At 50.3% G+C, this 71,124-nt stretch overlaps 1 protein-coding gene and 1 long non-coding RNA gene across 2 annotated transcripts; both read right to left on the bottom strand.

Annotated features, from left to right (window-relative positions):
• Nucleotides 1-44,016: 44,016 nt before the first annotated feature.
• LOC121134347 lies at nt 44,017-56,192 on the bottom strand. The gene is made up of 2 exons (XR_005871438.1): nt 55,907-56,192; nt 44,017-44,654 (listed from the first exon to the last, which is right to left on the bottom strand). It is a non-coding gene; the product is annotated as an uncharacterized LOC121134347 (long non-coding RNA).
• An 8,038-nt stretch (nt 56,193-64,230) lies between these two features.
• On the bottom strand, nt 64,231-67,284 carry Fam241b (family with sequence similarity 241 member B). The gene is made up of 3 exons (XM_021227615.2): nt 67,171-67,284; nt 65,952-66,079; nt 64,231-65,140 (listed from the first exon to the last, which is right to left on the bottom strand). Exons 2-3 carry the CDS (start codon nt 66,042-66,044, stop codon nt 64,871-64,873), a joined length of 363 nt encoding a protein of 120 aa, XP_021083274.1. The 5' UTR covers nt 66,045-66,079; nt 67,171-67,284; the 3' UTR covers nt 64,231-64,870.
• Nucleotides 67,285-71,124: the final 3,840 nt, after the last annotated feature.

Below are 71,124 nucleotides of genomic sequence, written 5' to 3'. Positions count from 1 at the left end.
TGGATATAATTTTATGGTTGGGTCACCGCAACATGAGGAACTATATTCAAGGGGCATTAGGGAGGTTGAGAACTGCTGATCTAGAGGGAGCAGCCCCTTGAGAGGTCTTGGATATACACACATGTGCATACACACCTGCAGGCAGTCGCCACTCACTCCAAGGCTATCCCCTCCAGATGTTCTTGTGGTGCACTGTATCTCCTGAGCAAACTCCTACTCATCCTTCAATACCTTAGTTTTCAACCTGTACCCCAGAGTTAGTTTTCTCTTCTATAACTACACTGTATTTTGCTATTCATTCACCTTTATGTGGGAGTAAGAAGTGGCAAGGTATTCATTTTTGTGCCTCAATGGCATGGACTGAATATTAACACATTAGAGAAACAGGGTCAGGAAGGGATAATATTCCCCCACTTGAAAAGCCAGGTGACTAAAGTCAACATTTTAGAGGTAACGGGACAGCCTTATCCCAAGGCCTAGTCATTTACACAGAATGCTCTGTTGCTCCCCAGGGGCATCCTCCTGTGGACTTCAGACCTGTGCTGTCTCAAGGGTTCGCAACAGAAAACAGTGGAAGGCAGAGTCTTGAAAAGCCATGTGACCCCAAATGACTCACTTAACCTCTCTGGGCCAGCTTTTTCTCACTGAGTCATATGTGGTTCACATCAGCTCCAGGCTGGAAGAAGGCGATGACAGGTCTGCTCACGCAGACTCCCAGGTGGGATTCTAATTCATAAGTCCACAGAATGAGTCCGCCAAGCCCAGACTCTGTTTCCCCTCAGGGGAAGCCACCTCCCTGATCCTCACCTGTCTGCCTTGGAAGTGGAAACTTTCAGCCCCAGGAACACAGCCAGATAGGGCTGGCGGGTGTCCGCCTCTCCGGGCCTCTTTCCTCTTGTCACCGGTAGGTGTTGTCACATTCTGGGAGCAGCCTCAGGTCCCTCAGGTCCCAGGCTTCCCACTGTCAGTCACCTGATCCTCCAGTGATGTAGCCCTTGAGGAAGAAGGCATCAGGCAGGCCCCACCCACCTGCATTAATGAACATGACCGCGTGAGGCTCTGGCTGAGGAAGGAAGTAGCTTGGACAAGGGTAGGGATGGGGTTGGCAGTAGCCCACCAGCTCCCCCACCCCTGTCTGCCATCCGAAGTGCTTGCTGTCTGTCTGAACACAGCCTCCCAGGGTCGCTGGCCTGTACTGACTTACTCCTGGCCTCCTGCCCCAGCTGCTGTAGCAGGCAGGGACTGAGAATATTTGTTCACGGGTCTGGCAAGTGCTCACACAGCTCAAGGACCAGGCGACACGTGCCAGGCCGGTGTGCAGGCGCACGGTCCCTGCACATAACTCTCTCCTGGCTTTTGTGATTTGAAGCCCCTGTCCGCAGCTCTGCTTGCTTAGCCATCTTAGGAAAAAGATGGTTCGCTTCAACATATGGTTGGATATACAACTTTTATCCCTGTGACGAACAGGGATGGTCCCTGCCTGTAGCAGTTGCCTGGAAACACTGGAGTGCATGGATTCAGAGGCTCAGTGTTAAAAGTGTGGCGATGGATTGGTGATGTCTGCTGTGGGCATAGGAGTAGTGAGGGAGAATTCAGGTACCAAGGAGGACTTATTCCTGTTTAAAAGTGTGCCCTCCTCAAGGGCACAGGTCAAGACCTCCGTAACGGTCTTGTAGAGCTTGGCATGACACCTGGCACCAGGTAGATGCTCAGTGACTATGAGCTAGGAAAGAGCAAAGAGCAGTGGACATGTTGTGTCCTAGCAGCAAGGGGCAGGGCTTGTCCAAGGACTCAGTGAGTCTTCTCTCCTGGCTACCCCGCCCGCTGTTGAGCTCCAAGCTTTCTCCACTCAGTGAGTGTGACCCTAAATCTACCAAACGCATTGGCTCAGAGCCTCTACCCTCATTCTTTTTTTAAGGGGGTGTTGCTGTGAGGACACGGTGGTTCACGCCTCTTATTCCCAGCACTTGGGAGGCTAAGGCAGGAAGATTGCTTTAAGTTCAAGGTTAGCCTGGGGTACACAGTAAATTCAAGGCGAGCTGAGTTTTGGAGTGAAACCCTGCCTCAAAATAATAAAATAAAATAGGACAAATGACAAAAAGAGGAAAGGAGGGGGAAAGCAGGGAGGGGAGGGCAAGAAGGATGGAGGCGGAGACCATATCAATAAGGGCAACGTCTCTTGCACGCATCAGCTGTAGGCTGCACTTCCAGCAGGCACTCACTAACTAATACTGTCCAATGTCCTAGCAGAATGAGCAGGTCTTGAATGGTAGAGTACCCTATTGTCTTATTTTATCTGTCTCCAAAGATTGATGCTAACTTTTATAGCTTTTTCTCTTTGCATGCAGAGCGGTGGGTTTCCTTACACCGCTTTTTTGTTAGGTGTCAAACTAGGAATGGATGGCTGAGGTGCCTAACAACATATCCAAGAGGACCCAGCTGCCAGGTTCTCCCAGAGTCCTTCAGTCCTTACCTGTTACAAGGGTCCTCCTTGCTGGCATATCCTGCCCCCTACTCTCCAACCCAGGGGCTGGGCTGCTCTTCCCCTCACTCCCCTTCCTCATATAATCCAGCAATTTTGGTCACACTGTTCCTACTACCTTTTGGCCTCTTGATCTCCTGATCTCATGGCCCTCCTCTCCCCTCCCCTGCTCTCCTCACATGACCTGGCTCAGGGTCATGTCCCCTCTGGGCTCTCCCAGATGTCCCTGCCTCTGGCTATGCTCTCCCTCATATCTACACCAAACCTTCTCCTCCACCATACCTAGGAGCAGTCACATCCTCCTTTTTCTTTTTTTTTTTCTCCATTCATTCAATTTTCAAATACATACACCACTGTGCCTTGCTCATATTCATTCCTCCAAGATCTCATCCTCTCCTCCCTCATTCTCACTGGTCCAAGGACTATTTATTTATTTGAGAGAGCTAAGATGACCTCAAACTTGCTATGTAGCCAAGAATGACCTTGAACTCCCAATCTTCCTGCTGCCACCTCCTGAGTGCTGGGATGCCCATGCCTGTTTTATGTGGTGGTGGTCTACTTTCTTCCCCATTCTGAACACGATCTGAAAGCCAAAGCCTCAGGTATCCGGGCTTGGGGAGAAGCTGGTCATCATGTTCTCCACCTTCAGGGTGGGGATGCCAGGATGGTACACTGGGAGATGCTTTCCCAGTCCGTGTGGTCTGCATCCAAAGATGGCAGTCCATTTTCCTTGAGGCATACTACCCAGCCCTGGGGAGAGGGAAGTGGACCCTTTCTTCTTTGCATGGATACCCATGCCATTACCCACCCACCCCCACAACCAGCTTCTGGGCTCATTCTGGCCCAAACAATCCCAAAACAGAAAGTTCAAGAAGTTTCTAAAGAACACTTCCCAGCAGCCAAAGGGCGGAGCCAGCCCCATTCCCGACACACTGAGTTCAAGGGCATCTCTCTGCACGGTACTTCTATTCTTAGTAACTGGTACCACTCTCTGAGCAGGAAAGATGTACAGAATGCTAGGGACCTTAGGATGTTGAGAAGCTGATCCCAGAGAAGGAAAATGCTGTGATTGATTAGTGATGTCTGCAGTGGGCACGGGTACAGAAGGAAACAGAGTTGGACGGTTCCTGCACAATGCCTTGGCTTTCTTCATGACTGTTGCCCGTTACAGGAATGTAGATTCCGCCCTGGGGCAACTGAGAACTGTAATGAGGGGGAGAAGGGGGCTGGAAAGGGCCTTGGAGTCATGCCCCAGCCCCTCCCTTAAGCTTTTAATCCTTGGGGTAAGGCCTATAGCTGTCCATCTGTACCAGACCACATCCATACCACCCACAACTGCTTCTCCCTTCATTCATTTATTTTTAAATATTTTGGGATTTGTTTTTTTCATCCTTTGTGTTTACAAGGAAATCTACATAAACAATCTGGGAAAGAGGCCGCCAGCTCCAGCCAGCTGCTCAGGTTCAAGGCTGAGGTCTGTATTTTTGGGAAATGGGTCTTTCTTCCCGCCCTCCCCCTCCCCATCTGACCCCATTATTTAATGGACCAGTGCAGGTGACATTTAATAGGCTGCTGTCCGTCCCCTTCTCCCTAGAAGAAGTAAGGACCTCTATTTCCCCATAGGGAAATTCTCTTGCATCAGGTCACGTCGGGCTTGAAACCCAGGCGGTGTGATTTCTTATTTCTTTAAGGTGGCTTCTAAAGTGGTGGTGGCTTTCAGGGGGTGTGGTCAAGATGGATAGGGGAGCAGAGTGGCAGGCCATTTCTAAGAAAGGGAGTGTGGACTGAAGAGCCATACACTGTCTGCACTGCAAGCTACTGCCCTGCGGTGCGACACACCCCTGTGGGGACAGACTCTTCAGGAGCTCCTTTGTCCCCGCCCCTACGGAGATCCACCCCATACAGCACTGCAGGTGGAGCCCATCCAGGTCTAGCATCAGGACATATTGTTCCCTTGGTTGAGAGTAGCCACACTTATGGCCTTCCCTGCTGGGCAGTACTGAGTCACACGCTGGCTTTTCCTGCCCCCTCCTTGAATGGCAAGCCAGTCCCAGGCTCTGAGGCTCCCGCCCACCAGTTAATCTCCTTGGACTGTGAGGGTGTCAACCTGGGACAGGACAGTAGCTATTTGGAGCTATGGTAATCGGGGGCCACACAAGTCAACCTAGAGTGGCCTCTGGCTCTTTCTGCAAACCCCTGGCAAGTGCCCACTCCTCTCACATTGCACAGACTCAGCTGTTTGGGGACAATGAGATGCTCTGGAGGCAGCAGCAGGCAGCCTTCATAGGAAGGGTGTCACTATGGCACCAGGGCCACATTGGCTTCGGGTGCTATGACGGGGGTGGGGGCACAAAGGACCTAAAGAGTGTGTTCCAAATGCTGGGGCTGGGGAGACGGCTCAGTCTGTCCCTGCGTTTAACCCAAGGAGAAACAAACAGAATCAATTGGGCGTGGTGGGTAGCAGAGCCGTTGTAATCACACAAGTGAGCAGTTTGCAGAAAATGTTCCACGGCAAGGCAGCAGAACCCACCGGACCCCAGGCTCTGTGATGTGTCAAGCAAGGTTCTTGACTTCTCTGGGCCTTGTTTACCTCCTCCATGAAGTGGAGCTAATGTGCCATCACCATCACTCGGGGCTCTGAAGATTCACACCGAGTGACTGGCAGATGTCGAGTGGCAGAGGAATTAGCTGTGATTGTTTTGAGTCCTGAGTTAGTGGGAAGATGGGCCTCCCACGACTTCTCACATGGCAGCTGCCTCCCTGCACTTGTTCTCAGACTTAGTCACGTCCTCACTAACGGGGACCCCCAAGGGTGGCCAAAGTAGTTTGGGGGGTTAGGTCTTATTCCCAGAGGTCTTAGACACCGGGGACAGGCCCTCTATCCCCAGGAGCACCCCTGCCCCAAATCAAGCTGTTGTGTGGAAGAGCGAAGGCTCTCACCAGGCTCTCCCCAAGGCGTGCGCAGCCACTGCAGCATAACCGCAGAGGGAGCCGAGAGGCAGTTGGCTGGCCTCCTGTCCAGCCCTCTCACCCTGAAGGCCTGGCATCGGCTGTCCTACTAAGAGTGGCTTCCAGAGAGGAAGCCCAAAGCATGCCAGCCTGCCTGAGATCCAGGGCGCGGGGGTTCAGCCCAGCTCTAATGCCACAGCTGTTCCACTGGCCTGTCCCCAAGGACAGTTGAGTGCATAGTCACTCCAGCTAGAGGCAGGCTGCTCACCCGGAAGGTTCTGCTGCTTCCAACCACCTCCTCCTCTCAAGTTCTAGGCCCTTGCTTGTCCCCAGCTTGGTCTCTGCCTCTCAGGAAAAGCAACTAGTGACGGAGTAAACTGGGAGACGTAACAGAGGCATAATCCCCTCCCCCAACCATTTACAGTGCCCTGAACAAGCAGCTTTCCTCCACGCCTTCCACGCCTCAGCTCTGATGCTGGCGGTGATGGAGAGACTTCCCTCAGGCAGGGTGACTTGAGGCACGATTCTGGCAATGTCCTTAAAATGTGGACTTGGAGGCTGGGCGTGCTGGTGCACACCTTTAATCCCAGCACTCAGGAAGCAGAGACAGGTGGATCTCTGTGAGTCTGAGACCAGTGAAACCCATAATAAACACACAAAGTGAACTCGGGGCTGAATGTGGTGGGACACACCTGTTACCCCAGCATAAAGGAGATAGAGGCAGGGAGATCACAAGTTTGATGAGGCCACCTGTACCACACGAAACTCTGGCTCAAAACGATAATAAAAAATAGCTTAAGGTTTTTAAAAAATGTGCTGATTACTACAGCCACAGGCCTACAACTTTGAAAAGAATTATTTTTGTTTTATGAATGTGTGTCTGCATGCATATATGTATGTATGTGCACCATGTGTGTGCAGTGCCTGAGGAGACCAGAAGAAGGAGTTGGTCTCCCTGGAACATTACAGGTGGTTATTAACTCAGCACTGAACTCATGTCCTCCACAAAAGCAGCCAGTGCTCTTAACCACTGAGCCATCCCTCCAGCCCCAAGGACTACAGCTTTTAGTGCCTGAGTTGTCATGAATTCAGCCACCTAGTGCAACCAACTGCAGCATCAACACGGGCCCTCCTGATGGTGACCTAGCATGTGGTATGTGGCACCTGGGCCTCTTCTCAGATCTCCACGATTGGAAAGCCTTACTAGATTTGTGGAAACGAAAGGGTGTGAGCAGAAGCCAGCCAGTGTGTACACGTATACAGACGCCTGTGTGTATCTGTGTGGCCGTATGAATCTGAAGCTCATTCGTGGTGTGTCATTGGTGTTGGGGACTCTGGAGTCCCCATTTGTCCTGTGACATCTATGATGCTCAGCTACCGTCAGTGGACAGTGAGGCCTGCCCTCTAGTTCCCTCCCTTCCCTCTTTGAAGTGGGAGAATGGAGGAAAAGGAAAACAAGAATTTTTCTCCGACCCTGGCATGGTGGTACAAACCTACAATCTCAGCTTTCTAGAGGCTGAGGCAGGAGGATTGTGAATTGGAGGCAAGCTTGGGCAAAAAAACAAAAAACATCAGTTTAAATTTTTTTCTTTTAAGTTTTCCCAAGAAGAAACTCAGATGCAGAGAGAACATCTTCTGTCTGTGGCCACCAAGTAGAACAGAGCCAGGTCTCAGCCTCAGAAGGCATGTCTGGGGTGGAACATTCCCAACACACACACACACACACACACACACACACATACACACACACACACACACACACACACATGCACACACTGATGCCCAGTAAACTCTGGAGGATAGAACCTGGGCCCCACATTCCTCTGGGATCTAGTGTCACAGGCGTGTATACTGGCTCACCTTCATGGCCACAAAGGCAGGCTGACAAGACTCCTCCATGACAAAGGTCTAGAAGCACTGCTATGGGGAATATTTGTCATCCTCTGCCACCAGATGGGTGGGAAGAACTATTAACATATCACTGATCCGAGGTACAACCCAGCCAAGGAGTCAAGGGGAGGGCAGAGGAGGACCACCCTTAAAACCACCGCGTGGAGCCTTGCAGAAAGCCCTCCATGGCAAACTGTCAGTCTTGCCTCACTTGTTCCAAAACAACCTAGAGGTGAGGTGAACTGCAGCATTGCAGGGGTACTGCACCCAGGTGGTGGGAGAGGCTGGGAGACCCACCCCCAACCCTCAGGAACTCTTTCTGCTTATCACACCGAGAAACACAGTATCCACAGTGGTAGAGAGGACCCCCGGTCTGGATGGGACAACGTTTCGCAACTATGCTTTGACCCCTTGCTGGTCTGAATAGGAATGGCCCCCATAGGCTCATAGATTTGAATGCTTGGTCACCAGGGAATAGCAGTATTTGTAAGGAATAAGAAGTGTGACCTTTTTGGAGTAGGTATGGCCTTGTTGGAGGATGTGTGTCACTGCGGGTGGGCTTTGAGGTTTCGGTGGCCTAAGCCAAGTGTCTTTCTCGTCCTGCTGCCTGTGGATCTGGATGTAGAACTCTCATCTGCTTTTCTGCCTGCGTGTCTCCATGTTGACAATGGACTAAACCTCTGAGCCTGTAAGCCAGCCCCAAGTAAATGCTTTCTCTGTAAGAGCTGCCATGACCATGATGTCAATAGACCGCTGACTAAGACAGTACCTCAGTTTCCTTCTGGAAACAGGGTCGCCTTTTACTGACGTGTTCCTAGTTGGGGAGCTGTGGGCTCTGGAAGATGGCTCAGCACTCAGCCAGAGATCTCTCCCTGCCTCTAGGTGTCCCTGCTGCAGAGTGGGTGGTGGTCCTCAGCTCCCCAGCCTGAGCTCGGCTGCTCCTTACCCACCTTCCACAAGGCACGTATCTTTTGGACAGAGTAAGCCAAGCAGAGGGTGCGCCCTGGGATGCTCAGAGGCCAGGAAGCACCCATCGCTCACACTGCTGGCCCTGACCCCCTCTGCATCAGCCTCCCCTTTGCGGTCTCTGAGAAAGGATGGGCCCCTCTCCTGGCAGAGACGAAGTCTGGCGGCGGAGCATTTGTCCTGTGCTGTGTAAATGGCTGCCATGTCCGTGATGGTGGCAGGGGTGTGGGGGGCAGCTGCTCTTTAGTTGGCGTGAGAAAGGAGAGAGAAGAAGCCTCAGGAACACACTGGGGAAAGGGGCCCTAGAAGGGGAAGATGGACGCTGCTGCGTGCCACTCTGAGCATGGCCCCATTCCCAGAACCGCAGGTCTGAGGATTTCCCTGAAACAGTGACCTGGCACAGCCAGTGTCCCCAGCTCTGCGGTTCTAGACCCCAGGGCTCTCCCCTGTTTACTTGTCAGGGTCTCTTGCTCTGCCTGTGAGGCCCAGGCTGGGGGAGGGAGGCCTGAACGGGGACACCCGGCCCAGCTTCTTGACTTCTCTGGGTAAACAGATGACTTAAAGGCTTAGGGACAGAAAAATAAATAGCCCGGCTGGCCACAGCCAGCTTGCTGCGGGGAGCTCACTTTTCATTTGGGAAGAGGGCTGTGGTCTCCGAAGCCTTCAGAGGACTGGCATCTGGCCAACCACCCACCAGCCTGGATGGGGCCCGGCTTAGCTGCCCACCGAGTCCCCTCCTCATGAACGACCCAGAAAATAACCTATTCCCAGGAACTGATTATCTCTATGCAATGGTCATCATAGGTACATGACGATGTTGGGTGAAGAGGCTCTGGAATTCCCCGGAGACCCTTGGTACTTAGGGACTGGGAAAGGTCTCTACATGGATGGTCTCCATGAGTTCCTGTGTAAGCCTGATACTACAGCTTATTGGGTGAGCCTGGGTCAACCTAAACCTCAGCATAAGAATAGTAATAGAATCTGCCCCCACAGGGTTTATTGTCAGGGTAAATGAGATACTATGTGAAAAATGCAAAGAGGCACCAGGCATATAGAGACGGTTTGAAACCAGGCAAGCCAGCTTGGGGGGAGCGCACTTCACCCTCAGTTTTGAGGCAATGCTAGCCTGAATCATGGGCTCACCCTTTAACAGGAGCACCCTCCCTTCACCCAGGTGTCTGATCTCTGCCGACACCCAGCACTGAACTTCGAAAACATCTGCATGGTGCGTATTGGCTTTCTTCCCTGTCCAGATGTTTGGGCAGTTTGTGAACATCCCTTTCCGGCCTCCCCGGGAGCAGGGTAGGAGCTTGGCTATTGCTGTGAACATCTGGGATTGCCCTAAGCCTGGCCCCTCCTTCTCTGAGGCTAGCCTCCTGACTGGGGCCCCCAATATGGGAGAGAGGAGGAGACCTTGGCTTCTGTTGCAGGGCACTGTCTTATGTGAGCTAAGCCCCAAGGACATGCAAAACCGAGAATCGGCTGGCTTCCTGGGAAGCTGTCAGAGATGAGGAAGCCATTGTGGGCAGTGGTGGGGCAACAAAAGGCATGGGGTCTTTATGGACCTGAAGCCCGGGGACAGGATAGGAGGAGACCTGAGCTAGTCCTGGCTTGCCCGTGTGTGATCTTGGGAAAGCTGCTCCCCCTGTCTTGGTCCTGGCTCCTGCACTTAGGCAACAAGGATTAGGCTAGCGGGGATTCCTAAACTGGTGTCAGATTGGATCCCAGCGACCCTACCTGTTCACCATCACCAGGTGCCCATTCCCCAGGCTGTACCAGGAACTAGGTCTGTTCATTTGGTTGATTGTTTATTGCTGGAGAGAGGTGAACCAGGGGCTAAATCCAGGGCCTTCGTTTATGCTAGGCAAGCACGCTACCACTGACTCAGATCCTCAGGCTCCACTTTTTTTTAAAACTTTTTTAAAGACAGGGTCTTGCTAAATTGCCATGGTTGACCTCAAACTTGAGATCCTCCTGTCTCAGCCTCCTGAGTAGCTGGGATTACCAGGTCAGCATACAACCACACACAGTCATTGTTTCTGCATGAGGATGAGGAATTCAAGGTCATCCTTGATTGCACAGCAAGTTTGAAACTAGCCTGGGCTGTGTGAAAACCTATCACAAAAACAAATAAGGCGGGTGAGATGTTCACAGTACTGGGCAGAGGCACTTGCTGCCAAGGCTGGTTCCTGAGTTTGATACCTGGGACCCACACAGGAAGAAAGGAGGGAGCTGTGGCAACTGTATTTAGAAAGAAGGCCATAGGAAGGGGGAGACAATCCTAGTTAGGGTTTCTATTGCTGTAAAGAGGCACCATGACCATGGCAATTCTAATACAGGAACACAGTTGACTGGGGTGGCTTATAGTTCAGAAGCTCAGTCGATTATCATTGTGGCAGGACATGGTGGTGTGCAGACAGACACAGTGCTGGAGGAGGAGGGGAGAGTCCTACATCTTCATCGGAAGGCAACAGGAAGTGAACTGTACTACACTGAACATAACTTGAGCAAAGGAGATCTCAAAGTCCACTTGCACAGTGACACACTTCCTCCAACAAGGCTACTTACTGTAGGGGTGAGGCCACAAAACGATCTGCCCAAAAGGGCGGGGATAGGGAGATTAGCACAGGTGGGATATTTAAGGAAAACTCTCTCTCTCTCTCTCTCTCTGTCTCTCTCTCTCTGTCTCTGTCTCTTTCTCTTTCTGTCTCTCTCTGTCTCTCTCTCTGTCTCTCTCTGTCTTTCTCTGTCTCTCTGTCTCTCTTTCTCTGTCTCTGTCTCTGTCTCTCTCTCTCTCTCTCTCTCTCTCTCTCTCTCTCTCTCTCTCTCTCTCTCTCTCTCTCGGAAGCCTGCCACGCTTCTGACCTTTCAGCTTTCTCTGGTAAATAAATATATTATATTCATATTACATTTACCTCCCTTGTCAGGCTACACCTACTCCAACAAGGCAATATCTCCTAATAGTGCCACTCGCTTTCAGGGCCAGTTTCTTTCAAACCACCACAGACAGGGAATCCAGCCTTTGGAAGGTTGGTACAGACCTAAAGTAGTTATCTACTGTTATTGCTTTCATTATCCCCACACCCTATAAATGTTGGTTGTATACATGAAAGAAAATATGTATGGCATATATGTGTGATACATGTGCACATGCAGAGGTCAAAGGAGGACACTGATTATTCTGGACTATTACTCTCTACCATATTCTTTTGAGAGAGGGTCTTTCACTGAACTTGGAGCTAGGCTGGTGGGGAGCATGCCCCAGTCACCTTCCCGTCTCCTCCTTTCCCACAGGGATTACAAGACTGTGTATGGCCATGCCAAGCTTTTTATCTTTTTTTAATTTAAATTAGAAACAAACTTGCTTCACATGTCAACCCCAGCTCCCTTACCCTCCCTTCCTCCCCCATGCCCCCACCCAATCTCCGCTCTGCTCCCCAGGGAGGTTGAGGCCCTCCATGGGGGATCTCCAAAGTCATGTCATCCAGGGAAGGGCCTAGGCCCTCTTCCATGTGTCCAGGCTAAGAGAGCATTTCTCAGTGTGGAATAGGCTCCCAAAGTCCATTTATGTGCCAGGGATAAATACTACTACCCAAGGCCCCACAGATTGCTGAGGCCTCCTCACTGACACCCAAATTTAGGGAGTCTGGCTCAGTCCCATGTTGGCCTCTCAGTCATCAGTCTGGGGTCCATAAGCTTCCCCCTTGTTCAGGTCAGCAGTTTCTGTGGGTTTCACCAGCCCAGTCTTGACCCTTTTGCTCATCACTCCTCCTTTGCAACTGGATTCCAGAAGTTCAGTTTCGTGTTGAGCTGTGGGTATCTGCCTCTGCTTCCATCAGCCACTGGATGAAAGCCCTAGGATGGCATATAAGGTAGTCATCAATCTCATTATCTGAGGAGGGCATTTAAGGTAGCCTCGATACCAGTTGGTGTCATCCTTGTATATCTCTGAAAATCTCACTAGTGACAGATCTCTCCTGCTCCCTCTATTATGGTAACTCACATCCTGCTCTCCTCTATTCTTCCCCCGACTCAACCTTCCTGCTCCCCCATATTCTCCTCTCCCCTCCTCTTCTCCCCCCTCCCTTTTTCCCAGCTCCCTCTCCCCTCATGCTCCCAATCTGCTCAGGAGATCCTGTCCCATTCCCCTCTGGGGTACCATGCATACCCCTCTTAGGGTCCTCCCTGTTTCCAGACTCTCTGGCAGTGGAATTGTAGGTTGGCACTTCCCTGTTCCATGTCTAAAATCCATATATGAGTGAGTACATATCATGTTTGTCTTTTTGTGACTGGGTTACCTCACTCAGGATGGTTTCTTCTAGTGCCATCCATTTGCCTGCAAATTTCAAGAGTCCATTGTTTTTTTCCGCTGAGTAGTACTCCATTGTGTAAATGTACCACATTTTCTCTATCCACTCTTCAATTGAGAGGCATCTAGATTGCTGCTATGAACATAGTGGAACAGATATCCTTGTTGTTTGAATGTGCATTTTTGGGGTATATGCCTAAGAGTGAAATTGCTGGATCTTGTGGTAGACTGATTCCCATTTTTCTGAGGAATCTCCATACTGATTTCCAAAATGGCTGTACGAGTTGGCATTCCCACCAGTGGTGGGATTGTGTGTGAATTTCTATCCCCTTTTTCTTTTGCTTGGAAAGATCTCCCATGCTCTTGGATATGTAGTTAAAATGGCAATCTTGCCAAAAGCAAACTACAGATTCAATGCAATCCCCATCATAATCCCAGCACAATTCTTCACAGACCTTGAAAGAACAAATTTCAACTTTACATGGAAAAACAAAAGACCCAGGATAGCCAAAACAATCCTGTACAAAAAAGTAACATTCAGAGGCATCACCATCCCTGGCTTCAAGCTCCATTATAGCGCTATAGTCCTGAAAATAGCTTTTTTTTTTTAAATAGACGTTCTGAGGTCTGAACTCAGGGCCTTGTGCTTGTACACCAACTGAACCATCCCTACAGCCCCCTCCCCCAATCTTTTATTGTGATGACATGCTCATAAAGCAACCTACCAGCCTCACTGCTTTTAAGTATTCATATTCACAGTATGAGTATGTTCTAGTTTAATCCCAACAAAAAGCAATTTAGAGGAGGTTTTTGGTTTTGTTTTTTGCTCAGCTTACAATTCCAAGTTACACTTCATCATGGCAGGGAAATCAAAGCAGGAACTTCAAACAGTCACATCACATGCATGAGTCAAGTGCAAAGAGAAATGCATGCATGCTGACCCCCATGTTTGCTTAAGCGTAGCGTGGTTTCTCCACTCTTGTCCAGTTCAGGACCGGTGCCTAGGGAATGGTGCCACTCATGGTGATCTGGGTCTTCCCATGTCAATTAACTTAATTAGTACAATTCTGCATGAACATCCCCACAGTTGTTGTAGACAATCCCTCACTGAGACTTTCTTCCCGGGCGATTCTGTGTCAAGCTGACAGAGTCAAAGCTAACCCTCACTGAATCGCTCTTGCTGCCATCTATCTCCATAGCTTTTCTGTCTTGCAAACCTACAGCCCTGCCATGGTTAAGTAACTTCCCGGATTCCCTCCCCCAACCGCTCATTTCCCCTCTCTCCATCCACCTTCTCATCTTCTCGCTGTCTACTATAGGTGGAACTAACTGTTCAGTGTCCCGTATGACTCTGCTCTTTCCGTCACTGGCTTATTTCAGTTAACACAATGTCCCTGAGGCCACTCCATGTGGTAACATGGGTCAGAATGTCTTTCCATCTAAGGCAGGATACTATTTTATTACATGCAGTCTTCCTATCATTTTACAAATTAGGAAAACGAGACCCCAAGGAGTGAAGTCACTTTACAAAGAAGAAACCAAGGCAGCCAGAGGCCTACGGAATACCCATGACACCTGTGGTCTCCGGTCTCTGGTTACTCACGTCATCACTACAACAGTTAATTTCCATTGTCAGCCTGTTAGTATTAAGACTTGCCTGGAGGAATGGGGATGGCAAATGCCTTTAGTCCCAGAACTTTGGAGGTAGAGGCAGGTAGATTTCTGTGAGTTCAAAGCCAGCCTGATTTATACAGCAAGTTTCTGGACAGAGCTTCATAGTAGAGAGACCCCCATCTCAAAACTAACAAGAACAACAACAAAAATATTCTGAGAGTCGGTGCACCTCTGCTTGTGTCTGCAATGGTGTTTTAGAAATGGTACAATCCGTAGGGCTCTGGCCTGGTTCCTGGGTTTATCCCTTGATGGAGTCTTATCTGATGACATTATTGGGAGGTGGTGAAGGGTAGGAGATGGGGCCTAAGTGGTAGAAGCAGTTACTGGGGGCTATATTGTGTCATGGCTTTCCCGTGTTCGTTTCTATTTCCAGTCCGTTACGATGTGACCACACGGCGAGCCTCTCTGCTCTACCGTGCCTTCCCCCCAGACTGATGGAGTGACAACTCCAAACCCGAAAGCTAACATGATTCTTTCCTCCACTTTGCTTGTTCTTGCAGGCATTTTGTAAGCCCCTTGAGGTACAGAGTGACCAGGCCTTGCCCCTGAGGACCTCCAAACTGCCAGGTTACACCTACAGAACACTCTTAACTGCCCTAACAGCTGGACCCAGGCCTCCTCCTACAGAGTAAAAACCCCAAGATCAGGACTTAAAATCCCACCAATCCCCACCCTGGAAATTCCCACCCTGGAAAGCCCCACGCCCCCCCCCCTTAGAAATCCTACATAAACCCTGGCTTCTGCTCAGTTCTCTGCTGCTTCTCACCAGAGCAGAAGCAGCCACCCTCCCGGGTTCTCCCAATACATTCCTTGTGTGAGGCTCGCTGTGCATTGGCTTTGTGGTGTTCCTTGACTCCCGACTGCCAGGATACCTTTGTCCTCAGAGCTGCAACACTTTGGGGAACTTTCCCCTACTTGGGGCAGAGCTGAGACACTTTGGGGAAGCCTTTTCCCTCAAAGCTGTACCACTCACACTTATGCAAGGGTAGCTCACATCATCATTACCACGAGTAAAGGAGAATCTTCAGCCTGCAGAGCAGGAACCCGGGCTGGTCCAAAGCCACGGGTGGGTAATGGATGGCTCTGAGGGAATGCAGGTCTGCAACCGAGCAGGCCGCAGATAGGATAGAGCCTTTCTGCTTCACCGCCAGGGCTGACACGAGCCGACTCACAAACAGGAACCGTCTACCCGTGTGGCACCTTCTTCCTGTTGAGCATCGTGTTCAGTAAATACCTCACCTAGTATTAAGTAAGGGCAATATCTACTGGAAATCACAGAATGCTCCCAACCCATTTCAGGGGGCAGGTGCCGCTATTGTCATCAAGGTCTTAGGATGCTGGGGCAGAGAGGGGCTAAGAATTTCCCATACAACGCATTCATCTATACACGAGTGAGCAAATTGTCCTCTTGTGCCCACACTACGTCCTCAGATGTCCCACCTGGAGGGTGTGGAGGCTAGACCCACACATCTGTTGATTGCCCCACCTGGAGGGTGTGGAGGCTAGACCCACACATCTGTTGGTTGTCTCAGCACTGGGGTAGCATCAAGTCAGTGTGATGGAGTGAGGGGCTCCTCTCCTTGCAGAACCAGGGAATCCATGGCCTGCGGAGGAAGCAGAGAGTGTCCCAAGATGAGACAGGCCTGACAGGATCCATCCAGCGGAGTTGGAGGTGGAGCAGGCACGGAGGAAGTGTGTATTGTTTGTTATTCTGGAGGTGCTAAACGGGAAGGTGGCAGGGCCCTGCACACGCACGCGTGCGCGGGCACACACACACACACACACACACACAGTGTCTCAGTTGACAGGAAGAGGAAATGCCTCACATTTTCCAGCCCCTTGTCCCCAAGCCAAGCCTAAATACCAGCTCTAAAAATACAGCCTGGAAGCAGGGCGGCACTGACAGCTCCCTCCTGTCCCTGTCACCCCCTCTCCTTATCCCCTCGGGTTTATTTTTGAATGAGACGCAGTGGTAAAGTAACCTGAGCTATAGCAACCTGAGCCCTCTTCTCTCCTGTCTCCTTCCATTCAGGTTTCTGCAGGAGGGGGGGTATGAAAGAAAGGAAGAAAGCGCTGGTAGTCACCACTGCCACCCAAAGAAGAAGGCAGAGGGGGCCTTCTCCGTCAATGGCCCAGTGAGCAGAGCTGAGTGGTATGCCAGCACAGTGGGGAGTTGACCATTGCTGCCCCCAAGACAGTGGCAGCCTTCCTGGGGCTCCCACAAAAATACCAGAAAGAAAAAAGCCCAGAGTAGTACCCAGCCATGCCTATAGGTGATACTCCCTCACCCTTCCACAGGGACACTCCTCCCAGCTTACCAAGGTGAATAAAGCCAGATGACAGAGACTGAAATCCTGCCTGCCTCCTCTGCCTCCTGTGACTAGAGAGAAATCAAGAAAGTCCACCCTTCCTGTTCCAGTTTGGCATTCCCTGGCATGGAAGCCAGAGCAATAAGACAAGAAAATGAAATTGAAAGTATCCAGTGTGGAAAGGGAGAGACACTTTGTGGATAACATGGGATCCTGTAGAATCACCAATAAGCCCCTGGAATTACTGAATTATACAATTCAAAATACACACGCACGTGCATGCACGCGTACACACACACACAGTAATAACTTTAAATTTTTAAGGGTTTTTGTGGTAGAAAATTACAAATGGGACCAGAACGGTGGCTCATGGTGCTTGCTACCCAAGACAGGTGACCTCATGCTTAGAGGACATGTAAAAGTGGAAGGAAAAGAACTGGCTCCACAAAGTCGTCATCTGACCCCCCACCCCCCTAAACACCCCCCACATACACACACATACACACACACAGAGTAATCATATTTAATTTTGAACATAATTAAAAAACAAATCCTAGAATTTTAATAGGATTACAAAAGACTAGAATAGCCAAGATAATTTTTGAAATAGAGCCGAATGGGAAGAGCTTTCTGTCTGATTCGTGATTTATTATAAAGCTATAATAAGCCAGCATGGTATTGTAATCAAGCCCAATAGTTCGGTGGGAAGCAATAAGGAGTCCATAAAAGCAGGTCCACACGTGCATGCTCAGTTGACTCTCGGCAGGCATGCCAGACAATGAGCAAGGGATGAGCTTTTCAACAAATGGTTGCTGGAGCAATTAGATGCCCATATGCAAGCAAGGGACAAGGAAGTGGGTGAGAACGGGAGAGAGGGGAGAGGAAAAAAGACAACGTGACTTCTTAACCTGGATTATTTACAGAAATTCACTCTAAGGATCATTGACTTAGACGAAGCCGCATTTGGTTTGTAAAACTGACAGGAGAAATCTTAGTGACTTTGGATTTGACCAAAAAAGTAAATATGAACAAAAGAAATCACAAACTGTAAGATAAAAAATTAAACCAGACATCATCAAAATTTTTAAAGTTTGAGCTGGGTGTGGTTACACACCTTTATTCCCAGAACTCGGAAGGCAGAGACCAGCCTAGTTGGTGGTCTACAGAATGAGTTCCAGGACTGCCAGGGCAGCACAGAGAAACGCTGTCTCCAAAACCCAAAAACAAACAAATAAATAAATAAAGTTTAAAGTTTGCTCTTTTTCAATAGACAGAGTTGTGGAAGGAAAATGGAAATGTAAACCACATATTATGAAAGATTATTTGCAATGTGTATTTATCCTCCAAAGGCCTTAGGGTCAAGTCTACAAAAAGTCTCGGGCTTGGGCCGATGGCTCAGGGGTAAAGAATTTGCTACACATGCATGAGGATGTGAGTTGAAATCCCAGGATCCAGCTAAACTTGGATGTTGTAGCAGGCACCTGTCAGCCCAGATTCCTACTGCACCATGGGAGGCAGAGGCAGGGGAATCCCACAGAAGCTCAAGGACCATCCAGCTCTTTACACAGCAGTGAACAAGAGGCTCGGCTTCAGGACTGGAGAGATGGCTCAGTGATTCAGAGAGAATACTGCCTGGCAGCGGACCTGAGTTCAATTCCTGGAACCCACATCAGGTGACTCACTACTACCCGCAACACCAGCTCCAGAGGGCTCTAACTCCCCCTTCTGGCTCTTGTGGGTACTGTATCTATGTACACTCGCAAATAAAAATAAAAATACATTCTTCAAAAAAAGAGATCCTGTCTCAAACAAGGTGTCAGTCAAGGGCCAACACCCAAGATAGTCTCTAACCTTCACAACGTATGTGCATGTCTGTACTTACATAGAGGTACGCACACACACACATACAGAGAGAGAGAGGGAGGGAGGGAGAGAGAGAAAGAGAGAGAGAGATTTATATCTCAAGAAAACAGCCCAAGTTTTCAAATCGGTAAGAATAAAACTGAGCAGGCACCTCCTCAAGGCTAAACACACAAGCCATGAGAAGATGTTCATCACCATTCCTCATCAGGAAAATGCAAGTCTGCCGCTATGTCAACTCAAACTGGCTCAGGTGGGTTAGATGCAGCCATTGGCACTCTGGTGAGAGGCTAGCCTGTTGGCCACTTCTGAGAGCAGTGTAGGGGTTTCTTTTTACACCTAGGCAGTTACTTAGGAAAAGTGAAAGCATATGTCCCCACAAGTAGGTCCTCCTAAATGGTCATAGCAGCAGATACGTGGGTGTATAAATGCCACTTAGCTATAAGAACTGGTCAGCTATGGATGCCAACAATGGCATGGAGACTATCAGAATCATTCGGTCAGGCCTGGGGATGTGGTTCTGGGGGTCACGTGCTGACTCTGCAAGCATGGGACTTGAACTTGAACCCCCAGCATCATGAGAGAACTCCATGTGGCTGCAAACAGCTGTGACCCCAGCACTAGAAAAGGACAGATCCACGGGACGCCCAAGGATTTAACCAGCCTGGCTGAAACAGGGAGGCCAGAGTTCAGTAGGAGACCGTCTGAAAAACTAAGGTGGAAAGTGATTGAGGGAGACCCTGTCTCCAGCCTCCACATGCACACATGTGGGTACGCACATCTTCACATCTTCACACACATGGTCTCTCTCTCTCTCTCTCTCTCTCTCTCTCTCTCTCTCTCTCTCTCTCTCTCTCTCTCTCTCAGGAATAGTTAGGCTGAATGAAAGAAATCACATACACACACCCAAAAGTACATTCTATATGGTTCTATTCATAGAATGTTCTAGAAAATGTAAACTTAGCTATACTGGCAGAAAGCAAATCAGCGTTTAAGGGTGGCAGAAAGGTCCATCGTCTTGTATTCAACATTTTCATAATCTTGACACCAAAATGTGTCAGCAGGGACATTTTCGACATGTGGGGTTCATAGGTCACCAGTCATGTCTTGGGTGATTTGTGTTCATTTTTTTGGTTGACTTGGTTTGGCTATGGCTGTCTGATCTGATGGAAAACACAGAAAATCAGACTTGCATCAATCCCATACAATCCCAGGGGAGGAGGGGATGTTGCCAGCCACCTCCCAGAGGCCTGAAAACCCCACCCTCAGATCACGGGTTTCTTTTAACTCCCCTGTCTATTGTAGTGTCAGCTGCTTACATGCTAACCCCCTCCCCACCCAAGGAACTGCTGAGTTCCTTCTCCTGGGTACTTTTATACCATCATCTTCTTCCCCTTCCTCCTCTCCTTCCTCCTCCTCCTCCTCTCCTTCCCTCCTCCTCTTCTTTCCATGCAGAGCCTGGTGTATCCCAGGCTAGCCTCAAAGTCTAGATCTTCCTGTGTCTACCTCCTGAGTGCTTACACGTCTTACCACCCCTGGTTGGACTCAAACCCGCAACACTGTGCACTCCCCACAAGCACTCTACCAACTGAGCTGTGTTTTGTTGTTGTTTTTAACTAGGAAATCAATACTCATGCATTAGGGTTCCGTACCTTCTAGCTCAAGGCAGCCATCATGCTGGGCTTGGGATGGGCGGATAGATGGGGGGGGGGACAGGATCCTCTTTCTCTGTCTTCCTCTCCCTCCACATGTCTCCGGCACTTGAGATGCAGGCTGCAGTCTTGACTGCCAGGTGCCAGCCTCTGGTGCTCCCTGGTGACTGGCCCTAGACACAGGCTGGCTCCTGCCTCTGTAAGAACCACCCTGGTCCCAGCCCCCAACTGTATTCTGAGTTCCAGAGCCACAGATACTAAACTAGACCCACGGGGACCCAGGTTTGTTATGCATCACGGGAGCCTCCTGGGGACACACAGCAGAAGCCGGGCTTCGGGCTGCCACCTCTAAGCATGAGCCACTTGGGGTCAATGCTGATGCTGATGCTGAGAGATGGGAAGAAAGGGTGGAGGAGGAGAAGGAGGAGGAAGGAGGAGACCCTCCCTGTAGCTCAGTTCGCCTGTAAAACTGCAACCTGTGACCCTTTGTCAGACCTGGATTTTAGATCTGTGGCCTGTGGAATCTGGAAACAAAAAAGAGACATGGGTTGGGCTTCCCTAGCCCGACCTCTCTCAGCATCCTCCAGGACATTTAGAAGTAGCAGGTAAACTTGCCCTTCTACCTGCTTTCCTCCTGGGAGTTAGAGGTGAAATAGCTCCAGGGTCCAGCAGAGGGCACCCTGGGCATTCTAACTACAGCATTTCCTGGGTGCCCGGATTGTAGAGCTTGCCAGCTAGCACCCAGCTGGGCTGGTGCTGAAAGGCAGGAACTGTGATCGCTCCTGGACCCCTCTCTTGGTCCTTGAGAGCTGCGTGAGCTACCTGTACCTTGCGATGGGAGGTGATGGTAGGCTTACAGAGCTGTGTGGCTTTGCAGGCTTGGGTACCCTTCCTTGATATCCTCGAAGTGCCTGGCAGAGGACTGACACCTATTAAAAAGCGACAACACTTTGGTATTCCAATCTAACTCCACTCTTGCCATCTGGAATCGGGAGCCTGCCCTATGAGGACTTCACAAAGTATCTTCAGTCACATAAAGTCACATCTGCACAAATAAGGAAAGTCTTCCCGGTGCTGTCGTCCTGGCCACCCCTCAGTTCTGGGGTGGGGGCAGCACTGGGGGCACACACCCAGCTCCCATGACATGAGACGCTGCGGGCCAGACCTGCTGTTTGATTCAGGTTCTGGGGGCTGGAAACTGCCAAGTGGTCAGCCCTGGTGCCCAGGTGTGGTCACGTGACAGAAGCACCTGAATCCCCTGGAGCCTGGCTATGAAGGTGGCCCCAGTTCTGCTCTGGGTCACTAGACGCTAGAGTTGCATTCAAACAAGGTATCTATGTGATTTCCAGGCCCACTGACTTCCGGGAAGTGCTGGCCCTGCACATCGCCAGGTGTGTATCATGGCTTCTCTGCTGGGAGGCAGGCCCAAACCAGCCTCTACATGACAGCCGCACATTGCAGGCTTGCACCAATGGTGGTGGGCTCTGCAGGCCTGCTGGGGGAAGTAGAATTTTAGTAGCCTTGAGGATGGGTGGATAAGAGGATGCGGAGTATTTGGGGAGGGGAAGCCCAAAGCAGGGAGGTATGTGAACAGTGAGGGTCTCTAGGGGAAACCACTTGGAAAGGACCTCTTGCAGGGGGAGCGGGAGCTGGAGACTGGTAGGCGGGGGCAATGTGTGCCTGTAATCCCACTGCTGGGAAAACAGAGACAGAGGACCCCTGGAGAGAACTGGCCATACAGTCTAACTGAACTGCTGGACTCCAGATAAAAGTGAGATACAGATAGACAGACAGACAGGGAGAGACGGAGATAGATAGATGAGAGAGAGCGGGGGAGGGGGGGCAGATAATTGGGGATGCTCTTGTTATACTCCCAGGAGTTCTGGAAGCAACTGTGGGCTGGAGCCACAAGTCCAGAATCATTGGCCCAGCAAGGACTAGAACTGTGAAATCCTGACAGCCTGCCGTCTCTCCTCCCACCCAACTGGTTCCTAAAAGGTCACCTTCATCCTGGACCCCAGACAAGCTGCCAATAGCCTATCTGACCCGATTGTCTCATGCCCCCTTTCAATAGTGTTGTCTGAAGGGAATGTCACCCAGGCTGACCATGGACAGGGACAGCTGCACGGGGTCCTGGAGACCAGGGGAATAAGTAATGACGGCTGGCTGGGGCTCAAGCCCCAGGGCCAGAGATAGATGTGGACACAGCCACAGCTACATAATGGTCCCTGTGGGCCCACCAGGCAGGAGATAAAAGGCAAGGGGCATAAATAAAGCAGGAAATAAAGGGTAGAAAGCTGATGGGGAGGAATAAATCCAGATCCTGACAGGCTCCCGTGGGAGTCCACAGGGGAGGGGGAGGGGGAGGGGGAGGGAGGGGAGGGAGGGCTGTCAGTAGCCTTCTACCACCCTGTCACACTAATCCCAAACATCACACTCATGGAGGTCGAGGTGAAGGAAACAGGATCTTCATTTTCACCCTTTCAGCCTCAGTCGTCCCCCCCCCCCCCCCGGTAAAATGCAGTGAGGTGCTTGGTGAATGTTTCTGGAGAAGGGTCTAAGGACCTCATCAACTTGACCAGGAAGCTTGTGTAATATGTAGGGGTCTGGGTCCTACACGGAATCAGAACCTCTGAGGGGGACAGTTCGGGGCCAGCCCATCTGAAAAGCTTCCCACCCATGAGAGCTGCTGAGCCAGTTGAACACACTCTAGGATCCCTCAGGCACGTAGTTTGGAGGGAAGGAGGGAGAGAGGGATAGGAAGGTGGGTGGAGGGGGAGGGATGGAGAAGAGGGAGGGAGAAGAATGCATTGAAGAATTGGGGGGGTGGAGGAGGAGATAAGTAGATGCCGGGAAGGATAAACTGAAGGACAGAAGGAGAGAAAAATGGGAGGGTGGGTTGAAGAAAAAAGGAAGGAGGGCGGGATAGAATGGGGTAAGGAGGGATAGAATGGGGTGAGGAGGGACAAATGGAGGGGGGAGGAAGGACAGCTAGCTAGGAGGGAAGATGGACTAAGGAAGGGAGGACGAGATGGAGGGGTGGAGAGATGAATGGACAGAATAAAGGAAGGAGGGAAGGGTGGATGACTGTGGATGCCAGGCTGAGTGCAGGAGGGTTAAAAATGCCCACTGGCTGGCTGCAGCTTTTATAGTGCTCCCTGTGTGCCAGGCTGAGTGCTTCATTCAAGCTTATCCAGTTCTACACTCTTTCCCCACCTCCAGCCTGCACAATAAACCGCTCAGGGCTGACCCATGGGTTATATAGGGCCAGCACTCAGCCCAGGCCTGCGAGACCCTAGAACGGGTGTTCTGAACTTACCACGGTGTCCTGCCCCCTCAGGGGATCCCCCAGTCAACAAATACAAGTTTGTCTCTTAAATAAGCGTGTGACCCCAGAGGTCCCACTTGGTCCCCATAGAACTCTTATTCTCTCTGTGTCCCAGGGTCAAAGTGGCAGTAAAAAAAAAAAAGGCAGGAAATGGGATGAGGCACCTCCACCCCAGCCTGTTCTAAAGATGAAAGTGACCCTGAGACCTCTGATCACATCCTCCTGGGGACCCTCAGCACCCTCACAACCCAGGAAGTCACCAAAGTCATCATTAGTTCCTTGATGCCCTCTGACTCCTTTTCTTCAGGGCTTCCAACATCCCCCACCCCTCCTGAGAACCTGCTCCTTCCCTGGCCATACCCTGAGCTCACCTGCTCTCTCTGTCTCTGTCTCGGTCTCGGTCTCGGTCTCTGTCTCTGTCTCTATCTCTATCTCTTTCTGTCTGTCTCTCTCTCTCTGTGTGTCTCTCTCTCTCTCTTTTTCTCTCTCCGATGCAAGACTCACCCACCTGCTAGGGTATCCCCTGGGAAGGGTGGCTGAGGATCTTAGGAGAAAGCCCTAGGTTACCCAAGACCAGGAGAGGCCTGAGCCTGGCCTTCGGACAGTTTGCTCTGAGCTATAGAGAAAGGCTCCACTCAGCCACGCCTGCCACAGGGAGAAATGGAGACCAGATGTGCCGGCCTTGGGGAAAAATCTCGTCAAGGTCCAGCCTTAGCACTTCATTCCCACCGTCCTCAGCCCTGGCTCAGGGTCCCAAAGAGGGCCGGAGTAGGGACTCTCAACTGCCTCTTTCACTCAGATGAGATGAGAGGAAGAAAAGCTTCCAGAGCAGTGGAAACTCTGAGCCCCCTGGGAAATCTGGGCTGAGCAGACAGCCCGACACAGGAGTTCTGCAGCTCCTGGCCAAGACACAGAGGCCTGAGGCACGAAATTTCTGGAACAAGATCACATAGCGTTGCCGTGTGGAAGAAGTACGACCCTCACTTCCCTGCTTGGAGCTCTGCCACTGATGCTCCTTTGTGGCAAAACACAACCCCAAACATGGCCCCCTGTGGAAAGGGAGGACTCGGGGAAAGTGCGACACTAAAGCCACATACGAGCAGTCCCCCAGAGTGCAAATTAGTGGGTCCCAGGCTCCTCGTGTGAAGGTGGGGAGTACCCTTCCAGGATCTTGCGCTCCACCTCCAAGCCACAGTCCAGGGGGACAGAGACGAGAAAGCTAGCCTCCCCCAAACACTGTCCGTCCTCACAGGCTGCCTATCTGTGAAGCAAGGAGCATGGATGGGATGATGCCCACCGGGCACCCTTTGCCTGACATCTGACCTCTTTCTCCTCCCATGGTGAACACGCGAGTGATTTATTACTGCAGACACGGGTACAGGGGGCCTTGTCAGACAGGCACAGGCTGGCAAGCAGCCTGACCAAACACACAAAGTGTCAGCGGCCGCCTGGACCCTCCCGGGGTCACACGGCTTCAAAGATGCATTAACTGAGCACCAAAAGAGATGTGCTGTTTTGTTTTTGTAACAAGCCAGGCTTGTTCAGGGGACTGGGAACATATGTTGTCAGGATGCTGGCCCTGGCTGCACCTGCTCATTCATTGCCAAGGGCCCCCATCGCTGTCTTTCCCACAGTTCCGTCCGTGTTAGGCCCAGAGTGTCACTGGGCCCACAGAGATCCAAAGTGTAAGAAGGAGCTAGCACATGGAGGGAGGGGGAGATTTCCCTCACACAGGGCCACCTACAACAGTAGTCCTGAATGCCAGGACTGAGCATGTCAAAAATGAAGAGAGGCCCGAGAGTGAAGAAAGAGGCTTTTAAAGGAAGGCCAGTGGTTTAAGGGATGCTTTCTTTGTTTGACGCTATTATATTCTTCTTCCTCTCCCTCCTCTCTCCTCCATCCATCATCTGTCTACCTATCTATCTATCTATCTATCTGTCTGTCTGTCTGTCTGTCTGTCTATCTATCTACTTATCTATCTATCTATCTCTCCAGCGTCTCATGTTTCCCTGGTGACCTCAAACTTGCCATGGAGCTTACAATAACCTTGAGCTTCTAATCCTCCTGCCTCTGCCTCTCAGGTATCGGGATTACAGATGTGCACCATCCTGGGTAGCTTTAGTTCTCTAATTTGCAAAGAGAGAAGGAAGAGGCTCTCTCCCATTTCTCTGAGGCAGCTTGTAGGTGAACACAGGAGAATGAGAAAGAGGGGAATAAAGGATGGGCTGGGTGAAAGGATAGACAGACAACCACTGGAACTTCTGTCTCCAGTGTTGCAACAAGGTAGGTGTTTACAAAGATCCCTTGTTAGAGAACTAGATAATAGACTTGGACGGTGTAGCTTAGGATCGGAGTCCTTGGCTGGGATGCATGAGGTCCTGAGCACCAAAACGCACACAAACATCTAGATTCCAGATGAGTTATAAGCAGGCTTGCAAACACCTTTCTGGGAATATTCAAAAAGGAATGGCAGGAGAAGCTGAAATCCAAAGATGTCACTGGTCCAAGGAGAAGCACCTGAAGTGACAACACCAAAGGGGACCCATGGGTGTTTGGAAGACCAGAGATTGATAATAGATTAAATCTGGGGCAGTTTCTGCTGGGAAGCACCCTGACTCCCAGATTGGGTCAATTCATTCCTGTAGGAAGTCTTCCCAGCAGAGGCTCCTGGGATGTCCAGAGCTAAGATCTAATACAATGTGGGCTCACAAAAATCACCCAGTTGGGGCTGGTGGATGGTTCAGCAGTGAAGAGTCTTGCTTCCAAGCCTGATGACCTGAGTTCCATCCCCAGATCCCACATGGCAGAAGGAGAGAACTGCCTCCCGTGAGTTGTCCTCTGACCTCTACATGTGCACCGTGGCATGCAGGCACCTCCCCCACCACACCCCAAATATGCACAATAAGTAGATAAATGTAAAGACAGCTTTTTGAATGCCCAACACACAAGGATATAAATCATGGCTCGGTCCCTAAGGGACCACCCTTGGAGGACTCTTTCCTTCTAGCCGAAACTCCAGGACACCCAGAAAATTACAAGAGTCAAGAGGCACCTTCCCAAGCTGTTGCTAAAATTCCTTCCTGGGGAGAAGGACATAAGCAACATCTACTCTTCCTCCTAAGGACCCGGTGACAAACTGAGGCATGATTCTATCAAAGTCACCCTGGGGAACTAGTCAGTCTATTGGGGTTCCCTACAGAGGCATAGACATAGAGGGTTACTTGATGGGAGTTGTCGTTCTGTAAATCTGTCTCTTATTGGTTGTTGAATAAAGCACTGTTGGCCAATAGGGAAGCAAGATAGGTGGGGCTAGAAGTCAAGGAGGATTCTGGGAAAGAGAGGCAAAGAGAGAGACACGATGTAGACCACCAGAGTAAGAGGCCCAGACCCTTTTCTCTGGGAAGAGAAATACTTAAATTAACAATTATGGGTTAAATACTTAAGTCAGAACTAGCCAGTAAGAAACAAGCAAACAGCCAACAGCTTCATAATTAATATAGTGTCTTGTGTGTTATTTGGGGACTGCAACTGTGGCAGGGCCTAGGCGGCTGGCAAGGAAGACAACACTCTACAGTTACTTACAGGGGTGTGGATAATCCTTCCATAATGCCACACCTGGAAAGCCTTTAGACATGAGGGCTCTCCCATAGCAGCATAGAAAGAGTCTGAAGTCTATATCCTCTGTCCCTCCAGAGGCCTCAGACAAATAAGGCAGAGTCAAGTATAACAGTTGGTGGAGAGTACCTGGATACTCAGGTTGGGGTCTCATACCCCTTTTGACCCCTCTATGAGGGAGTGTAAACAGTCAACAGGTCAAGCTGGTACAATTCTTTTGCAAGGGTACCCAGATGAGCTCCCCAAGATGGCAGTTGCTTGGCTTGGAGGACAGTCACTCACAAGGCTGTACGTGCAACAAGGAGGGAGGAATTTCTTTGCAGTGGAGCTGCCTACAAGTGGGGTAGGGAGCTCCAGGGATGCTCATCACCCATGCTGGGGTAGTCTGGTTGGTGCTCTAAGTGTCCTAGAGTCACCCATATTTCTGTAAGTAATGTCTTATCCTTTGCTTCTGTGAAAAGCTTCAATGAACTAGATTTAGCGCAATTGTTTGTAGATCTGCTGTGTGACCTAGTCATCACAGCAACTACAAAGATTGGAAATCTCAAAGATTTATTTCTGTGTTCTGTGTACATGTGCATGCTTGCGTGCATGAATGTATACCATGTGCATGCAATAACCATAGAGGCAGGAAAAGGGTGTTGGATCCCTTGGAACTGGAGTTACAGGTAGTTTTGAGTCACCATGTGGGATTCTGGGAACCAAGCTTGGTTATATTGCAAGAGCAGTCGGTGCTCTTGGAGCCATCTCTCTAGCCCCTCCCACAGGAGTAAATCATATGGGACCCTTTGGATACCTATCAGATGCTCAGGGAACTGCTATCTCCAGTACTGCCTTTGAGCATGGACAGGCTATATTCTTTCCTTTGTTCTCACAGCTTTGTGGTGCCTGAGTTTGGATGGTGACTGTCTTAGTTAGAGTTTCTATTGCTGTGAAGAGACACCAAGACCACAGCAACTCTTATAAAGGAAAACATTTCATTGGGGCTGGCTTACAGATATTTAGTTCATTATAGTCATGGCAGGCAGAAATGGTGCTGGAGAAGGAGCTGAGAGATCTACATTCAGATCGGCAGGCAGAAGGATGAGAATGTCACCCTGGGCTTGACTTAAGCGTCTGAAAGCTCAAAGCCCCACCCCCAGTAACACACTTCCTCCAACAAAGCCCCTCCTACTAGTGCCACTCCCTGTGAGCCTATGGGAGGGGGTCATTTTCTGTCAAACCACCTCAGTGAAAAAACAAAACAACAAATGTCACGTGCAAACTATTGCAGTACAGGAGATGAGGTGATGATATTCAATGTGAGTCCAAGGTTTGTGAAGCTCTGTGATGCCCAACATAGACCCCATTAGTAAATAACCATGGCTGTGTAAAAATGAGATAAAAACATTTTCTCTCTTCCTCTTGTGTGCACTCATTCTTTGTGAATGGCTACAGAGTTGTTAGGACCGACACACACAAATCTTTCTGATGTTTCTTTTGGCATTAGGGTACACATAAGGAAAACATCCCTGGGACAGAAAGGTGTCATGAACAGAGGGAGTCTGGGGGAATCTAGACATCTGCACTCAGCCTTTTGGCACCAACACAGATACATGCATCTCCGTCATGAGGTCTTATACGGATAGGATCCTATAGTGGATTTCACAGCCAATCAGTAAAAGCAAGCAACTGCAGAGGGGAGGAATCACACAGCTGGTCAAATTCATTTAGCCCCCTCTCACCACTTCTTGATTTATCAGTCCCAGTGTGGTGGAAGTCGTACAAGTGCCAGCCACACTGGCCCAACCGTCAGAGACTGGACAATGCTCTACCTTCCTTGAGCTATAGGCATGGTGTGGTCCCTGACCCCGTGGATAAGTCAGAAATCCTAACATCTCACCCCATCACCTGCCCTGCTGATCCCTGAAATCTCAACCCTCCCTCACTTTAACAAAAAAATTCCCCAGAGAGCAGACCACTCTGGAAAGGGACCCACTGATATTCATCAACCATGGATATCTCCATGTGGCTTCTTCGGATCAGAGACTTTTCAGAGAGAGAGAGAGAGAGAGAGAGAGAGAGAGAGAGAGAGAGAGAGAGAGAGAGAGAGAGAGAGAGAGAGAGAAAGAGAGAGAGATTTTTCCATGTATATGTAGGTGTACAGGTACACATATGTTTGCAGATACATGTATGGTTTATTTTATTATTACTAGTACTATTATTATTAATTTGGTTATTTTTGAGACAAGGTTTCTCTTTGTAACCCTCACCATCCTGGAGCTAATTCGGTAGACTATGGTGGCCTCAAACTCAGAGGTCCACCTGCCTCTGCCCCCCCCAAGTGCTGGGATTAAAAGCATGCATCACCACACCCGGCTTAGGTACATGTATGTTTGTAGATGCTCATGCACATGTGTGCACGGAGGGGCCAGAGGGCAACCTCAGGGGCTGTCCCTCAGGCATCCTCCACTTCATTGTGAAACAGGGTCTCTCACTGGCCCAAGGCTCTCACAGTAGGGTAGACCGGCTCACCAGTGAGCCCCAGAAAGGTACCTGTCGTCACCTCCCCAGTGCTGGGACTACAAATGTGTGCCACTGTCCTTAGAGCTTTTACATGGATTTCTGGCAGTCATCATGCGTGCAAATCCAGCACTTTTTAACTGACTGAGCCATCTCCCCAGTCTCCAAGAGGTCTCAGAAAGAAAGAAAGAAAGAAAGAAAGAAAGAAAGAAAGAAAGAAAGAAAGAAAGAAAGAAAGAAAGAAAATTGATGTCTGAAGGGAGTGGCTGGGGGAAGGCCTAGGGAGAGTTCCTTGAAATCAGAGAGACTCTAAGAGCTGCTGCACAGAAAGTAAGTCATGAACCTCTGTAGGAGACACACCTACAGAGACCCAAGGGATATGGGAATGCCAAGGACTGGCTGATCTGGATGTGGCTGTAGGTAGGACCTTGACACTCTCTCTCTCTCTCTCTCTCTCTCTCTCTCTCTCTCTCTCTCTCTCTCTCTCTCTCTCTCTCTCTCTCTCTCTGTCTCTCTGTCTCTCTCTCTCTCACACACACACACACACACACACACACACACACACACAGTTTCCCCTTCACAGACCTTAACACGGTCACAACAGATATCTCTTTAGTGTCCATCATCCATCCCTTCTTGAAGATGGCATTGGCCACGTTTGCCTGACACACTGTGCATCCCCTGGAAGAGGCACTGATGGCCATTAAAGCTGTCTCAAATTAAGACACAGGGTGAGTCATTGTACCCTGGCAACTGAGCACTGACGAGGACACAGAGCAGAGACGTTTCTTGTTACGCAGCTGCCTCCAGCGTCACAGAATGCAGTGAGCCATTGGCAGCCACAAGTGCCCCCTATAGGGGGTGGATGCATGTGCCAACAGCCGGTTGTGCCCTCATCAAGGGATGGCTGGGTGGGTCACTGCCCTTGGCTTCATGGGACTCTCCAAGGAGACCTGAATGAAGGGCTCTGTGCAGAATGGAGTGGGGGGGGACTGTTTTAGAAAGTGGGGCCCAGGTAGATCCTAAGAGGGCAAGGCAGGCAGGAAGCTGCTCCCCTCCCACCCCAGAATCTTAGAGCCAGGCCAGGTGTTGAAGTGTAGCTCCTGGGTGTGGCTCTTAGGTTGATTGTAGTTGACAGCAGATTTCATATGATCCCCACATGTCCAGCTGCTCTGAAAGCTCAAAAGATGAAGATGGAATGGGGCTCACTTCCCTCCAGGGCTGGAGCCAGCCTTGCATAACCTGTCCTGTGCACTCCAGTTTGCCTCTGTCCCCATCCTTCCCTCTCCAGCGTTTCCTAATCAGCTAGCCACTTAGCCTCAGCACAGATTCCTCCAGGAGGCTCTCGGCTCCCCGAAGCAGCTCATTCATTTAGTCCTGGCTGATTTTGTTAGAAAGGTTTCTACACATGGAGCAACAAGTTGGTTCTCTGGAGCTTCATTCATGAATGGACCAAGAGTCCACACATCATTTAACAAATATCTAGGAACACTTGCTATGGCCTGTCATTGGGGGGGGGCGATGCAGTGTGGCCAATGTCATCTTCAAGAAGGGATGATGGACACTAAAGAAATATTGGCTGTAACTGTGCTAAGGTCTGTGAAGGAGCAATCTTCTTGTGTGTGTATATTTAAGAGAGAGAGAGAGAGAGACTAGAGAGATGAGAGAGATGGACAAGGAGGCCTGGGAAGCCTTCTCAGAGAGAAACATTCAGACTGATGTTTTAAGTTTGAAAATAATTGTAATAAGCAAACTTAGGGAAGAACAATTACAGAGATTCTGATCAAAGGTCCTGGGGTGGGAACAGAATGGAGCAGTCAACCCTTAGCTGAGGTTGCGGCATACAGCCCATCACAAGTCAAGGCTGGTGTGTGTGCAGCTTGGGTCACGTCAGACGAGATGGAGCCACAGAGGGGTTGGAGATCTCATCTCAAGGTGTAGTGCAAGCAGGGAGGTCGGTTAGTAACTCGCCCAGGTCCTTCACTTCCTGAGATGCTTCCTTCCCCTTTGGTACTCAACTCAACTAGTTTCACCCAGATGCAGGCAAGGTTGCACTGAAGTGCCCCCTCTGCCTCTCTGGAGTCTTCCCAGCTCCAGCCAACCAACCCCAGGGCCTTCATGGCAGCAAGGGTGCAGCCCAACTCTGGGTGTCCCTGTAAACCTGTGGGTCCTCTCAGAGGGCAGAAGAACCTGCAAAGAAATGTTTTCTGTCCTCCATCCCCTCTTCCTGCCCAGTACAGAAGAAGCTCTCTCTGTGACAAGAATCGGATGGGGAAGAGGATCACTCAGCTGAGCTCCGGCAGGAAACGGCTGTCCCTGCCGCCATGAGTCAGCAGAGCCTAGAGGGCCAGTCTGGGAAACTGCTCAACATTTCCAGGAACTGACCCGAGTGGATCCCAGAGGGCTTGAGAAATGAAGGAAATGCCAGGAGCTGATCCGATCCCCCACTGGAGTCAGCTGCTACTGTAGGAGGACTTCCTGGAAGCCCGGCTGTGGGGTGGGGTGGGTTTCTTGAACACAGACCTTGCTCACACCCTAGTCTGAAAGTAGTCACCCTGCATGAAATACCAGCTCCTAGTGGGTTTCTGGTGCCAGCCTTGGTGGCAAGTATCTTTACCTGCCAAGCCATCTCCAATCTTACTTCCTGATGTCCTTGGAAACACAACTTCTTGGTGGGGGGTGGGAGGGGAGGTCGGGGAGTCCTTGAAGTTCTGTCTGCAGAGCTGCAGACACACAAAGCATTGTGAGCTATTAGCCCTCCCCCTGCCCACAGCTTGGGAAGAGAAGGGAGGCTGGCATGGCCGTGTCGTCCTCCTTCTCCCTCTGCCCACGGGGACGCTGCAGATGGAATTCTGGGGGCCGTGGCGATCTGGATTCCATTCTCCATGAGGAAAATGAGATGGCCAGAGATCCCTGAGGGCTGTCCAGGGCAGAGATTCTAAACCACCACCTGCTGCTGCAGCCAGATATTATCACAGAAAACAAAGCCGGCTTCTGCTTTGATCTTCCTAGGCAAGAGCGCAGCTTCCCAAACCAGGGCCAACAATGTGGCAGGCAGCATGGGCCGGAGGACATGCTGGACGCCCTGGGGGAGGCTGTCCAGATGCCCAGAGCCCCAGCCTGGGGGCCAGCTCCTGGACAAGGGTGGAGACAGGATGGAAGAGGGGTGAGAGCTAAGAAGACCAGGACATAGTTCAGCCAGGAGCTCAAGCGGGGATGAGCGGCCTCTGGACCAGTCTGTGATGGCCTTGGGGAGAGGCGTGGCAGAAAAGTCCAAAGGTGGGAGGGGTTCCTGGGTAACCCGGTTCGGGATTTGTCTGGTTTGTAGGCAAAGAGGCTAAGGCTCCAGGCCAGGCCAGGGCTCCACTAAGAACAAGAAAAACTGGAATGGAACCCAAAGGCTTTCTTTACTTCCCAAACTTTTGTCTGGACGGCAGTCGCTGATGTGTTTATGCAGCACCGATTCCTGGGTTACAAGCAGACCTTTATGTCCTCGGAGGGGAAAGGCAAGCCCAAAAGCAGGAAACTTAAACCAAGACCAAGTCCAGCGATGGCTACCAGGACTGCAAACCCAAGCTCCAGCAATGTCATCGATGCTCATCCTAATCCCTCAGTCCCAGGCATCCCAGCCACCAGAGGGGGCAATGCCAGATTCAGCAGGGTGGTTGCCTTAGGGTCCCACTCTGCTGCCTCACTGACGGATGGATCGGAGAGATCGAGACTGCTGTGTTAGCAGTGTGACACATATGGAGCAGCCTCCCTGTCCCCTCAGTCCCTCTCCCATGCCCAAGTCCCTTTGTCTTCTTTCATCACACCTGTCTTAGCTACAGCTGGAATTCTGGGTCTCAGAGAATCGGGGGGCACCAGCTCACTGCCCTTTCCACTTGGAGTCTCAGGGCCTGATGCTCACACCAGACTGTGTTGGAATGGTGCTGGAGGAACAGGTAGCACCTCTCCTATGCTCAAGCCATCTGTCCCCTTCATGTCCCCTCTCTCAACTACCCAGGAAATGGGTCCCTCTTTGGCCAGCCTCCTGATGAGAATTCCATACAACTCAGCCCCCAAGTCAGTCGGCAGCCCCTCCCTAAGGCTGTTTGCTGACAACCAGGAAAAGAAGTTAATCTCAGAGACAGCCCAGGTGGGAAAGGGAGTGAGGGGCAGCCGGGAGGGCCATATGGAACCTGTTTGAGGCACTGGGTCAGAGCCCAGTTACGCCTCCATGAGCTGGGGCGCCAGCCAGCTCTTGGCTTCACCTACCTGACTCTGGCCAAAGAGGGGAAGGAGCGTGGGAGAACAGACAGGCAGGCCGTGTGGGGACAAGTGTGTGCTACGTGTACCTTCCGAGCCATTGTTCTTTAGGTGAGGACATACTAGCTTACTGCCCATTGGCTGGATCAGGAGATGGGGTGGCTCTCACAAGACTTAATGACTCAGCCGTGTCTGGGGCCATAAGAGGTCAATAAAGTGGCATTTGTTGTCTCCTGAAGGCAGTGGTAGGGTCTTGTCTGGGAATGACACTAAATGGCTTTGCCATTTCTACTGTTGACAGAAATTCTACCAGAAACTCTCAAGCATTCTGTTTCCACTTTGGCTCCCAGGGCATAACACACAGCCAGACAATCCCCTGCCTCCATCTGCCTGACACAGCCTCAGTCTTACACCTGGAAGTTGGTCCTGTTTATGCCTGGTTGACACGGTCAAGTTGACATGATGATGAATCCCACTTGATATTGGAGTCTACAGCTTGAACTCACCCCCACTGAACTTTGGACTAATCTGGATTTCAGGTTGAAATCTTGCTGGAGTTTGGATTGACCGAATTTCCAACTATCCACCTCAATCCGTGTGAAGCTTTAACTTCTGTCTAGACTCCCAGGACTCTGGAAATAACTGACTGAGTTTCTGATTGGTTTTGCAGACGTTTTCACGAAATCTGACGGAAAGCAACTCTCTCCACCCTCCTCGCTTGGGTTTCTCACTCGTTTAACTCGGAAGTTCTAGCCTATTTTTCTGGGTGTTGTTTTTAAAAAGCCAAACTTCTTGAATATTTGACTGAAGTTTCTGGACCCTTTTGCCTTGAGCTGGTCAAGTGAAGAGGCATTCCTAAGCCCAAACTCAGTTAACAGGAAGTCACTCGTGTGGCACAGCTTGAAGGATGGGTGCAGGCATAGGGTGCAGGCTCCACCTATACACTTGAATTTCTCCCACAGCCAGCTAATCTCACCTGCAGAGGGGAAGACGTAAGAGACACCATTGATGAATTATATCCTTCTGGAAACTTCTCTCACTCTAGCACCTTTTTATTTCTGCCTCTACCTCTCATTGTCTCCTTCTTTCTCAAACTACCCTAGTTCTTGTATCTGGGCATCAAGAACACTAGGAACCCACGCTCTTGGGTCATTGCTTTGAGGAACGATTAGGAAGTTATGGGGGACAGAGCCGAACAGTGAAGGGTTCCCAGGCTAGCCCACCAAGGCTCAGAGCTCAGCTCAGCCAGTGTGGCTACTATTATCACCCTGGTTGTCCAGCGTGCTCCATGGGAGAAGTAAGCTGCTTTGGGGCTTGTGTTTTAGTGGGATGTTAATGATGTCACTTTATATTCTTTAGAAACACTAAATGTCTCTACCCGACCCCTAAGGGGGGAATCATTTTTAAACATATTTGCTTCGTTATGACTTCTCTTATCTCCATGCAGATAAATGGCACGGCCTTCTAGTACCAGGAAGTTGAAACATCGTTGTATATAGGGTTAGAGGCACTTTTACCAATGCCTCTCTCATGTCACTGATGTCCTGACTGCCTAATATCTAAGCACAGACCTGAGGGTCTCCTTAAGGCAGGATAAAGTTAGGCAGGTCCAAGGCAATGGGTGGGTCTTCCCTTTGTCCAGGGTCCTATCTCTCAGGTCTGTCTCAGGGATGCAGCCTCTTCTTGGGGAACAGAAGTTTGGAAAGTCTATTCAGAAAAATAGTTGCAATAAGAAAACTAGAATTTGAGCATATTTCTGGCCATTCAGTGGTATATAGCATTAAAGCCTCAGTGTACCTCTGCTTTTAATGAAGAAGATGGGCTTTGTCTTTGAAATGGACAGGGCAGTCTAGGAAAGCCGTTCTGATGAAGTTTCTGTCTGTCTGTCATTCTATTCACTCTCGCTGACCTCTGCTGGCATGTGATAAAAATCCCTAGGATAATGAGATGAAGGGGTTCAGGTTCTATCCCTACAGAATAGACTGGCACACACCATAATGGCACTGGGGAGGTAGAGGCAGGAGAGATCAGATCATGACATTTTCAGCTAAATGGTGAGACTGAGGCCAGCTTGGGATCTGTAAGATCTGTCTTTAAAAGAATCATAAAAATGGAGGGGGGTGGAGAGGAGGAATAGGTGGTTGAGGAGGGGGAGGGGGAACAGGATGAGGAGGGGGCAACAGGATGAAGAGGAGGGGGGACATGAGGAGGAGGAGCAGGAGGAGAGATGGTGGGGCATTTACGGATGCCCCACACCTGCCTGCTGCCCTTCTAGATGTTTCCTGTGTGTTAACTCATGTCATCCTCCGACAACCCTACCCCACAGGTACTAACGTTCACCCTCCCCTCACTGTACAGAGGAGCAATGCGGAGCTTGGAGAGCTAATGTAACGGCCCAAGTTTGGGGGATAGAAGACAGCAGATCCTGGCACTGGAGCCAGGCAGGCTATCCTTGGACCATTCACACAGTGCACCGTGCGATGAAAGACACGGTCAGAATTTACAGCCTAGAGGGAGGATGTACTTGTTTACGAGCTATTCTGATATGGGCTGGGGGAGCTATCAGTGACCCACAGAGAAACATAACATCTACAGGCTCAGGTTGGGAGAAACCTATGTCCAGCTAGAAAGAGAAGTGGGTAGCTTTATGTAGGAAGAGATGTCTCAGCCCTCAAAGACAGTGAGGACTCTGGGAGAGGGAACAACAGGGGGTAGTTTTAGGAGAGGGAAGAGAAGGAAGTAAAAAAAATCTGAGGGAAGCCAGCAAGAGCCAAAATGCCGTGCTGGCTAGTTACGTGTCAACTTGACACAAGCTAGAGGCATTTGGGGAAAGGACTCTCCATGGAGAAACTGCTGCCATAATATCTACCCACAGGCAAGTTTGTAGTGTGTTTTATTAATTAATCATTGTTGTGCGAGGATCCAGATCACTGGACCTGGGCTGGTGGTCCTGGGTTCTGAAAGAAGGCAGGCTGAGCAAGCCATGAGGAGTAAGCCAGTAAGAAGCACCCTCCATGGCCTCTGCATCAGTTTCTGCCACCAAGCTCCTGCCCTGACTTCCTTCAGTGATGGGCTGTGATGTGGAAGTGTAAACCAAATAAACCCTTTGCTCCCCAAGTTGCCTCCTTAGCTAAGAAAGCCCCCGCCATCGTGACTGAAGATGGTAGGACTTCCATGCCCGTGATGGGAGGTGTTCACACCTGTGATCTGGCGCCTGGATGGCTGACATAGGAGATTTGACACAGCTGAAGCCAGCGTGGGCTACATAGCGAGTTCCATGTCAGCCTGGGCTACAGGGTGAGATCCTGTCTCAAAAATCCAAGAGCTAGTGGAGGCACAGGTCACCGGAGAAGCACAGTTGCCATGCGCTTCGGGGATCCACGCACAGAGAGTCCAGCAGGGAAGAGTCTGGCTTGAGACTCAAATGATGAACAAACAAACCCTGTGGTTAGGGAGAGTTGAGAGGAGACACGGCAATAAATAAAGGCAGAAACCTCAGCCCTGTACACAGTGCAGCACAGGGAAAGCTGGGGAAAGGTGAGCCGCAGGAGCCAGCAGAGGTAGATGGACTGCCCAGCCCAGACTAAAGGGGTATGAAGGTCTGAGAGGCACCAAGCCTGAACCATGGCAGAAATCGAGGAAAAGGGGGCGCGGGGGACAAATGTGAGAAACTTAGGGAAAGAGACTAATTGTGGGGAGCCATCATCTGCAACGATAAGGGAGTTGGGGGGAGCTTTGGAACCTGCTAAGTTCGAGGTGTGCATGGAGCGGAGCTTCAAAGTTAATCTAAAAATGAACTAGCATGGGGATTGACTTGGCATGTTTTTAATCTGAACAGCTTGAAATGTGCCATGCTGACGAGTGACGTGCAGAACAGGTGGGGAAATTATCGGCATGAGCTCAGAGTCACCGGTGTCAAGCCCTTACAAAAGAATAAAGCCTCGAGGCCATTGGGAGGGTATCACATGTCCAGAGATGCCTGGTGACAAGATATGTCCCCGAGACGGCCAGAATCACAGCCGTGAACAAAGGCCACCGATAGCTGCTACCGAAACATCTGCCAGGACATTTGATCAGTGGCTGCCTGTCCAAGCTCAGCAATAATGCCACAGTCTTCATTGGCTCTTGTAGCCGAGGAAGATTGATTGGGATAGTCCAGGTCACCTTTCTTATCCACCCTGAAGGGCTTCCCCTTGTCTCGACCCCTTGGATGTGTCTTTCCATTGCAGCTGTCTGCCTTTGCCAGGTAAATATATCCCCTTTAGAGATTCTCTTTTGTGTTGTGTGTGTGGGTGTTTGTGTGTGTGTGCACACATCCATACAAGGTCACCCACATACCAGTGTTTGGGGGACAGTCGTCAGTGTATGGTATCTTTCTTTCTCTGTCTCCATCTTGTTTTTGAGACAGGGTCTCTCACTGAACCTTGAGTTCAGCTGGTTGGCTGAACTGACTGACCAGTGAGCTCCAAGGATTTGTCCGTCTCCTCTGACCCCTAGTAATGCGATTACAGACGTGTGTGCTATGCCAGGCTTTTACACGGGTGCTGGGGATCCAAACTCAGATCTCCATGCTTACACAGCAGGGGGGCTGCTTTATCCACCTCCCCACCCCACACTTGCCATGTGACTCCTGTTTGTCACAAGGTCATCATGGAAGGGCCAGGACAACAGGGTCATGTCTTCATCAGAGTCACAAGCTACGCCACCTAGACTTCCTGGGTGGGTATTTCCCATGCCGCACTGTGGGAAAGTGAGGCACAGAGAATCCCGTTGGTGTGGGAAGATCTCAAAGCAAGATTGTTATAGGGCTGGGAGTGGAAGCCACCCCGTTGCTCCCTATCTGGAAAGAAAAAAGACAAGTCCAGCAGGGAGGCCGAGAGACATGCTGTCAATCCGTGCCTATATAGGCATTGAATCCGCTGCATTCTACCCAGGTCCTTTATAGCCAGGGCCTCCTGGTGAATTTTCTTTACCTTGGAAAAGCCACAGGAACTAATCAAAGATGGTGCCTGGCCAGGGATCCCTGAATGAGCTTCCAGCTCCATGTTTACATGGCCTGTTCTTGTTCAGCGGGTGACCGGGGCAATCCACTGCAATGACAGATTGTAAAATAAACGATACCACTCCAAGTACTGTCATTATCATGTCGTGGGTTTTTGGCAGTTCCTCTGGTCTGGCTTGTTTTATGTCTAATTACATATCACTGTGCATGTCCCCCATATGTTATCTTTCACATAATAAATACATGGAAAATCCCCCTGTTTTTCCATCAGCCGCTGCCCAAAAGCGGACAGATTTCTGGTGTGTGCTTACGCACTAAAGAAGCAGTTGTTTGAGCTATGGTGACACCTCGTAACTGGAGTTTAGAGACTCCGTCACTTCTATTGGAGGGCTTTCTGTATACTCTCCCTGCCAGGAAGCCAAGGGCCTTGTCAGGACCTGAGTCTTGGGATGGTTGAAAATGCAGCCAGTGCGCCTCAGTCTGGTAGACTCAGAGGCTGCTGCAGGGAGGCAGGGGACACGGGACAGGACTGGGAGGGGGGGAGAACTGGAGGGTGACATACCTGCTTTCTGGAGAGGAAGCCCAGCTACAAAGGTTTTCCCACACCCTGCAAGTTCACAGAGAAGCAGTGGTACTAATCAGTGGGGAGGGGGGGGGTGACACTTAACTATCAAACCTATGAGTGTTGTTCAACACCTCCTACTCAGGCTTGTTCTCAATGCTAGTCAGGTAAGGCAGCAGACAGTGAGCGACTGGGGGCCGGGCAGACATGCAGAAGGAATTCATGATAAGGTGCTGAGAGTAGGCACAAGTCTGAGAGCAGCAGTTTACAAGCTGTAGGATGTCACCAAAAATGACCTTAAGCCTCAGTTTATACATCTATAAAGTGAGGGTGACAAGGGATGGCTTCCCTCATGGAGTTGTCATGAGAGTTTTACACAAGGTGGAATGTACAGGGGGCAAGATGGCTCAGCAGGTAAAGGTGCCTGCCTCCAAGACTGATGACCTGCGGGTGTGGCCCCAGCACATGTCCAAACTGATGCCAACAGCTTCCTGCCCAGCATTATCTCATCTCATGATCCCACCCTCCATCTGCAGGCCTGAATGTAGCTCTCAGCTCCAGCTCCAGGGCCACGTGTGCCACCGTGCTCCCTGCCGTGGCGATAATGGACCAAGCCCCTGAATCTTTAAGCAGGTCCCCAATTAAGTGCTTTCGGTCATAAGTTTCCTTGATCAATAACAGTGACTAACACATTTAGTCTACATCGAAGAGAACAATGGTTTTTGGTTGGCTTGTTTGTTGTTTTTGAGACGGGGTCTCTCTACGTAGCCCTGGCTCTCCTAGAACTCTCTCTGTAGACCAGGCTGGCCTTGAACTCAGAGATCCGCCTGCCTCTGCCTCCGAGTCTGGGTTTAAAGGTGTGCACCACCACCGCCCAGCTGAGAATAATGGTTCTTATGGGAATGTCTAGGCATTGTACAGTTCTAGACCTTGGTCATTGTATTGTATCAGTGAAAGCCCAAATTTGAAAGTCCTGTCCTGAAGTTTTATGTCAGATATTGCCTGTAGCTCCGATATGCACCTCAAGATTTTAAGAAGATAATGTTTATGGAGAGAATTGCTGCTTCCACTATAGGTATGTGTGTGTGTAAAATATTGACAAAATGGTAGTGTATTTTAAAGTGATTATCCTCATGAATTTATTTTTCATATCCTATAGTTAAATGAATTACTGGAATGGATAATGAGTATATTTCTTTGAAATGTTTTGGTTCTGTTATATTTTCATTAACTTTTTTTAAGTTAAATTGGATATTACACTGAAAAAACCCTATATGTTCCATCCCTTGATTTTAAAAAACTTTTTTATTATTATTTTATTTTACTTACATGGGTATTTCACCTGCATGTATGTCTGTGTGCTGTATGCATTCCTGGTACCCTGGGAGGCCAGAAGAGAGCGTTGGATCCTCTGGAACTGACTATTTTGGGTCACTGTGTGGGTGCTGCGAATTAAACCTAGGTCCTCGGGAAGAGCAACCAGTGCTCTGAACCATTGAGCTGTCCCTCCAGCCCCCTCTTAACTTTCAGTATCAAAGAGGTTATCTCGGGGAAATAAGGACTTCAACCCCAACTTAAAATTTAGAAGGAATAGGAGTGTCTCTCTCTCTCTCTCTCTCTCTCTCTCTCTCTAACTAACAATATGATATCCAATTTTGTCTTAACTGGTGGATCTGTACACACAGGCTTAACCGTCCCACTTACAGGCAAGGTACATGCTGCGTCTTGAAATGGTCCCACTATGGACCCTCTGGTCATCCAACCCAAGTCACTCTCTTGCTTGACTTTACCTTTGCTATATTGTGTGCACATCACTGAATCTTATTCCAGACCCTTAACTTTTCCACGGCTTCCATGATTTTGCCATGATTTTCACATGCAACGTGTCTGACCTTGATTACCTTGCCACCACCTTTGTGGCCCTGAGCCTTTTTGTCAGCACTGCCACTCCTGGAGCCTGCTTTCCCCTTTCCAGAATTCCAGAACACTCTTCTCCTTCAGTGGCATATCCTAAGCTTGCGGTCGAGCTCTAAACAGGAACAGCAGTCTTTATGAGGAACACAGAATGCAACTCGGAGGACAGTGTTTGCTTTGCATCAACATTTTTCATCCATCTTTTTTTATTTTTTTGAAGCAGGGTCTCATGTAGCCCAGGCTGCCTCAAACTCCCTGTGTAACCAAGGATGACCTTGAACCTCCTGACCCTCCTGTCTCTAGTTCCTGAGTTCTGGGATCACAGGTGTGAACCATCATATCAGTCCATCTTTTAAAAATGCTTCTTACTAATTCTTTAAGAATTTCATACACACTAAGCAAAAGCCTCAGTGGAAAGCCTCACCAACAGAACAGATCATATTGAAAGCAGAGAGGCAAGAATGGAAGACAAAATAGAGAGAAATTGGACCCGTCAATAAAGGCCAATGAGAATTTTTTTAAATATATGAATGGAGCAGGGGAGGGTTTTGGAATACCAGTGAAAAGACCCAACCCCTGAATTATGGACATAAAAGAAGAAGGAGAATATTGTGATGAAGACATACAGAATATCTTTAATAAAGTCATAGAAGGAGAATTTCTAAACCTAGAGAAAGAGATGACTATCCAAGTATAAGAAACCCACAGAACATCAAATAGACAGGACAAAAAGTAACTCCCTGTGAAATAATATGGTTAAATACCAAAAAGATAGAAGGGAGAAAGGATTTTGAAAGCCACAAAAGAGAAAGGTCAAGTCACTTATAAACACGAGCTCATTAGAATAACATCTGAATATTCAACAGAAAACTTTAAAGCCAGAATGGCCTGGGAATTTATTCCTGGCTATGAAAGGCCATAACTGTAAAACTCAGACATTTATACCTAGCAAAACTATCTATTAAAATTGAATGGGGGGCATGGGGAGATTACTCTGTTGTTAAGAGCATTTGTCACTGTTTCAGAGGACCCAGTGCTCACAACAATCTGACTCCAGTTACACCCTCTTCTGATCTCCTTGGGTACCTGGCATGCACATGGTGCACAAACACACACAGACAAAACATTCTTACATATTAAATAAATTTTTAAAAAAGCTTTTAATTGGAGAAATTCAAACTTTCTGTAGTAAAAATGGATGAAAGGAGTTTAAGGTTACTAAGCCAACTCTACAGAGGAGACTTAGAAGGAACACTTCAACCAAAGAAGAGGATAAGCAACCCCAGGAGGAGGTCACTGACATACCCATGGGTGGCACCGCTCACAGTGAGCTGCCCCCTACCATACCAATCAACAATCAAGAAAATGCACCACAGGCCTACCCATGAGCCGATCTATTAGGGGCACTTTCTAAATGACTCTAGCCTGTGTCAAACTGACATGATCTTAGTTAGGGTTTCTATTGCTGTGATGAAACACTATGACCAAAAGCAACTCAGGGAGGAAAGGGTTTATCTGGGTTATACTTCCACATCACAGTTCATCATGATTAGAGTCAGAGCAGGAACTCAACTCCGGAGGCGGAAACAGAAGCAGAAGCCGCAGAAAAGTGCTGCTTACTGACTTGCTCCTCTTGGCTTGCTCAGCCTGTTTTCTTATATAACTGGGGGCCACCTACCCACAGTGAGCTGGGCCCTACCATATAAATCACCAATCAAGAAAACGTACTGTTGGCTTCCTCACAGGGGTATTTTCTCATACCTGGTACAGTTAACTGGGGCCAAAGTCTTATGGATGAGAACCTAGTACATTTATTCCCAAATGGATATAATAATAAATTCCCACTTAAGATCTTATCCTGGGCATCTTTCACCCATCACCACAGAGGTTTCTTTTTGCAGTAAAAGGTGATGGTAAAGAGAGCCATGACCGGTCACCATCCAGAGAATAAGAGACTGGACTGCTCAGCTCTATGTGGGACATCTGTCACACTGTCTTAGGGTTTCTATTGCTGTGATAAAACAGCCTAACCAAAAGCAACTTGGGGAGGACAGGGTTTGTTTGACTCACCTACCATAGACCACAGTTCACTGAGGGAAGCCAAGGCAGGAATTCAAGGCAGAAACCTGGAGGTGGTCCTGAAGCCGAGCTATGGAGGAATGCTTCTTATTGGGTTGCCCAGTCTGCTTTCATGTACCACCCAGAGCCCCCTAACCATGGATGACACACCTGTGTTAGCATGGCCCTCCACATCAGTCATTAACCAAGAAAATGGGCTACAGACTTGCCTGCAGGCCAATCTTGGGAATGCATTTTCTCTATTAAGATTCTCTCCTAACAGATACATCTAAATTTGTGTCAAGTTGGCAAAACCCAACCAGCACACCCCCACTTCCACAGAAATATACTCTCCCCCAGAGGCCACCAACTGTCAGTGACTCCTTAGCTAGGGGGAGGCTCTTGAGCCCCCCCCATAGAAATCCATTTTTACATAAAACCAGAATTTAAATAGAGGCCTATATTTTGGTTACGTGTTACCCAACTCTTAGAGTTGGTTTGGTCTTGGTTGTTGACACAGCTAGCCTAGAACTCCTTATGTAGACCAGACTGGCCTTAGGTTGTAGTTATCTACCCAGTGCTGCCTCAGGAGCTCTGGCATCACTGGTGTGCACCTCTAGCCTGGGTATTGTCCCATTCTTCTGAAAAAATAAATAGCATACATTTGGTACATCCACCCGTTGATGCTTCAACTTCTGAACTCCAGCTTTATTTGTCCTGAAATTTGGTTTCTGCTTTGTTTGCCTGTCTTCGTCAAGAGTATTAACTTGCATGAATCTTCCTTGAGCTCAAGAGTAAACTGTAAAGCTCACACTTGAGTTCCCACAAAGGAAGGGGACAGTCATATCCTCACAGGGGAATTGTGTGTGACTTTGGGTGTAATTGGAGAAGATCTGAACAATAGCATGGGCTTCCTCATGTATTTTCAGAGGATTTTCATATCCACCAATTTGTCTGGTTCTCAAAATAACCCCAGGAGGGTGGCATGACTGCCACTGTTTTGGAGCAAGGAGGCTGAGATGAGAGAGGGCACAGGGTTGACGTAATGAAGTGGCAGAGACAGCTTAGAGCTGTAGCGATGACAATGCTGACAATGATGATGACGTTGGTTGGCATATGCCGTTTGTTCTCCGGGATAAACTCTCCTCCTCATGACACTGACAGGAGACTATTGTCTTCTGGTTGACAACCTGTGACCTTCTTCCACCTACCCTGCTGAACCAGGCTCAGTCCAGCCGCCCCAGGTCCTGTGAGTCTGTCAGCTGAGGAGAACTCAGAAGGGCAGAGCAGAGAAGCCACAGGGTGGAGCCAAAGCTGCAGAGCACTTCAGAGGCCTGGGGGAAGCGGAAAGACATGCATGAACTGGGGAGAGCATCACTGTGGATCTCAGGGAGACTGAAGGTTACCGGGGGCTGAATAGGCGCATCACAGGGGATAGCATCCACCTGAGCAGGAAAGATAATGGAATGATGGGCAGTCAGCTCTGGGTCCTCCATAGCATCCACTCTGCCTGCACCGGACCAACAGCTGGATCTGGCCATGGCCAGAATTGGTGTGGATGCCCTCATGTGTGTTAAATAGGAATCAGTCCGAGCAGAAGAAGCTGACACACAGTCTCTCAGGAATGAGGTTTGTTAGCAGAAAGGACTTTGAGGCCATGGTGGGATTGTTGCCAGCACATATCTCCATTCTATAGGTCAGACACAGCACTTCCTCCATTGTCTGTGAGTTGGCCTTATGTTAAGTTTGCCTTCCCATATCAGTGGTGGGTACAACTCAGTGTCACCTCCTTTTCCTTGGGAGTAGGATGACGTGCCCAAACAAAGGAGAAAGGTGGTTCATGTCATTTGACAACTTGATCAAAACAGATGTCCCATAACTTTGCATGCATAGCCCCTCCAGTCTGGGAGGGTCGAAGAGGTCTAGACTCATTTACAGACTCTACACTTAGGTAGAGTAGAAGGTCAAAAAGGACTTGCATTAGTTACTTTCCCGCTGTTGTGATAAAACACTATGGACTAATAAACTTATTTTAAAAGGCATTTAATTGGGCTTATGGTTTCAGAGCGTTGGAGTCTATAGTGGTGCAGCTAGGGCATGGTGACAGGCAGATAGAGAATCATTTGAGAGCTCAGTGCTTGATCCACAAGCACTGGGAATGGCATGATTCTTTTGTTTGTTTGTTTTTTTCAAGACAGGGTTTCTCTGTGGCTTTGGAGGCTGTCCTAGAACTAGCTCTTGTAGACCAGGCTGGCCTGTGCCTCTGCCTCCCGAGTGCTGGAATTAAAGGTGTGTGCCACCACTGCCCAGCAGCATGATTCTTTTGAAACCTTAAAGCCTGCCCCTGTGACACACTTCCTCCAACAAGGCCACACCTCCTAATCCTTCCCAAATGTTCCACCAACTGGAACCAGGTCTGAACCAGGTACTGCTGGTGCCTGAAGCCTGGTGCCTTGCCTAGAAGTACCCTAACTGGATGCTCTCCATCTCTTCTGCCTCGTACAGGTCCCATGTAGTATGTGGGCAGCAGGAACAGACCAGTCCCTGGGGCCTCGAGGCCTTCAATGCCTGTGGACCCCTTAGGATACTAGTCCTTTGGAAGCTGCAAAATTACCCCCAGCTCAGGGCTCCGCCCACAGGCACCAGCTATGCCATTTTTCTTAAGGAGCAGATGTTAGTCTGACAGAGACTTCCTGCCTGGTTCAGGACCAGCAATCAATAAAGCAAATATTGGCTTCCCTGAGTTGTAATCTCTAAAGCTCACCATGCAGCCCAGGAAGAAATTATTGAATTAACCTTCCTGAATTCGTGGACTGGGATGGGCAGCATCAGGGAATCTTCCATCAGCAGCTTCCATCGTGAAGCTCGTCATCAATGTCCCCCTTGACTCAAGGACACAGAACTGCCCATGAAACACACAATAACACAACATCTTCCACACTCAGCAAGAGCTTCTCTATGTGGTTTTCAGAAACGATGGGACTGTCAACCTCTGGTCAGAACAGGGGTCCCCATCAGTCTTGGGGGAGCCTCTCACTTTCCACAGCCAACCTTAGGGTCCTGGCCATTTTTTAGAGTGAGGCTTAACTTTCTGTGACTACAGAAAACCCTGTGACTCTGGCTTTGCCAGGGAGGCCAAACCTGGCATTAAGGGGACCAGAGTGGGAGCTGGAGTCACCGTCTGGTCTTCTCGGGGTCTCCCACAACATTTCTGTCCTAGGGTCATTCTCTGTGGGTGAGGTCCCCAGGGCCCACTGGAATGCAGTTCCCTCTGTCCCATCCATAGCCATCTCAATGTCTCTCTCAGGCATGCACACACACACCGTCACCCCTTTACCCCTGCAAGTCCATGTTCCTCAGGAGACTGCTCCCCATGCAGAGTCACCATAGACAATCAGTGCAAGTCACAGACTCTCAGGGCCAGCAAAGATAAAAGACTCTGAGGGACAGTGGAGTTCAGAGTGGTGTCTCAGACTGAATACCAGCCTCGTGTCACCAGGTCTACCAATTTGGGGGGTGGAGAGACTAGAAATCTCCATTTGTATGTGTATGATTCTCAAATTAAAATACTAACTGCTAACTTGAAATTAATAATAGTAGTAGTAATAAGAAGAAGAAGAATAAAGAATAAGGAGGGACTGGAGAGATGGCTCAATAGTTAAGAGCACTGGCTGCTCTTCCAGATAACCCAGGTTCAATTCCCAGCAACCACAGGGCAGCTCACAAATGTCTGTAACTTCAATTCCAGGGGATCTGACACCATCACGCACACATGCATGCAAGCAAAACACAAATGCACATTAAATAAATGGAAAAGAAGGAAGGAAGGACAGGGGGGGAAAGGAGAAAACTTACCTCCTGGGGGCTGGGAATGCAGGTCAGTTGGTAGAGAGTTTGCCTAGCATGTACAAGGCCCTGAATTTGATCCCAGTATAGTATAAACTGGATGTGGTGGTACATGACTATAATCCCAACTGATAGAGGCAATAAGATCAGGAGTTCAAGGTCTTCCTTGGCTACATATGGAGTTTGAAACCAGTCTGAAATGCATAAGGCGGTATATAAAATAAAATAATAAAATAAAACCAGACAGACCCAACGCCCCAAAACTGCTCAGATATGCAAGATGACAAAGACTGACTTCAACCGCTCTGGCCATCTAAAGAGGCTCAGTTTACGTCAGGAACATTTTAGAGGTGCTGATAACATCCTCCTGTCCTTTAGGCCTGGTCCTTGAGGGACTTCTAGTGTCTTGTGGAATTTGCCCCTCAAGGCGGTTTCTCTCTGAGCTTTGGGCTCAGCCTGACGCTGTCATGCTAGGAGTGGGCAGATGTTTGTGAGGACCTACAGCTGACTAGGTGTGCCTTGTGCACTTGACCAGCTCCCCAAGAGCTGAGAAGACATCTGGGGTCCACATACCTGCTGCTGGTCCCTGAAGGTTCCAGAATCCCCATCCTGCAGCCAGAAGAGTCAATGGAAAGCCCAGCTAGCGCTCCTTCCTGGAACCTGAAGGCTGTGTGAGCCTACACCTCTGAGTGTATTCATTCCAAGCAGCAATGCAGCCCTGCTTAGTTCTGGATGAGGCCCAGGCTGTCCCCTTCCACCCACTTTTCCTTTGACCAGCTCTGCTGCCTGGCCTGGGCCTTGCCTATCATGTGTCTTATACCTCAGAGGCCTTTTTCCCATGTAAGCCTGAAACCTGGGAAGGTGCCCCTGTCCCTTACTTAGGAGCTCTGATGCTCATCTGAGGTGTGTCCTCTCTCAGTTCTGCCTACTTTCCAGACCACTTCAGCCTTCTGGAAGAGTTGCCTCCAGAAGGGGCCCACAGGACAAGGGGACCAGCAGGAATGGGCTCTGAGGCCCAGGTAGAGTGAGAGCATTCTTGGCATCGAGTCCCCCAGGCTCATATGCGCGGTGGGTTTTGGCAAGACAAGGGGCCCTTTGGGTGCAGAATGGAATGGAGGGATCCATGATCCTTGCTGGGCTCCTGCAGTATCTCAGAGCCTCAGATCTGAGTTCAGAACAATGTGTCAGACCTATATAGTAGAGCCAGATGGACCTGCTCTGCAATGTTGGGTAAGTTCCTTAAACTCTCGGAGTCCCCGGCATGATGGCAGAGAGGAAAGGATGCTAAAACCTACCCTCTGTGGCTTCTGACAGAGCAGCGAGAGATGTGTATGGAGTATCTGGCACTGAACAGGGCTCAGCAATCAGGATCGGTCATGATTACTTCATAGGATTAAACGGAATGAGATAATGTGTGCACAGCAGCCTGGTGAGCACTGCACGGATGGTAGCAATTACCACTTATCGGAGTGTCCGCTCCCTGGGCCTCATCACCGTCCTCTGCTTCTTCCTAGTTTATTTTTTTCTGGTTTAACCTCTTCTTGGCCTCTTTTTCTCTAGTCTTTTTCCTTCCCTTGAGTCTCTATTGCTTGAACCAACATCCAACACCGCCCTCATTTCAGAACTCACGATAGCTCCCCAACAGCCCTCCTTTCCAAACCGAACAGCAGTACCAGCCAAGTTACCCAAGCCTTCCCTTCAAGTCCTCATGGCCTTTCGTGTCTCTCCCTTGTATCATCTTCCCAGTCTGGTGGTCCCGTGTTGTCAGATGCCCCACCCACCCTTCAAGACCCGGTTATGTTTCATTTAGCGGTGATCTGAAGCAAACATCAGCTCCTCCTGACCACCGTAGCCTGTGGTGGAGCTCAGGGAGGTGTCTGCCACCTGCTGCAAGCTCCCAGGATGACAATGAGAGCCAAGAGGGGTACCTCCGGTGGAATCTAGAGCTGTACAGGGAAGGGAAACGGCTTAGGTACCAGACACAGGGACAGCTTGAGTAAAGTAGGGGGCAGAGTGACACTGGAGTCTGCAATGGGGACCGCTGAGATAGGACAAATCAGAACACAAGTGCAGGCTTCCACCCAAGCCTGCCCACCCCACACCTGCAGGGGTCCCTGAACTCCTGACCTGAGGCTCCAAGATCCCTCTTCAGAGCTCCTGAGGCAGGCTGTGCATGTCAAAACTCAGGTGAAGCTTCCTCCAGGATTCCATGTTCTGGGCTTCTCCAAATTCCTAACCCTTCCTTCTATCATCCTTCTGGTTAAAAAGAAGATCCTTTGCCCCCCCCCAAACATTCTTGCTCTCCTGGATTATGTCTGCAAGACCTTGTGATCCAAAGACACCCAAGCCCCAGGTAATATTGTTAAACTGGTGGGGAGCTTCAAGGAGCCCACAGGAGGTCTGCCCCAGCTGAGCCCCACAGGGTCTTTTGCTGCCCCGATGCTGTTGCATGGTCGTGGAGGTTCTGTTCCTCCATGGAATCATGACTAACCAGGGATGTGGCACTGGCCAAGATTGGGCTCTTTGAAGGGCTTGGATGGCGTGCCTGGTGTTTTTGCTTGGCTTCATCCCAGGGCACATTCACTGAGCTCTTTAATTTTTTTTTTTTGAACAGAGCCTCCTTGATGAAGCTCAGGCTGATCTGGAACTCGCTATCCAGGCTGCCCTTAACTCATGAGTCCCCCACCCCAGCGTCCCAAGTGCTAGGTAAGAGGCGTGAGCCACCAAGACATGTTTAACATTTTTTTTAGGATCCATGAGAGCTGAAGGGCCCAGGAGTCTCCTGGCACCCAGAGCTACAAGGCTCTGCCAGCTGGATTCAGAGTTCTGCCTGAGACGCTGGTATTTCTGTGTGTCTGTGGGTCCCCTTCCCTCCTTTGAGCCTGGTCCTTCTCTTTGCCCATTAGCTGTGGTTTTATCTCCTCCCCTTCTTCTGTTTCCTGCCCTGGGGTACAAAGCACGGGGGAATCGGGATGGTGGCTGAACGATCGTTCTCCCCTGGACTTCAGGATGGGAAACTCCATCTATCGTTTGTAGTCTAACCTGGTGGATTTGATCATTCCATTCGCTGGTCTCCCTGAGGCAGCTACGGCCCACTAGCAGCCTCCCTCCCTATCACTTCCAATTCCACTAACCTCCACTCCTACCAGGGCATTTTAAACTTTTTCTACTCGTGATCCCTGTTTATCCAAGAATTTTACAGGATCCCGGGCATCTAGTATATAATACAAATAAAACATATACATATATAATCTATAATACAAATCATTCAAACATATGATAAAATATTAAACATTATTTTAAAACAATCCTTCAATATACATATAATTTTAATATTCATTGAAGATTAAAGAAAATTTATATATTAATGAGACAGATATGCTTGTTTGTTTTCACATGAAGAATTGACTGGCTAAATATTTGACAATGAAGGACAATAGGGTCCTGGTGGGCACTTCCACCCCAGAGATGCTGGTCCTACTAAGTGACTCTGACTTTCCATCTCTAAAAAATCGTCAACTCACAGGTCCTGCCATGCCCAGCAGACCCAGGGCGGGTGGACAGGGTGTTTGGCTTCCTGGTGCTCATGATGTTGCCAACAACTTGGAGACAGTGAGGGCCTGGTAAGGGCCTGGTAATTGATGACCCAGAGAACCGCAGACCCAGAGACAGGAAGGTGAGAGCTCAGACAGGAGGGGAAGGGGCATGTGGGTCTTAAATATAACACGAGGCTGTTGTTTTCCTGGAGCAATTGTGTTCTGCCTCTTGAGAGGCAGTTAAAACTAGGAACTAGCCAAGACGGGGCCCGCCTGGAAGTCCTAGCTACACAATTGTTTCCATGATGAAAATTCAAATTGTATATTTTTACATTTAAAAAAAAGCAAGCACTCCAAGGTCATGCATTGGCCATGAGCCTTCTGGAACCAGGCCTGTTTGCTCTTCTTCAATGTGACTGAGTATTGAGGGCTAAAGATCAGCTAAAGACAGTCCCCACGGAGTCCCCATGAGGATGGCTGAGACACAGACCCAGGAGGACATTCAGCCACTCCTGCTTTGGGTAGCTCTCATATACCAAGGGAGACTCATAGGCTAATGTATGGATGCGCCCAGAACCAAGCCAGTGCACAGAGAGACACACGGAACAGTAGGTAAGAGGATTTGTAAGCATATGAGGACCTGAGTTAAGATCCCCAGAGCCCTTGTAAAAAGCAGGCGTGATGTGTGTAACCTCCGCACTGTCTGGAGGGTCACTAGAACGTGCTGGCTTCCAGCCTAGCTCTAGGGTCAGTGGGACACCCTGTCCCTAAATGAGAAAGATGACTAATGACACAGCAGGGCTCCTGATGTCCTTCTCTGGCCTCTGAGTGCCTGCACCCACACACACGCACACACAGACACTGCACACACACCTGTAGATACAGATACTCAGGCATGCAGGCATGCACACAAAGTAACTGCCGATACACATCCATCTGTGTACCTGATGCCAGTGCCCCTTGTCTTCTCCTCCTCCTTCTATTCTCTTTAATGTCTTCTCCCCTTTCTGCCCCCAGCCCATTAAAACGGCATCTTTGTCCAGAGTGACCACGGGGACACATGCTTAGAGCCAGTGGACAAAATAAGACCAGGAATCCAGGGCCTGGATCTCTCCAGTGAGCTGAAAGCTCTATCTCTCCATAGATAGATGCCTGAAGAAGCTGAGGGACCACACACCGAGCCTCCCCCCAACCCCCGCCTTCTTCCTTTCCCTAGTGCTTCCTGGCTCTGTCTGGGGGAATATGGAGGAGCAATGGTTCTTTCTCACCCCCAGTCTCACTCCTGCCTGTGTGTCCCCCTCACCACTCCGGTATTCTTTCCTGTCAACACTCCGGGGAAGGTGGCCTCATGGTCAGGCCATCGTGTTGACAAGACTGAGCCTTCTGGCCACCAAAGCTCTCTTGGAGCCTGTTGTCAATTTGGCTGCTCCAGCTGTGTATCTCCACGGTCCACTCTCGAGGAGAGGGTAGGGTGAGGATGCTGGGTGTGGGAGGGTGCCAGGAGCCAACCTAGTTTCCCAACATCATCTCTCCTCTAGATGGCACTTGGGCAGCTGGGCCTTAAGGGACAGCACAGAGGGATCCCTGATTCCCCCAGCAAGCCCAGCACTGCACTAAAACCAATTACATTAAGATGGCTAGATTTCATGGAACACACCCCTGGGGGTGTCTATGAGGACTTTTCCAGAAAGGCTCAACCGAGAGGGAAAAACTTCCCTGAACATGGGTGGTTCTACTTCAAGATCTAAGGTCCCAGACTCCATCAAAACAAACAAGGAGAGCCAGGCAGGGAATCCCAGCACTCGGGGCAGAGGCAGACAGATCTCTGAATTTGGGGCCAGCCTGGTCTACAGAGTGAGTTCCAGGACAGTTAGAGCTGTTTCACAGAGAAACCCTGTCTCAATGGGGCCGGTGGGAGGGAGAAAAGAAGAGAAACAAGAAGAAAGGGAACTGAGATAGCATTGATACAATGTGACCAGTATCTGTCATGCCTTCTGCCACCGCCATGCTCTTGACACCATGATGGAATGGTGGCGTCCGACCATGAGCCAGAGCAACCCTCACCCGCCCCCCACCCCCCCCCACCCTCCGTTAGTTGCTTTCCATCATGTATTTTGTCAGCAACAAGAAAGTAACTAAGGCACAGCCCTGTCTCACAAAGGAGCCTGGGACGTCAGGGCTCATATGTGCCGTTCTCGGGCTGGATGTTTAAACTTCTGCCGTGGAGCCAGCATGGCCTGCTTCACAGGTGTGCCTGCGGTCACCATCTGGCAGTTCTGAATAATCAGCAGCCTTTCGGGTTCATGCTGGGACCTGTCAATCTCGCAGTCCATGTGCCATGTGACTGCCATGTCACTCTAGGACGGCAGCCGTGGCTTCTCTCTGCCACTTCTTGTTCACTGGGTTTTGAGGTTCTCTACCTGGGTGTCCACTGGACTGCCTGAGCTCTGAGTGTGTGTGTGTGTGTGTGTGTGTGTGTGTGTGTGTGTGTGTGTGTATTCATGTATGGGAATGTTGCACATCAGTGCACCTGAGCTCTGTGTGTGTGTGTGTTCATGAATGAGAATGTTGATGTCAGTGTACCTGAGCTCTGAGTGCGTGTGTGAGTGTGTGTGTGAGTGTGTGTGTGTTCATGAACGAGAATGTTGATGTCTGTACCCATATAAAGTTAGCACCTTAGGCGCTGGTGCTCACCTCCATCTTGTATAACAGGGTCTCTATTGTTTCCTCCCTCTGCCTCTCATCTCCCTGTAGGAGCGTTGGCGTTACACACATGTGTGGTACAAGCCTAGCTTTGGTGGGTTCTGGGGATTCCAACACAGGTCCTTACACTGTGTGGCAAGAACTTTTACCCTACTTTGGGTCTTCTCAGGGCAGTGTCATCGTGAGAGACACCAAGCCCCCCTCTCCCCTGTGAGGATGCAGGAAAGCACTTGCCTGGAGTGCCAGACGTCCTGGGCTGGATCTTCAGAATGAACTGGACATGGCATAATTCCAGTCCTCAGGTGGAAAGCAGGATCAGAAGTTCAAGGTCATTCTCGGTGACCTAGAAAATTCAGGGCCAGCCTGGGCTACATGAGACCCTGTCTCCCTCCAAAAACTATTTTTAATCTATATCAAGTGAGCGTGTGAACCAGCTCAGGTAGAAAGAACCTGCTTGGGTTAGGGCTGAATGTTAGAAATAACAATAAAACAAATAGAGCATTAAACACAGAAGAAACACGATGGGATGAACAAAAGGATGTCATTCACATCAGGTTTGGAAGTTCAGAGGACAACGGATTCCAGGATTGGTCTGCCCTGGTCAAGGTGGCTGCTAGAATCTTGCCTGACTATATATTTCCTAGAGAGAAGAGAAAGGAGGGAGAGGGAGAGAGAGACAGAGAAAGAGAGATGGGGGAGGAAAGAGAAGAGAGAAAGAGGGGAGGAGAGGAGGAAATCTCTCAATCGAGGCAGAGTAGAAGTCTCAATTCACTGTGCCTGGAAAACATGTCCACTGACTGTGGACAAGGGATGGACTATGCTGGTGGCTTAAGGGTCCATGACTACCTGAAGCTGGGGTCAAGGTCACTACGTCACCATCGGGAAAGTTGGATAGTAGAAAATGGAGTTCTGTTAGGAAACATGCCTTGTGGTCCCTGACTCTCCATCCCAAGGTGTGCTGGAGTCCCCAAAAGACCTGTCCCCTGCACCATCTGAACTATGGTCCCTAGATTGTGAGGCGGGTATTGACCCTCTTGTCTGCCAACTGGAGGGTGATGGCCATGTCTCAGGTCGGCTGGGTCCTTGGAGTCTTGGGACTTTCCTAAGGACTCGACCATAACAGCCCTTTAGTCAGTATCTACTGGGCAAGAGAGTCTGAACAGAGAACATGAAACGGATGTCCTTCTGTCCAAAGAGGCCCTAACAACTTCCGACTAGCTCTGAAATATACATGTATTCTTTTCCTCCCATGGTTTCTAATTTGAGAAGTTTGGCACATTAAGTCCCAGAGGCTGGGAGTAAGAGACGACTCCGGGAAATGGGTTCTAGGCGTCTTCTGTTTCACTTCCTGCATGAGCCAAGGAGAATAGACATGGACAACATCCTCCAGATGCCCCACTCCCCTCCGGCCAGGGAGACATAAATGGCATCGCTCTTAGTTTAGTCACTGTACCCACGCCCCTGGGATATGGAACAGCTACAGGAAACCTAGCACGTCATAGAGTTGTCCCTGTCACATCACGGCATTCAACTCTGGGGCTAAAAGTGGTCTTGGGCCTTGTGTGTGTATGTGTGTGTGCGCATTTGTGTATATATGTATGTGTGTGCGCATTGTATGAGTGTGTATACTGTACTGTGTGTTTGTTTATGTGTATGTGTGTTTGTGTATGTATGTGTGCGTGCATGCATGCCTGTATGAGTGTGTCAAAGGTTCTTCCTGCTGGAGGAGTCCCAGGGAAGCAGGCACCCATCACACTCTGTTCCAGGAGGCTTGGGGGTCTCTGAACCCCAGAGGGCAGCTAGCTGTTTGGCCAAACCTCATCAGCTCATCTGTTACCATCTCTGTTTAATCTCTGGGTCTCTGGAGTTCCAAGGAGATCCACAGCCCCTTCCTCCAGCTGGACCACTTCACCGAGCTTGCCCCAGGGCTCCTGAGTATACAAAGCGTCTGAGCTTCCACACACCCGTCAAGCAGGACCTCAAAGTACCCACAAGGGAATACTTAGTCACGTGTGCACGAGACCCGTAATGGGGCCACTCTGCAGACCTCCTCCTCACAAACCAGCTGTGTAAACCCACCCCGACTGGGGTGGCTGGTAAGAACTGGGTCAGAGCACAAGAAATTGTTAGGCATTGAGGCTGCCCTGGGCTTTACCTACTGTCCAGTCAGCCTGCTCAGTGAGGAAGGGTAAGCAGGGAGGCAGGTCAGTAAGAGCCCTGAGAATTTGAGAACAGCTTCAGGTCTAGCAGTTTGGTTGCTCTTTCTAGCCTTTTCCAAAGGCAGGAGGGTGGGAGAGAGTGGAAAGGGAAAAAAATGAGTATTTCACATTCCAGCCAAAGCTGGGGGTCCAGAGCGTCCCCCAAAGGCCCAGGTGCTAAAGGTTTGGCCCCTACTCCATAAAACCTTCAAGAGTTGGGACCTACTAAAAGGAAGTTGGGTCAGTGGGGGCACGCCCTTAAAGGGGGTGTCGGGACCCCCTCCCTGCTCCCTTCCCACTTACCAGCCACGATGCAGTGGGCAGCTCTTCGGGCCATGCTCTTTTCTTACCACAAGCCCAAATCGACAAGCCCCAGCATCCATGGCTGAAACCATGCACCATGGTTAACTCTTCCTCCTCGGGGTGAGGTGATTTCTCAGTCAAACACAGAGCACACTCAGCCAAGCAGCAGGGAGGCCCGTATTCCTGAAGCCCTCAGAGGCGCCACTGCCTGGAGGGTGGAGGAGAGAGGGAGGCCTGGGAAATGTCATAAATGAATCTTACAAATAGAAAACGAAGCTGGGAAGCAGACGGGCCAAAGGAGTAAGGAAGGGAATGAGGAGGGAGGGAGGGAGAGAGGGAGGGAGGGAGGGAGGGAGGGAGGGAGGGAGGGAGGGAGGGAGGGAGGGAGGGAGGGAGGGAGGGAGGGAGGGACGCAAGCTCTGTAAAGGTGAGACCACTTCTCTGCCTTCTCTAAGTCCCAAGCCCTCTGTGTGGTGCAGCTGATGCGTGGCCTTTCTGGCTGGTCCTCAGGACGGAGACAGCTCTGTGTGAACGGATTTTGGGCTGGAATCCTGGAGTGGACAGCCACCAGTCCTCACCCCACACCCACCACGGATAGACCTCAGGTAGCCTAGATTGACCACGCTCACCTGGAAATCTGAGGGGAGTAGGGACAGCACCCCAGGGAGTCTAGTCTGTCACATGTTCACTAAGAATGCAAGAGCCTGCACTAATATCCCTTCCTGGCCTGCAGGCTTGTTTCCATGGTAACAGAGACCCTCGCGCTGTGTAATGCAGGAAGGGAAACGGACTGAAAGTCCCTGGGAGCCTGGCAAGCACTCCTGGCCCCTCCCCACCAGCCCCTCCCTCTGGCCTCCAGCCCCTCCCACTAGGGTCCTTTATGTTTAGCAGTTCAGCAAATGCCTCTGGGGGGCTCACCCCCAAGCCCCCTTCTGTCTGCAGTGGCGCATGCTCCCTCGCCCCTTGACTGATCTAACTGGCAGAAGAGGGAGAAAGGGGTCTTTAATTAATCTGCTGCCTTCATTCATTATTGTAATGGCTTCAACTTGGGGGAACAGAGGACTGCCATGTGCTTAATATGTTTTCATGTCCACAAACACATTCCCTGCTTGGCAGGGAAAGAGGAGGTCTGGTTTAGGTTTGCATTGCAGGGTGATTTATAAAGACACTCGTACTAGGGGACTCTCCTGCCAAGATTTAGCCTTCTCGCACCCCGACCTCTCCCTTTGGGCTCCCACAGTCTCTCCCCTCCCCTGCTCCCCTTCCCTAGCACCTCTGGGCTGGGCTTGCTTCCCTCTCTCCCCCATGCCTACCTTCTCCCCAAAGCCACCAGGGCTCTCCAGGAAGATGGCTGCCAATAGACACTTTCCAGGTTGCATTTGATGGTTTCGTGCATGGAGTCCAAGGCCTCCTCAAAGGGCATTCTGGGCAGAAAGGAAGGAAAGTGGGTGCACTCTGACCCATGCCTCTGTGGCCACCCACCTGGCCAGCCACTGCAGGTGCACAGTGTGGTACAAACCCTGGCAGAACCAAACTACGCGGAAGAATACCGTGTCCCCCTTGGCTAGCAGGCTGCTCAAACCACTGACCCAAGAAATAAGAACTTCCCTGGGGCCTTCCTGCTGGAAGAAGAAAAGGCTGAAGTATGGTGCAGCCTGAGGAGGAACCTGGCCCTCAGGAGCAACTGCACACGGTTCTGACAACTTGACAGCCCACCCTGCAGAAGTGACTGGAGCAGAAACAAGGACGGGCCAGTGATGGACAGGACCACACACCCGGGCCTGGGCTGCTCAGCTATGCCCACCTCCAGTGCTCTCTTTAAACTGACACATCATGGTATTACTCCAAGTATGGACTGGGGGGGGGGCATAGGACCTCTTTATCTGCTTCTTTCCGGTGTGGCCGTACGGCGTGCCTCTCCTTTCTCTCCTTCTGTTAGCACTTGTCTCTGGAATTGGCTTACGGGGGATGGGTGGCCAAGCCTAGCCCGTTGGGGCTGCTGCCCGTGTGCAGGCTCTGACACTAAAGCTACAGTAGCACTGGAAAGGGGGAGACGTTCCCAGGGAGGCCTTGTGCTAAACAAAGCATGTTGGGGACATTATGGCTGGGGAATTATTTTGGGAGGGGTGTCCAGGTTTTCTGTGATTGAGAAAGAACCATTTGGGCTCCAGTGGCCCTAAAAAGAAAGTGTTGAAATATAGAAAAATAACAAACAAACAAAAACCAAACCAGTGCCACAAATCACTCCTCAATGAGGTGAGTCTCCACGGCAACCTGCCCAGGGCCGAACACCAGGAGGCAGGAGATGCATGGTCACCATGGAAACCACATCCTAGAAACCCATTGGTATTGGTTTGCCACACTGTGGATGAGGTATTGGGGGTGGAGCTAGACCTGCAGGGTCCCTGGAGGTGTGGGTGGAGGGACGAGAGTAAAGAAAGGTGTGGGAAGGGGGAGGAAAGGGGTGGGGAGACGGCAGGAAAGAGAAACGGAACAAAAGGGGGAGGGGAGAAAGGTTCAAGTACCAGGCAGTCTCTCTGACGCTGTGAGGCGTAATGGGATGTGCCAGGAGCTGGGATGAGAGATGAAGAGGCTGGCCTGGGCCCAGAGAAAGGATTAACAGTGGTGTCTAGGTGCCACCATATTGTCCTTATTGCTGCATTCCAGCTCTCTCGGCCACTCACTCAACACAAGTAATGCCCTATTGCCACTCCTCTGATGACAAACTTCGGAAGGGTTTGGGATCAGAACAACCCCACTTGGGATTCCCAAGTCCTCCTTTGGCCTTGGGTGCTCAAGCACAGGGTACAAGCTCATCCCAAAAGCCTGTCTCTGGCCCTAATTACTCTCACACGCCAGTTGGCTGGTCCTTTTTTTCCTAGTGGCTAAGTAGCAACTGGATACTTAGCACCACCTACTGGTGGTCCCTGGAAGCAAGACAGCAGTAACCAGAATTAGTCCTAGCTGTGTTTCAGACACAGCTACCCTCTTCAAGCAGGCGTTGAGATCAGGGAGGATACATCTCCAACCACCCCACTGGTGTCCTGGGAACCAAATGAGTTCTATCATAGAACAAGCCACAGAACACAGCCTGGCCACAGCATCAGTCATGTGACCTTAGGCAGCCAATGGCAGCTCTGGGCTACACTGCATGCCCATGACGTGGAGTTTGTGTGAAATTCCCCATTGTGGTTCTTGACTGCTTGCACATCAAGCATTAGCCCTGTCCTGGAGTTTTCCATTAAATCTGAGGAGCCATAACATCCTGGAAACAATCCCCATGACTCTCAGCATCTGTGTGATTTAAGGCGACCTCCCACTTACCAAGAGGCAGGGGCCGGGCCCAATACACACCACTCTGCAAATGAGCACTGGCCACAGTCCACTGAGGCCAGCCTGCCCTTCTCTGTTGTCTAGAAGAGCTCCTATACATACATCAGATGAGGATAGTTAGGAACCAAAGCTCATTACCCTCGACACAGGGAGGTCTCCATGGTGAACAGCCACTCAGAATACAGGGATGTCTGCCCTTCCTGAGGCTGGCTATCCAGAGAGCCAGAGTAGACACAGGAGGGCTGGGGTGGCGTGGTAGACCTGAGTCTGGACAGTCAGCTTCACAGCCCAGCTTTCCCACTTAGCACAACAACCTCATTGCTTCACTGATGGGAGATGTCATTCTGAAATCTGTCTCTTATTGGTTGTTGAATAAAGCACTGTTGGCCAATAGGGAAGCAAGATAGGTGGGACTAGGAGTCAAACAGGATTCTGGGGAAGAGAAACACAGGGAGTCATCATGTAGCTGTCATAGGGGTAAGAAGTCCGGACCCTTTTCTAAGAGAAATACTTAGATTAACAATTATGGAGTAAATACTTAAGTCACAGCTAGCCAATAAGAAACAAGCAAGGCCAACAGCCTCATGATTAATACAGCATCTTGTGTGTTATTTGGGGACTACAACACAGCAGAGCCCAGGCAACTGGTGGGGAAAAACCAAAGCGGCTGGCAAGGAAAAGGCATCACTCAATACTTCACCCTCCCACTTACTAAGCAAAGGGCACAGCCAGGTCCACTTCTTGGGGTCTGCTGGGAGCTAAACAGGGTCAGGGTCACAAACTCCATCTTCTCAGGGCGAAACCTGGTCCACAGCAGCACACTCATCATCACTTGACTTCTTGCCCTTCTTGTCAAGAGCATGTATACACCACAATCCTGGGTGCTCCCTCTATCTGCGATTCTGCTGAGCACTCACTGTGTGCAAAGCCTCATACTAGACAGAAGGACTAGAATGGTGGAGAAGGTGGGCTGGATGCTATACCCCATGGAGCCTCCAGTCTCAGAGGAGAAGATGGGTGGGATGCTATACCCATGGAGCCTTCAGTCTAAGCGGAGGTGGGTGGGATGCTATACCCCATGGAGCCTCCAGTCTCAGAGGAGAAGATGGGTGGGATGCTATACCCATGGAGCCTTCAGTCTAAGCGGAGGTGGGTGGGATGCTATACCCCATGGAGCCTCCAGTCTCAGAGGAGAAGATGGGTGGGATGCTATACCCATGGAGCCTTCAGTCTAAGCGGAGGTGGGTGGGATGCTATACCCCATGGAGCCTCCAGTCTCAGAGGAGAAGATGGGTGGGATGCTATACCCATGGAGCCTTCAGTCTAAGAGGAGGTGGGTGGGATGCTATACCCCATGGAGCCTCCAGTCTAAGAGGGACTCAGGTGATGGACAGACATCAAACTAACAGACTCACAGCAAAGCTACCAAAGGAGCGTGTGAACAGGAAGGAGTGGGCCTGAATGGTTAGAGGATTATCTTTGCCTTCCTTCCTGCTGGTAATAAGGGCACGATGGCTGGTGTCCTGCAGCTATTCTGAACTATGAGGCAAAGCTGATGAGTGAGCCAGGTGGTGGCAGCGCACGCCTTTAATCCCAGCACTCGAGAGGCAGGGGCAGCAGATCTCTGTGCGTTTGAGGCCAGCCTGGTCTACGAAGTGAGTCTCAGGATAGCTAGGACTGTTACACAGAGCAACCCTGTCTCAGAAGAAACTAAACAAAACTTTGGGGGGGGTTGTTGTTGTTGTTTTTGTTTTTGTTGCTTCTTTGTCCTCCAGAAGCTCTGAACCACAGGTCTGGAGTTAGCAAGAGCTGGCTGTCTCCTCATTAGCCAGCAGGAGCTTGGATGGGAGGGGTCTCAGCAGGATTTGGTTGAGTTCACTCGAGTGGAACAGAAGAATGACTGAACAAATCAAGTTAGAGATGACTCTGGAGCAATGGGCTGGGAATCCTGGAGACTGTCTGCAGACACAGCTATAGAAGACATAACAGATTAACTCCACAGGGAAGGATGGGCCTGAGAGAAGGGCTCACAGCCAGGAGACCCAGTCTCCGTACCAGAGGCTCCTCAAGTCCGGCCCTCAGCTGACCCTGACCATGATGTCACAAGAAGACCTGAGTCGGAGGCCAAGGAATCTGACTTGAAGTCTACCTCTGACTAGCTAAGATGGCTCAGGAAAGCTCTCTGGCACCTTTGAATCTTAGTTTACTAGAGGAACAATGACAGTGCGTGAAACAGTGTGAAGGCAATACCCAACACTCCTGCTGGCACCCATGTGCTATCCGGTCCCTTGATGGCAGTTTCTAGACTTTAGCCATGTGACAGCAGAACTGTGGGCTAGAAATATCCAAGGCTGTGAAATGATACAGAAAGAGGCCATGACTCATCCTCCAACAGCGGCCACCAGGCACCCCAGCCTCGGGCTCCCTGATTCAGTTCACTGAGGGCAGCTTATTGGTACCTGTCTTGTTTTCCTCTCCTAAGCCTCCGTCCCGCCTGTGAAAAGGTAAAGGTCCTCTTTCTTTGATGAAATGACAGGCTTATGACTCTTCCTGATGCAAGACTCAGACCAGGGTGAAGCCGCAGTAAACGAGGATTAGAATAAAAACAGCAGGCACTTGCCACCAGGAATCTCCCTGGAAGGAGGTCACGCTCCTTCCCAGACTTCCCACCAGGTGGCGCTGTGACACAACATTCAAAACACGGGTCTACAGTCCAGGCCTGTGGTTCTCCCAGGTGGATACAGATCATGGGTTGGTAAGACCTACCAGCCCAAGACTAGGTAACATTTCATGACTTCACTTCACCTTAACCTAGATGCTCATCAGAACAAGAGTGTAGAAGTGGGCACAGACACTGTGCCAAACTGGTTAACAACCACTACTAAGCTCTGGCAAGAACAGACCAGGCCAACACACTTGGGCTTCACAACTAAAACTGACCACTGTAGAATCTAGCCAAGCCCTCCCGCCACATTACTTAGTGATGGAGGGAGGTCCAACGGGAGCAACAGGCAGTCCTCGGGTGAGGCCCCCGCTGGTGAAGGTGAGATTGCAGCCCCTCGGCTGATTAGGGAATTCAAATTGCCCAGACTATGGTTTCCCAGGTAGCTTCCCTCAGGTTTTGCTGGCACGTTTCCGTTTGAGAAGATTAGAAGCCAGAACTAAGTTTAAGCCCTTCACTGAGTCACAAGACTCAGAACAGGCATTTCCACTATGACCTACACCCAGCTCAGGGATAGGGCTCCTTTAGGAGTCCATGGGGTTAGTACCCCAAGTACAAATGACTGCGGAGGCCAAAAGAGGGTCGCAACTCACCCCAGGCCAAAATCCTATGGAATTAAGTTCTTTATTGTAAAATGTACCTGGGACAGATGGCCAAGGACTACAGACGAGAAATGTGTTTAACTTACTGTGGTATAAAAAAAAAATGTAAAAATTCAAATAGCCGTGTTTGTTCATATTGGCGTAGATTCTAAGAAACTGGGCCTGGTGGTATATGCTTGCAAACCTAGATCCTTGAAAGATTGGGGTAGATGGCTCACAAGTTCAAGGCCCACCTGGGTTACAGATAACGAGTTCAAAAACAGCGTGGGGCGACTTATGAAAAGTCACAAGAGGATTGTGGATGCGGCTTGGCAGTAGAGTCTGAGCCTAGCATTCACAGGGCCCTGGGTTTAATTGCCAGAAACACCAAAAACATGACAAACAGACAGACAGACAGACAGAGCATCAACCAGCCCAGGGCCCAAGGACACAGAGCTGGGACTCCTTCAGCCCCAATAGCCCTGCGTCCTCATTGTAGTCTGTCTATGGCTACCTCCAGCTCCTCTGGCATCCCACCCGGAAATGAGGGTCGCCTGCTGCCTCTATGGTCCTCATCTGGACCCGAAACCCCACTCACTTGTCTTCCATGAGGCACTGGATGTGGACTCCAGGAAAGGGAACTGAATTCTGGAAAGGGAGGCTACATTCCCACAAAGGCCCTTTCCAACTGCAAAGCTCCAGTGTGTTACACGAGGAACTCTAATCCACACCCCAAAAGGCATTTCATGTGTGGAACAAATCCTACCACAGATCTGAAAGTGGACCTAGCCGGGCGTTGGTGGCACACACCTTTAATCCCAGCACTAGGGAGGCAGAGGCAGGCAGATCTCTGAGTTCAAGACCAGCCTGGTCTACAGAGCAAGTGCCAGGACATCCAGGGATATACGAGAAACCCTGTCTCAGCCCCCTCACCCCTCAAAAGAGTTCAAAAGCCAAACTTAAGGCCTTTTCTGTCTGGAAACGATGCCTACCTCAGCCTGTTGGGAGATGTCATTCTGTAAATGTGAGTCTGATTGGTTTGAATAAAACACTGTTGGCCAATAGGGAAGCAAGATAGGTAGGACTAGGAGTCAAGGAGGATTCTGGGAAAGAGAGGCAGAAGAGAGAGAGACACACAATGTAGCCTGCCAGAGGAGTAAGAGGTGGACCCTTTTCTCCAGTAAGAGAAATATTTAGATTAACAATTATTGGTTAAATACTTAAGTCAGAGCTAGCCAGTAAGAAACAAGCAAACGGCCAACAGCTTCATAATCAATACAGCGTCCTGTGTGTTATTTGGGGACTGCAACTGTGGCAGGGCCCAGGCAGGTGGCGGGGAAGGCTACACTGGTGACTGGGTGAACCTGATCAGCCCTTGGGGAGAACCCCAGCAAGAGAGACCCCAGGCATGCATCCCATTCTTCGATTCCTAGTGCCTCCCCAGTCATTCTGGCCAAAGGGACACTCCCCTAGAGCCGACCTTGGAGTTTATGTGTCGGGGTACCCAGAATATCCCCCAGCACTAGGCAAGGGGTCCAGACCTGTACCTCAGCTCCTATCTCCCCATCACACTGAGAAACCCTGGTAAAAACCAAGACCCCCACTACACCCTCCCCCAACCAACCAGCCCTGTCGTCCATCCTCTTCAGTCTTCCAGACCACACGGCTGTGAGTCATTCGCCGGCTTCTTAAAAGAGGCTCAGATTTGTTTATTGAAAATATCACAATAGCTGGGCAGGGTATCACAGGCCTTTAGTCTCAGCACTTGGGAGACAGAGGCAGGAAGATCTCTTGTGAGTTCCAGGCCAACCTGGTCTACATAGTGATTCCAGGCCAGCCAAGGCTACATCGTTAAGACCCTGTCTCAAAACCATGCCCCCCCAAGAAAGAAAAATGGCACAATAAACAGAATGTCAATACCCTTCCTTATAAGAGTAGCTAATAAAAAGACACCATTAGGACAAAGGAATGTTATAAAAATCTGGACAATCCCTAGCTGCTCTGAACTCCAGTTCTGCTCCTGGGGGGGGGGGGGGGAGTAGGTGGGGAGGGACTTGTGTTCTGGGAGAATACAACATTTTAAGCCTGTCTTACCCTGGGTTTGTGCTTCTTAGTGGGGGCCCTATGCCCCTAAAAGCCTTCCAAGAAAACCAAAGTACTCTGTGTTTTTCAGTAATGCTGGTCCCTCTGCCTCCTGTTTAACACAGTAGGGAAATGCGCGCTCATGGTCCCATCTCTGATCACACCTTCCAAGCTCCCATGCTCCCTCCCCCTGTCCCTGCTGTCACACCAAAGCCCAGCAAACCACCCTCCCGAGTCCCCCAGAGGTCACCGCTGGCTCAGGTGGGACACCAGGTAGACCAGGCCCACTAGCAGGAGGCCACGAACCCCAAGCATCATGAGCAGGAAAAGCAGAAGAATGGAGGTCACTGGCTCCACCACGTGGTTCCCAAGATGCCACTGGGGGAAGCCCATGTTCACCAGCTGCCGGTTTAGATCATTGAAGGGAGACTGGGCGGCACCCAGCCTGGCACCTGCCTGCTGCTGGCGGGGCCCAGGGCCCCCTGGAGGTCCACCGTGACCTCTGTTGAGAAAACCCTGGAAGATGAAGACAGACAAATGAATTCAGAGGAAACTCTCTTGGAATTGAAGCACCAGGCAGGAGACTGTGGGCTGGGCCCCACCCTCCCCCATGGCCAACCCAAACCAGAGTTTCCTTGCCAGGAACAACCAAGACACAAGATCTCAGAGCATAAAGAATCAGGGTTTGTATTCCCCTCACCACGCCTGGGACAAGGGGGCTGGGACCAAGAGAGGAGGAATGATGCATGCCTAGGGGACATCTTTAGGTTGGCATCCTCTCCGCAAAGTAATCTGAAGCCAATCACTCATCTCTATTGTCCAGCTTTTCTCCATCCAAAACCTCTTGGGAATGGCTTGCTCCACTGGGGTTTGCAAATCTTGTCAATCCCACCCAAAGAGTGAGCCTGTAGGTTTGAGGCCTGGGAAGGTTCCCTCCCCAGGAGGCAGGAGGCAGACATAAGTTGGTTCTCATTCTGCTAGACCCTCTGTGGAAAGAGTATCAGACTAGAGAACCTCAGTTCTCAGCCTGTGGGTCACGCCCTATTTGGGATCAAAGACACTTTCTCGGGGGGGGGGGCAGGGGAGGGGGTCTCCTATGAGCATCAAAAAAAACCCACAAGATATTGTCATTACAATTCAGAACAGTAGTGAGATGACAGTTGTGAAGTAGCAATGAAAATCTACGGTTGGGAGGTCACCACAGCCTGAGGGTGTTTGTTGCAGCATTAGGAAGGCTGACAGTCACTGCTGCGAAGGTGAGAAGACAGCCTGAGACACCCCTGGGAGTTGGGGCCAGCGGCTACCCTTCTTCGGGATGGGTGCCTACCTGCCGAGGACTGCTACTTCTCTGTTGGGTGGTGGTCCTCACTCGGGGGTCATCGTCTTGGACAATCTCCCCATTGGCCAAGATCCTCACCATCCTCCTGGGAGCTGTGAATTCCTGCTGGGCTGTACCTGTAAGGAGCGCAGAGTCAGGCGGGTGTTACCTCATTAGGTCCCCTAAGCAATAGCTCTGTCTGGGGAACTCTTTCCCCTGAGCTCAGATAACCGAGAGGGGGTGTTTTTCAGTGGTCATATGGTAGCCCACCCTTAGCAAGGGCCTGTCTGGTTAATGAAAAGGGGTGAAATAACACAAGGGAAAAGAGGAGAGAGGGGAGGAAGGGAGGGAGAGAGAGAGAGAGGGAGGGAGGGAGGGAGGGAGGGAGGGAGGGAGAAAGGGAGGGAGGGAGGGAGGGGGAGGGAGGGAGGGAGGGAGGGAGGGAGGGAGGGAGGGAGGGAGGGAGGGAGGGAGGGAGGGAGAGACAGGGAGGAGAGTCCCAGGGACCTGACATGCAGTGTACACCTGTGATCCATCCACCAGCAGAACTACAGGCTGCATGATCAGAGGTTAAAGGGCAGTCTGATGTTTGGTGCTAGCCTCGGCTTTGTGAAACCCTGCCTCAACAAAAACAGGGAAGGGAAATACTTTGTATGCTAACTAAAAGGAAAAATCAATTGAGGGGTCAGGGTGCGGTCCCCAGGGACTGCCAAAAGAGCAAGCCCTAAGGATCTATCCAGATCCCTTTGGGTCTCCTCCCAGGTGACAGAACCCAACCAGCTGGCCACCAAGCGGGGAAGGGCGGACCTCCGCGGCAGAGGGCACGCCCCCCAACTGCCCCTCGCCTCCAGGGAGCTCCAGTGCCCCTTTACTAAGGGACAAGGCCCAAGGCTCCCATCACACGGGGTGCGAGCTGCGGCTCTGGGGAAGCCCAGCTCTGCAGCTCCCAAGGGTGACGGCGGGCCGTGCACTGTCAGCCGAGGAGCTCCCCGGTGCACGTCTGGACTCTCCACGCGCTGGGGCACTGTATCAGGCTGCATCCGGGGGGCGAGGAGCGCGGCGTGGACCCGCAGCTTCGGGGTCCTGCGCGGCGTCCCGTGCTTTGTCATCCCGCATGCTGGACCACCCGCGCTGCAGCAGTATCTCAGCCGGGCGTGGCTCCAGTCCCCGCAGCGGTGGGGAGGGACCTGGACCCTGACACGGACACGGACCCGGCGCCAACACCCACCTGCGCGCACGGCTTGTGGGCCTCGGCGTCCACGGCGGCCGCTTCCTCCCACCTGACCTCACAGGAAGCGCGCGCCACAGGGGCGAGGCCCGGGACGGGGCTCCCCCTGCCGGCTGCCTGGGGAACTGCAGCTGCGGAAACGGGAGGAGGGAGGAGGGAGGAGGAGCAGTTTGACAGGGGGAAGGGAGGAGGAAAGAAGAGGAGGGAGGACTCTAGGGAAGAGATGAGGGGGCTGTAAAGGATTAGGATAGGGAGTAGTCAGGGGACGTGGGAGAATACATGATGGGGAAGAGGAAAGGAAAGAGAAGCCCAGAACCCCGGATGGAGAAGAAGCCACAAACTGAGCCTACAGGTAGAAGTCTGCTCAAATAGTCCCAGGTGACTGAATAGAACCCAATACCGCCCTTCAGGAGCTCCAAGCCCCTTGGGGAAGAAGAGGAATGGATCACATGGTGGGCTCTACCAATTTGCAGCTTCCCAGGGTGGAAATCTAGGCTGAGCCAGCGCCTAGCCATCACAGGCGTGGGCTCTTTCCCACGGTGTTTGGCTTGAACGAGACAGCTACCATCTAAGAGCTCTGTCTTGCAAAGTACCCTTCCCTCACCTTCTGGCTGGGGAAACAGACTTCCTGATGGCTTTACTGTCCAGAAAAAGTGGCTGCTTCAAGGTCACTAGCATCTTTTGATCTTAATCTGAGATCAGAGCACAAAGCAAAGCCGTCCCTGAGTCAAGGGTTGCCATTCCCCTGGTCGCAGGGGTCACAGTCTACCTGCTCCACCCCGGTTGTCAAAGCCTTGCTTTTGTTTTGCGCTTGCTGTCTAGGGATGTTTACTGTATTTAATAAAAGCATTGGGGAAAGCACATCTACCCCATCTTGTTTACTGTATTTACTTGTTTACTGTATTTACTTGTTTACTGTATTTAATAGAAGCATTGGGGAAAGCACATATACCCCATCTTGTTTACTGTATTTACTTGTTTACTGTATTTACTTGTTTACTGTATTTAATAGAAGCTTTGGGGAAAGCACATCTACCCCATCTTGCTGGATGCAGATCTTCAAGTTTAGAGTCACAGTAACTAAGACTTTGTAGTTGAGGCACTTGACTCACAAAATGGCAATGGGTAAACAGCATCCGAACAAACCTAAAAATTGGGATTCGTGATAAGGTGGAAGTCTAGGAAAGTAAGAGCTCTCTTTCTCCCCCTCCCCCCATTCTTTTTTAAACAAGGTAGTCCTGGTTGGCCTGGAACTTCCTGTATAGACTAAGCTAGCTTAGAACTCGAAGATCTGCCTGTTTCTACCTCCTTGAAATTAAAAGTGTGTGCCAACATGCCCAACTAAAATCATTTTATTTTAGCAGGTAGCTGCGACACTAGGTCTCTAGAAAGATTTTATTTCACATGTGTGCATTTGGCAAGAGCACTGTGGTGACAGATGTGTGTGGGAGAGGGGAGCTGGTCCCCTCATAAGCAGACAGGATGCAGAAGGGTAAAGAGGTGGCTTACCATATAACCTCCTTATACAGCCATCAAAGGAATGCATGAAGGGACCAGCATTCTCCAAATGGCTATCACTTCCTAAGATGGGACCAAGCATTCACAACATGAGCCTGTGGGACATGCTATATTCAAAATGCAACAGATATTTTAAAGCATCTTTTTAAAAGATTTATGTTACTTATGCATAGGTGTGTGTGTGTGTGTGCACGCACGCACGCTCGCACGTATGTGCATGCATGCTCATGCGTGCATGCTCATGCACATGAGCATGTGGTTTGCACACAGTTGCCCACATAGGCCAGAAGAGGGCTTCAGATTCTGCAGAACTGCTGTTAAAGGCCTTTGTGAATTGCCCGAGGAGGGTGCAGAGAACTGAACTCTGGTCCTCTGCAAGAGCAACAACTGAGCCAGCTCTCCAACTCCAACCAAAGCTTTTGCAGTTTTCTTTTCTTTCTTTCTTTCTTTTTTTTTTTTCTTTCTTGGTTTTTTGAGACAGGGTTTCTCTGTATTGTTTTGGAGGCTGTCCTGGAACTTGCTCTGTAGACCAGGCTGGCCTCGAACTCACAGAGATCTGCCTGCCTCTGCCTCCCGAGTGCTGGGATTAAAGGCGTGTGCCACCAATGCCCGGCTTTGTTTTTCTTTTTAAACAAAAAAATTATTACAAAAATTGTAGTCGTAAGCTCTAGGCAAGAAGGTGGGGTGATGCTGGTGAGAAGCTCACTTATGACTGTCAGGCAGGGCCACGGGGTTCTCATTATTGCAGGCAGGGTTCAATGTCTTGTCCTGCTTTTTTTAAAGATTTATTTATGTATATGAGTGCTCTGTCTTCCTGTACAGCTGCATGTCAGAAGACAGCATGAGATCCCATTACAGATGGCTGTGAGCCACCATGTGGGTGCTGGGAATTGAACTCAGGACCTCTGGAAGAACAATCAATGCTCTTAACCTCTGAGCCATCTCTCCAGCCCATGTCTTGGCCTGCTTAGTGGTCAATGGGCATTCCTTTTGTAGTAACCGGCTACCCCTTATAAGAAAAAGGGAGATGCAGGACCACGGAAGGAGCCAGTTTAGTGGGAAGGGCTCAGACAGCTCTGTTCTCCCTCAGCAGCAGCTTGGACAGGGTGCACAGCTTCTGGGGCCAGGGAGTTTAGATTTGCATTTTCTGGCTTCTCTGCCTACTTATCATTTGATCTTGTGTGGTCCCCTTTCTCTGACCTGTTAGCCCTTCTGTAAACCAGGGATAATGTGACATCCTGTGAGTATTGGTAGCTCCTAGCTTGCTATCAGCAGGGCAAGAGCTGTGTTAAATAAATTCAAAATTGTGAATTTATCCCACATAAACATCTCCTAAGCGCTGCGCTGTGCTGTGCTGTGCCAGCCCTCAGGGAACCTTCATAGGCAGTGAACTTGACCCCAGGGCACAACTCCCAGGACTGGGGCTGCTTCCCACAGCCAGTGCAGCCCTTTTTACAGACTTTACCACTGAGACTCAGGTTAGATTTGGGCTTGGACTGACCCTCACCCTCCAGCCTCACCAGAACCCCAGAGCCATTGTGACTGGGGCCAGGAAGTCTGGCAGGCTCTCATTGACTGCTTGCTTCTGTAGCTTGGCCTGACTGGCCCCAGGAGCTAAGGTGACCCCCTACTCCAAGACTCAAAAGAATGGACAGAGATGTGAACTCAGGTTCCCAGGAAAAAAGTAACATCCGTGTTAAAGACAACCGGCTTGATTGGGTCAGTAGAACTTTGTGACTGTGGGGGGTTGGAATGGTACAGATCCAGAGCCAAGTTATCCTGGCCAATCTTTAGTCCCCCTGAATAGACACTCATTGCCCAGCTCTATGTCTAACCTAACATCCTTGTGGATATCAGGTAAAACCTTTAGGAATATATTAACAAACCGCTTGCTCCCACCCACCCAAAAGCTAAGAATGCTGTAAGAGTTCCCATTGAAGCCTGTAACAGAGATTGCATCGTGTTACCATAACTCCTGATGTTTCCACCAATGTATCTGGGAAATTCCTTGATTTATGACTTTTTTATTGTTGTTGTTGTTGTTCTATAACTGTAAAAGCTTGGAACATAAACTTTGGGACCACCTGAATCAATGTCCCCAGGTTGTGCTCACTCATTGTGGCTCAAGGATGGAGTCTCCTAACCCCTTAGAGGGAGAGCTGTATGTTATATCCAGAGATCATGTTGTGAGAAGAGCCAGGAGGTGGCCAACCAGCCTTTCATCCGTCCTCCCTTGGAGGATGAGGCAGAAACAGAGGGTGGGGGTGGGGTGAGCAAGAGAGCCACTGATGGCAGAGAATGAGGTCTGCCCAGCCAAGGGCTTTTTGTGGGGTCTTAATTAAGCTCAGAGGCTCCATTGTTCCTTTCAGGATGAAACATATGTTCAGTGCCTGGCTGAGGTTTGGGACTAGAATTTCAATGGCGTTTGACCCTATG

The sequence above is a fragment of the Mesocricetus auratus genome, unplaced genomic scaffold (genome assembly GCF_017639785.1).
Source record: "Mesocricetus auratus isolate SY011 unplaced genomic scaffold, BCM_Maur_2.0 Super-Scaffold_100027, whole genome shotgun sequence".
NCBI lineage: Eukaryota > Metazoa > Chordata > Mammalia > Rodentia > Cricetidae > Mesocricetus > Mesocricetus auratus.
The sequence above is the reverse complement of the archived record's forward strand: the minus strand, read 5'-3'. Positions and strand labels throughout refer to the sequence as shown.

Coding starts and splice junctions, on each gene's coding strand:
- Fam241b (XM_021227615.2), bottom strand. CDS start 66,044: ATGGTGAGGATCTTGGCCAATGGGGAGATTGTCCAAGACGATGACCCC. Junction 65,141..65,951: donor GAAGTAGCAGTCCTCGGCAG/GTAGGCACCCAT, acceptor TTCATCTTCCAG/GGTTTTCTCAACAGAGGTCA.